The sequence below is a fragment of the Antennarius striatus genome, chromosome 24 (genome assembly GCF_040054535.1).
Source record: "Antennarius striatus isolate MH-2024 chromosome 24, ASM4005453v1, whole genome shotgun sequence".
Lineage (NCBI taxonomy): Eukaryota > Metazoa > Chordata > Actinopteri > Lophiiformes > Antennariidae > Antennarius > Antennarius striatus.
This window is the reverse complement of record NC_090799.1, coordinates 2,022,051-2,091,240: the sequence shown is the minus strand read 5'-3', so window position 1 is coordinate 2,091,240 and position 69,190 is coordinate 2,022,051. Positions and strand designations below refer to the sequence as shown.

General features: G+C 43.0%; 7 protein-coding genes across 11 annotated transcripts; 4 read left to right on the top strand and 3 right to left on the bottom strand.

Annotated features, from left to right (window-relative positions):
- Positions 1 to 5,829: 5,829 nt before the first annotated feature.
- LOC137591404 (L-threonine 3-dehydrogenase, mitochondrial-like) lies at positions 5,830 to 9,625 on the top strand. The gene is made up of 10 exons (XM_068309369.1): positions 5,830 to 5,876; positions 6,636 to 6,818; positions 6,986 to 7,028; positions 7,251 to 7,321; positions 7,891 to 8,040; positions 8,118 to 8,290; positions 8,371 to 8,461; positions 8,546 to 8,638; positions 8,725 to 8,901; positions 8,970 to 9,625. Exons 2-10 carry the CDS (start codon positions 6,647 to 6,649, stop codon positions 9,104 to 9,106), a joined length of 1,107 nt encoding a protein of 368 aa, XP_068165470.1. The 5' UTR covers positions 5,830 to 5,876; positions 6,636 to 6,646; the 3' UTR covers positions 9,107 to 9,625.
- A 3,470-nt stretch (positions 9,626 to 13,095) lies between these two features.
- On the top strand, positions 13,096 to 22,640 carry LOC137591402 (retinitis pigmentosa 1-like 1 protein). Its single transcript, XM_068309366.1, has 8 exons — positions 13,096 to 13,206; positions 13,976 to 14,216; positions 14,336 to 14,728; positions 14,824 to 15,088; positions 15,223 to 19,367; positions 19,521 to 20,405; positions 20,485 to 21,249; positions 21,813 to 22,640. Exons 2-8 carry the CDS (start codon positions 13,995 to 13,997, stop codon positions 22,203 to 22,205), a joined length of 7,068 nt encoding a protein of 2,355 aa, XP_068165467.1. The 5' UTR covers positions 13,096 to 13,206; positions 13,976 to 13,994; the 3' UTR covers positions 22,206 to 22,640.
- A 489-nt stretch (positions 22,641 to 23,129) lies between these two features.
- LOC137591674 (homeodomain-interacting protein kinase 1-like) lies at positions 23,130 to 25,637 on the top strand. The gene is made up of 9 exons (XM_068309810.1): positions 23,130 to 23,154; positions 23,666 to 23,850; positions 23,935 to 24,126; positions 24,216 to 24,397; positions 24,481 to 24,604; positions 24,685 to 24,804; positions 24,890 to 24,982; positions 25,063 to 25,232; positions 25,318 to 25,637. The coding sequence occupies exons 1-9, from the start codon at positions 23,130 to 23,132 to the stop codon at positions 25,511 to 25,513; spliced, it is 1,287 nt and encodes a 428-aa protein (XP_068165911.1). The 3' UTR covers positions 25,514 to 25,637.
- Positions 25,638 to 28,492: 2,855 nt separating this feature from the next.
- Positions 28,493 to 36,708, bottom strand: LOC137591403 (rho GTPase-activating protein 20-like). 2 transcript variants are annotated; one of them, XM_068309367.1, is made up of 16 exons: positions 36,353 to 36,708; positions 34,973 to 35,058; positions 33,776 to 33,964; positions 33,546 to 33,695; positions 33,275 to 33,316; positions 33,105 to 33,189; positions 32,918 to 32,995; positions 32,774 to 32,840; positions 32,503 to 32,688; positions 32,257 to 32,426; positions 32,015 to 32,179; positions 31,539 to 31,651; positions 31,258 to 31,450; positions 30,999 to 31,113; positions 29,990 to 30,741; positions 28,493 to 29,906 (listed from the first exon to the last, which is right to left on the bottom strand). In XM_068309367.1, the coding sequence occupies exons 1-16, from the start codon at positions 36,422 to 36,424 to the stop codon at positions 29,232 to 29,234; spliced, it is 3,138 nt and encodes a 1,045-aa protein (XP_068165468.1). In that variant the 5' UTR covers positions 36,425 to 36,708; the 3' UTR covers positions 28,493 to 29,231. The 2 variants fall into 2 exon arrangements, with proteins under 2 accessions (XP_068165468.1, XP_068165469.1); XM_068309368.1 differs by having other exon boundaries at positions 33,776 to 33,949.
- Positions 36,709 to 38,139: 1,431 nt separating this feature from the next.
- pspc1 (paraspeckle component 1) lies at positions 38,140 to 46,319 on the bottom strand. Of its 4 annotated transcripts, XM_068309599.1 has the most exons (10): positions 45,818 to 46,319; positions 45,377 to 45,526; positions 45,148 to 45,299; positions 44,843 to 44,938; positions 44,528 to 44,724; positions 44,303 to 44,387; positions 44,099 to 44,204; positions 42,524 to 42,581; positions 41,051 to 41,187; positions 39,654 to 40,768 (listed from the first exon to the last, which is right to left on the bottom strand). In XM_068309599.1, the coding sequence occupies exons 1-10, from the start codon at positions 46,196 to 46,198 to the stop codon at positions 40,526 to 40,528; spliced, it is 1,605 nt and encodes a 534-aa protein (XP_068165700.1). In that variant the 5' UTR covers positions 46,199 to 46,319; the 3' UTR covers positions 39,654 to 40,525. The 4 variants fall into 4 exon arrangements, 3 of the variants coding, with proteins under 3 accessions (XP_068165702.1, XP_068165700.1, XP_068165701.1); XR_011034661.1 differs by lacking the exon at positions 42,524 to 42,581 and having other exon boundaries at positions 40,626 to 40,768; XM_068309601.1 differs by lacking the exons at positions 39,654 to 40,768; positions 41,051 to 41,187; positions 42,524 to 42,581 and adding an exon at positions 38,140 to 38,683.
- A 2,786-nt stretch (positions 46,320 to 49,105) lies between these two features.
- LOC137591351 (ly6/PLAUR domain-containing protein 6-like) lies at positions 49,106 to 55,735 on the top strand. Its single transcript, XM_068309282.1, is given in 6 exon segments — positions 49,106 to 49,170; positions 53,964 to 54,120; positions 54,829 to 54,927; positions 55,040 to 55,170; positions 55,244 to 55,390; positions 55,392 to 55,735. Coding segments are annotated over 5 exon segments (576 nt in total). The 5' UTR covers positions 49,106 to 49,170; positions 53,964 to 53,999; the 3' UTR covers positions 55,470 to 55,735.
- Positions 55,736 to 55,854: 119 nt separating this feature from the next.
- Positions 55,855 to 59,908, bottom strand: mmadhca (metabolism of cobalamin associated Da). The gene is made up of 8 exons (XM_068309281.1): positions 59,865 to 59,908; positions 59,370 to 59,413; positions 58,669 to 58,810; positions 58,075 to 58,289; positions 57,647 to 57,752; positions 57,410 to 57,516; positions 57,236 to 57,322; positions 55,855 to 57,133 (listed from the first exon to the last, which is right to left on the bottom strand). Exons 2-8 carry the CDS (start codon positions 59,379 to 59,381, stop codon positions 56,936 to 56,938), a joined length of 867 nt encoding a protein of 288 aa, XP_068165382.1. The 5' UTR covers positions 59,382 to 59,413; positions 59,865 to 59,908; the 3' UTR covers positions 55,855 to 56,935.
- Between the last annotated feature and the right edge of the window lie 9,282 nt (positions 59,909 to 69,190).

Sequence of the window (69,190 nt, the reverse complement as noted above, 5' to 3'; positions counted from 1 at the left end):
AGTGCAAAGTGTTTGTGGCATGGCGCTTGGGGGGTGGGGGTGGGGGTGGAGGGAAGGCAGACGATGGTGCTTGGTGGTGGGTGGAAGGGAATCCAGGCGGCTGCAGCAGCGCTCTCAAAAAAAATCCTCTTCTGATAGATTTTAAATGGTGAAATATTGATTTTTACTCCAGTCCAAGGCCCGTCCGATCAGTCCGCAGCCATTTATCGGGGGTGTAATGGTGGACACCCGGTTCTACCCTCCCACCCCTTACTTCCCCCATCAGTCATGCTGACACTGGTAAAAAAAAAAAAGGGAGCAGAAGGAAGAAAAAGAGAGAAAGCAGAGAAATAAATCAGCACTTGAACCTTTTACCTCTCTCGGTGGTTGGGATAACAACGCCCGCATAAATAGCGCACAATCACATCGACACCCTCCAAACGTTTCCTCAATACGTTCCATTTGGAGAAAGCAGTAGGCCTGTGGCGGGGGGCAGAAAGTAATGACCCACTGAGAGAGAGAAGAGCATGAACAGGTGATCACTGCTTTAATCGTTGTCCGCATAGGCAGCAAAAAACGCAGGCAGGCAGCATTAATCTATGTTAAAGACGGCGGAGACGTTCTCCAGCTAAACATTTCAGGTGTGTGTCGCCGCGCTGATAAGATGGAATTAATAGTGTTTTTCAATGCCGAGCTAAAGGAGGGAAGGATAAGATTAACTCATGGTGGGCTGAGCTTCATGGAAGGATCTATTATGATGTTTCTGATGCGGATCAGGAGGCAGCAGTAAAAACTACAGATTGTTATATTTCAATATTTTATACTCCAGTATCAAGTTGTTGTGCTTGAAGTTTCCAGGGGACACCAATGTAATATATAATAATTTTAACAGTTGAACAGATGCAACTTTCTTGTTTCGACTATTTCCCGCCAAAAAACCCGTCAATACGCCGACGATACTCCGCACACCTAGAACCCAACGGACCTCCATCACTGAAGTATTTTGCAGCCTTGGAGCTGCATATTTCCTGCAGGACTTGTTGGAGAGTAAAAAAAATGAAGTTCATATTATTGGATGTGTAAATTAACCGCCTGCCGACAAAATGATAAATGTTTTCATCCTTGCTGTGCTGCCGCCTAGTGGCCGAAAAGTGAATTCAGCCAGGTGGAACCAAAAACAAAATCGTACAATGATGACTTTGCTGATTCAGCAGTTGTGTGTATCCAGATTACACCCTGATGCATTGCGGCCCCACAAGACAAATACAATGCGGGTATTTTTATTTTTGTTGTTTGGACGTGTGTTAAACTATTTTGAGGCCTTTTTCATTTTTCTTTCAGCTTACTACAAAATGAAATGCCAAGTTCTGGACTGGAGGAACCTGAATTTAGTTTCATTAGCAGGTGGTGACCGCCACCCACGCATCCTCACGCCATCAGTAACACACACACACTTGCAGAAGGGAGGAACCTCCGTCCTGGTGGGAGGTCTACGGGGTCTGGCCTTCCACATTCCACAGACAAGTGTCTCACACCTGCCGGGCCTCAGTCAGCCTTTACGGGCCAGCAGATTAGGACGGGCGGGCAAACTCCAAATCCCCTCACTTTACAGTCTGGAGAGAATCCAGATCTGTTTTCAGAGGTTTTGCCTGCTTCGTCCTGCAGGGAGGGAGGAAGAAAATAACACAATACCAAATGAAATATACCAGTAAATCACAGCGCACCTGTGAAAACACAAATGCATTCATGCACACAACAGCGTGTTGTACCGCATGCACACACAAACACAAACGCACCTTCAGCAACCCGTGTCTGACAGGTGCTCATGTTAGCGGTTAGTTCGACCTGGATCAGAGCATTTGCTCTCACTCTGCAGCAGCCAGGCCCCCATGGGTGTGTGTGTGTGTGTGTGTGTGTGTGTGTGTGCATGTGTGTGTGCATGTGTGTGTGTAACCCAAGGGCCCGATGCTCAGCGCACAGACACGACACATATTGTTTTCTTCGCTGGTAGCTAGAAAAAAGGGAGGCTGATTTACAGAGCTGTCTGGCACTGGAGCACAAGGATGCATGACTGACTCGGCCTAATGGAGTTTTCAGCTTCGGATTTACGCTCCTTGCTCTCCGTAAGGACCGGAGACGAGGAGTCGGGGCCTCTTTTCCATCGAATCAATTTTTTTTGTTTATCTGTACCCTAACTGTTGTATTTTTATGTACAGAAAACACACTGAGCCATTAAAAAAATGGTTTAATGATTCAAATTGAGCTAATTTTACTGAATGCAAGAGCCATTTAAGGGAATTATTTTGAATTGCATATTTTCAGACTACAGGTTGGTAGTTAGCATGCAAAATATTGGAGCACTTCTGTGTATGCAAACTGAATAGCACCAAAAATGCCATAAGAAAGCAAATACTCAATTATTAAAGTACATTTTTGCTTTTAAATGCATCAAATCAAATCAAATATTGTAAGTTCCTGTTTTATAATAATAATGTAATCAAAAATTATTTGATTTATGATATTCAACCTCTATTTTTGAAGAATCGCTCCACTACAATCAATAAAAATAAGACCAGAGGTTATAAAGTGCTCTGACGTGGGTCAGTAAAAGGTTTCGTAGTTACAGCCGGAATTGCTAATGCTGGGAATCCAACATCAACATGTAAACTGGACCTACGTGGGTTTAGTCTGTGTCGGATTGCTGGACCGCCATCAGGGCAGAACTTTGTGCAGCTGCCTCCAAACAGCGGCTTCAACAAATTGCCCATTTCACAGCTCGCATAGCTGTTAGCCTCCAAACAGAACAAATCCATCAGCGTTTGGAAGGACGAGCGCTCACATGTGAATATAGGTCAGCCTTTCAGCCCGACTCAACATCACAGACCATTTAGCAGAGGTTTCTGTTTGCATCATAGATATATTTTTATCAGAAACTCAAGGATGTCCAAATCTTAATTTACTTATGGGGCAAGAAAAGAATCAGCTGTGTTAAATGCTGCAGAATTTATACCGAATGTCCTTCAGATGCAGTGGTTCCTTCAGTGGTGACCACTTCCTCTTGACCTCCATTTTTGGAGTAATTCCCCGTTGATTTTGGAACATACACCCCAAAAACCTGATGAAGCGACAGCTGCAGAGGTGGTCGACTAATAGCCGCGGGTAATGATTGCTATATGATCTGATTCACTTAATCCACTTACATTTCTTTTAAATCCCACGGTGCTGTCGGCACATTAGGCCGCAGATCTGCAGGTCAATCACGCTGTACGTGCATAACCAGTAGAGCGGGAAGACAAACGTCTTCAGAAACCCTTTCGGATGCCGTTATGTGTGATCAAGTCATGCAGAATATAAGCTGCTGATTTCTTCATCGCCTCAACCCACGGCAGCAGGCTGGGGATTCGTCTCTGGGGCTCTTCCTGCAGCGTTTATTTCGACCGAGGGGAAACAGAAAGAGACAGAGAAGGATCAAGGTCTCTCCCTATAATTACAAAGATAGGATGGTTGCACTCCCTCCCCAACGGAGGCACCGAGGCGTCCCCCCCCCTCCCCCACATCCCTTCATATTGTATAAAGACTGTTCTCCAGGCCCAGGAACGGCTTCCTTGCTTGTAAATTAATTTGGGGTCCCTGTCAGTCGGGGGCCCTTCTCCTTCCCTTATCTTGTTGGTGTAATATGGGAAGCTGAGAGGCTGGGGAGATACCACTGAGAGCGTATGGGGGGGTTGGGGGTGGGGTGTTGGGAGAGAGATAGATAGGAGGGAAGAGAGGAAGAGACGAAACGAGAGATGAGTGAAAAAGAACCAAATGGGTCCCCCCGTTGGATGTCAAGGAAGGGCCCCGGCGCGGTGATAAGTGAATATGGTGTGGCGTCCTATTTTCCTCGCACTAGCTATTTGTCATCCGGGCTGGACTCTGCAGGAGAGGCCTTCACCTATCAGCGGCAGCCGTGTCACAGCCAGCGGATAAATCTCCTCCCGGGGACCCTCGTTTAAATCCGGCCCCTATTACCGAAAGGTCCAGCCCTGTGCAATTACATGAGCACACAAACACACACATACACACACACACACACACACACACATGCCCCTGACTCCTTCAGTTGTTTCTAATTAACCCTTCACCCACTGAATGTGAGCAACAACCTCCTAATGGCAGTAAATAGGCCCGACTACAATCCCATTAGAGCCATGATGGTGGAGCAGGAATACTGGGGAGGGAGCTCATGCCACATGAGAGCAATGTGTTTTTTTATTTTTCTATTTTTTTTATTTTTTATTTTTTACAAAATATTTGCAGCTGGATAATGAAGTCAAATTAAAAGATGCTGCAAGCAGTAGAGATGTTGTAAAGGCTTTTATTTTGCTAATTCGCACAAGTCAGGGCTGCTTCTGGTTTTGAGCCAGATGTCGATTATTACTGGAACTTTTCAGGAAGTCATTATAGATAAATATATTTCAGAGAAAATGAGAAACCAAACATCTTGACCAATTAGAAGTGGTGGGAAGGGACAAGTTATATTTCATTTGGATTGTACAGAAGTCCGATATCAGGGATATCTATCATAATCATATGTCAGTTATATATATTGCTCATTCTGTCTGAGCAATTAGAAGATGTATTAAATGAAAAAGAAGTCAGATTGTGCAGCTTTGAAATACATTTATAAAGTATATGCTATAACAAATGTGATAAATAAGATTTTTATTCCTACAAAATATATCGTGAGGAAGCTAATTTAATTTGATTGCCATTGTTTTGGGAATATGAATGAGAATGCTTCAAGGCCTTAATTCATTGTTGGTCTAAAAGCCTTTATTTCAAACAGAATGTTCCTGTAATTACAGTCACGTGTATGTAAACAACCATTTCCACAGTAAACAAAGAATTTTGTCTTTTTCAAGAGGAGAACCAAGTCCATCAGGACAAAAAGGAGGATCCCATTATTTCAAGCTTTCACACAAGGCAACAATGGGCAAAACAAGCCTGGCATTTACGCATAACACATACTCAGATATCTGGCAGACATCCAAAATGGCAAAAGCACCAGAGGCTATTTAAGTGAAGGAACAATAAGACATGCATCATCTATTGTGGCCCGTTCAGCTCGGGTGAACCTGAATCCATAAGAGAAATTGGTTCATGTCCAAAAGCGTAGAATAGGGAAGCAGACAGGATGGCCGATTTGTACCTCAACAAAAAAAATCCCCGGATTTCAGCAGATTTACGTACATTCCAAGTCAATTATAAAGTAGTTTCTGCTATGAAATATTTAAAATTACATTTGTAAATTCCTTAATTTTCTGTGATTTCAATGCAGTGATGTATCACATCTGATGCATGCCTTTTCGTCATAACTGTAGTTTGGAAATCATGTCAACTATGCATGAAAAATAATGTGCTGCAGGTTAATTACCAAGGACACGCTTGACCTTCTGGTTTTTTTGGCCTGTACTGCCCCCTGGTGGCTGCCAGCAGACATGGCTAGGCACAAACCACAAGGTTGTTATCACACTTTTTAATCGTTTTTTTTTTTTTTTGCAAAATAAAAATCATTTGTTGAATGACGTGCTATTAATTCACATTTAGTTATTTAAATGTAATAGGATATAAAATATAATAAAATAATGAAGACTTGTAAATTCACCTTGACAGACATGGAACTCAGGGACGTTGTTAGCTCAAAATAGGTAACAGAAAATTACTGACTCATATTTGAAATACACTACTTTGGTCGATAAATCTCACTCTAATTGCAAATAGGGATTTTATTTTGTAATTCGAAACCGGAAGTGTACATTTTATTTCGAAGCCGCGAACTGCATCACGCGACAGCTCTGGGGAGTCATCAGAGGTTACGGAGGTGTCGGTGCGTCAACCTGAGTTATCTTTTTACAGTAAGGAAAAAAACATTTAATTTCACTCAACGTCTTTCGAAACCCGTTTTTGCTAACATTTATTGGAGTTTGACTGCTATTAGTGAGCATAGGAAGAGTTTAAGAATGAAACAGAAGTACCTTGAATGTAAATAAATGTAATTGAACGATGTCTGAATGACAGCTAAGCTAGCGATACCTGTTTGTAGACATGCTAGCTGGTCGCCCTGCAGACAACTAGTTATCCTTTATCAAACTTTAAAGATCTATTATATTAATCCTATTTCAATGCAGGTGCTGATTCAGGAGATATGCACCTCCTAAAAGTTTTTTTTTTCTTCTTCTTATGAAACTATGTCTTAAACATATTGTCTAGGTGCTATTTTCATTCGGTCTCACCGCTGCATACTGATGTAATCTAATACAGGGATACTAGTAATAAGCTTAGGGGCGACCTGGAATATAGGTAGACTAGTTTATATTTAGACCAAGTTACCAAGAGGCTGAAAGAACTTAATCTGATACGGGTGTTCAGGTTTGGATTTATTCAAATTTAGAGATTAACTCAGAAAGAGTGGAACGAAACAGATATTTGGATTGTAATCGACATGCAGGATAAATTTTAAAGCACATCATGACAGTGGAGCTGCAAAGAACACGCTGTTCTCGACTCATGAGTGACACCACATGCCTTAGGATCAGTCAGGAGATTTGCCCCTGACAGATCAAAAGCGCTGGATTTACTGTCTTTGTTATTTTTACTTTTAATTACATTTGCAGATAGTTGTGTGATGCTGGTGAGGAGTGCCATGAAACGGGCTTGGAGCCTGCCCCGGAGCAGCGTGGAGTGCTTGATCTCATCCAGACGTGGAGTCAGTTCATCCTCACTACAGTTTTCTACTGCTGAGGAAACTCATATTTCACCCTGCATCGATAATGAGCACCCCAAAGTCCTCATCACAGGTTGATATCTGCAATTGCATCTGTGTCACTGTCATTTTTTCATTTCCAGGCAGCTTTCATTCTCCCTGTTCTTTCTATTCTGTTTTATTGGATCTACGATGTTTCGTAATGACATCTGATGCTCATTGCAGATCATTTTTCCTTTTTCTTTTTCTTTCCTGATACAGGAGGGCTTGGCCAGCTTGGGGTGGGGCTTGCCAAGTTGCTGAGGTATGCAAAGGTTATATAACCACTTTCTTTGAAAGTGTTTTTGCTCAAACAACAAACTGGTTAAAAGAGTTACAATTGAGGAAGTATGACACCAAAACATCAGAATGATTGTCTCTTTGTAATGTCCTTGGGTCGTAACTTAAGGCTTGGAAAATCAACAATTATATTTTATGGGATGTAATGTTTCATAATTGATTACACCTTTTTTTTTCCCACTCTAAGGACACAATACGGAAAAAACAACGTGATCCTGACGGATATTTGGAAACCGCCCAAACACATCTGCCTCGATGGTTTGTGAGGTCATTCAGAATCTAAGTTCTGCATGTATTAGTTTAATTTTTGGAGTTTTTTGGATTCCAAAACTAAAACATCCTGTCAGTCTGCAGCTGTGGACGTGTCATCTGAACCTGCAGTTCTAATGTTTGGAAACACCTCTAAACTGTTCACTGAGACTTTCAGTTCATGATTCAGGAAGCAAGAGTCGAACAGGCTCGGATACTGGTTTCTCTACTTGTCGTAAACGGAGATGCCACCTCGGGGCATGTGTTGCTCTGTTCTACTTTCTTTTTGTTGACTAAAGAACGGCTGGGCTGAAGTTAACAGAGCTGACAAGAAGAGAAGAAGAAAGTCAAACAAATCATTTGATTACCAAATGATTGCTGAGAGTAGATTTGGTTTGTTTTGTCAGCCCACATTTGTAAAAGTTGCTATCACATCTCTAAAACATGAATGAATGTCAATGTCGGGGAAAAATAATTGAAATAAAAACTTTATAGCGCTAATTTTTGGCTCTGGTTTAAAGCTTCATCGGGTAGAGTTGTTTAAGTGTGTTGAGCCTTTGTGCATCTATTCTGCACAGGTCCCTTTATCTTCTCCGACATCCTGGACCACAAGAACCTAGAGGAGTTGGTCGTCAACAACAACATCAGCTGGCTGGTCCACTACTCCACGTTGATGTCTGTTGTAGCAGAGAGTAAAATCGCTCAGGCCAGGGAGGTCAACATCACGGGTACCTGCACACACAATAAACCTCAAGAAGGTAGATGTTGAATCAGACACTTATGCACAGCTTTTCTTCCTTTGTAGGTCTCCATAACATATTAGACATAGCAACCAAACATGGTCTGCGTGTGTTTGTCCCCAGCTCTATCGACGCCTTGGGTTTGTCTTCCCTCAAAGATCCCGCCCCCGAGCTGTGTGTGCAGAGACCACGCACCATCTACGGTGTCTCTAAGGTGCACGCAGAGCTGATGGGAGAGGTGAGGCGCGCCGGCAGGTGTTTCAGCCTCCAAATGCGCTTCAAGGAAGATATTTTACATTTTTCCCGTCTCGTTGGTAGTACTACCACCACCGCTACGGGCTGGACTTCCGCTGCCTCAGGTATCCGCCCATCATCTCGGCCGATTCCAACCCAGGGAGAAGGATCACATGTAAGCAGGCTGAGCTTTACGATGGATGTGAGGGAATCGGATGAGGTGTAGCACGTTCTGACGTTGCGGGATCTTCGTTTCCAGCCTACACCACCCAGATCTTCCACGCAGCCGTGAAGAGTGGTTGTTTTGAGTGTAACCTGCGCAGCAACACCAGACTCCCTATGATGTACATCGGTAAAGCCGTGGTGTTTGTGGAATATTATAGACTTCTGGATGATCCTCGCGCTAGAATTCTTTTTCTTTCCCCTCCTCCTGCGCAGACGACTGCCTCAGAGCGACTCTGGAGATCCTGGAAGCTCCGTCAGAATCGTTGAATAGCCGCACCTACAACATCAAGGCCGTGAGCTTCACACCGCATGACCTCGCCCAGGAGATACAAAAGGTCCTACCGGAGTTCAAGATCACCTACAATGTGGATCCCATCCGGCAGGCGACAGGTGAGATTGTTGTTAATAGCATTGATTGATTAATCGTGATACCGAGTGACCGTCTCATCTCATCTCAGCCGACAGCTGGCCAATGGCGATGGATGACAGCGCAGCGAAGCGGGACTGGGGTTGGAAGCACGAGTACGACCTTCCTAAGATGGTGCGGGCCATGCTGTCTCAAGTTGCCACGGGCGACACGCCGAGTCGATTGTAGCGTCTTTTATCGCCGCTCCATCCATCAGTCGAAAGTATTTGAGGTTTTAAGAGTTTCAAGCCTTCGCTGTTACACTTTAAAGTGTCTAACCAAATCTTACTTTAAACACTAACGCTCCCCTTGTCTGAATATTCAGACAAGGGGAGCGTTAGCTTCAGTTGCCCATTAGGGGTGATAATTCTAAGATATAACATTCCATAACCCTGTGCGTGTTTCTATGGGTTTTGTTAATTTGCACTGACTTTGCCAGCCTGATGAATAAACATCTGCAGCGTCTTCCTTCACTTCTACAATCCTGAACCTGACCTGCAGCTTTCTTGTTGAATAAAGCTTCTGATTTTATTGATTTAAAGGAGTTCCTGTGTTTATAAAAGATCAGTTGTCATGGTGCTAACACACTTCTGTCTTGAGTGGAGAAAGTGGAACTTGTGGTTCGGAGGGTTGTTCTTTAATATCTCCACATTTCTGTTTTTAATGTTATTTATGTTGCTGGTGTTTGTTTGTTTTTTTGTTAATTGTATTTTTGGTGAAGTAAATACTTGAATGAAACCAGGTCTTGACTTTTTTTGTTTTGTGCATGTACAAAAATATATTTAATATTGCCAGATGATAAGATGATACCTCCAGACTGCCTCAGTCTGTATGAGAAGGAACGGGGTTTTGGCGCCCCCCAGCGGCCAATGCTGCCTGCTGCAGGATGTCACCTAACAGGGAGGCCTCTTGGGTCAAACTCTCACGCACTTGGTCCTGTGCTGCCTTCACTGCTGCATGAACCAACGCTGGAACCTCCTGCACAGAACAGCAGTCAGATCACGACTGATCTCCTCAAACCATTCTCTTTAAACTCTTTTTTTCAAATTGTACCTCTTCGTCTAGTTGCTCATCCTCAGGAACGTCGATCTCCAGAGCGACTCTTGACCCATGTCGGAGCGCCTTCAGCTTCTCCTCCACCTGCAGCAGCTTAGAGGTGATCTACGCTTGATGACGCTGACACTCCCACTCGTGAAGATCTGTCCCCTGCAGGAAGGGTAGCTCCTGATTACCTGAGCAAGAGGACAGGTAATCGGTGGCAGCTGAACCTCCAGGCGTAGCTGAGCATCGGGCATGTTCGGGCAATTTTCAAAGTTGGTTTAGATAAAAAAAAGTTCATAAACTTGTCCTTCAAAAAAAAATGTAATCATCAAAGCTTTGAGGGTCAGATCAGACAAGCAGACAAAACGTGACGTTTTGGGTTCAAACCAACACAGAAAACATTTATGCGTTGCATCCTGTCAAATTATCTTATTCTAAATAGTTTTGCATCACATGATCTTACAATAAGTGGTTTTCCATAAGATCTATTTTTCCATGACAACTTTTAAAGTCTGTTTCGAATTAGGTGTCGTATCATATTAAATATTGATTAAGTTGGCGTGAAATGTGTTCATATTTATTAGTTTGTCAGCTTGTTAAGGTTTTAAAGGCTGATAGTTTCACTGATTTTAAGGCCATCAAGGATTGACAAAATAAAGTTCCCCCCTCAAAGGAGCTGGCTTTATCATTGAGGAAACTGGAGCTGATTACTGACCTGTGCTTTAACTAGGTTACAGATGGCTCAAGCAGCTTTAATCCTCTTTAACACGAAACCCACCCCTCTTCTTCCTCGGTGCCCTCAGTCCGGCTCTCGTCTTCATTCAGAGATTTCAGAGAACAGGGGTTCTATTTGAAGTTAACAATTTTAGACTAATTCAAGGAAGTTCAACCAACAATTTCCAGTTGACCATTCAAAACTATGTATTTCTTCATCAGTAATATGTTGGGCTTCATGTAAACCGTAACATAGAATGCAATTGGATGGTTAAATTATAATAATAATAAAAAAACACGAGTTATATTGCTTGAAGAAGAGGAAGAAGTACAGGAAAATAATAGAATTTTTTTTCAAAATAGTGGCATTGCTAAATGCCAGAAAGCACAATTATACTACGTCACTCCCTTTTTGCAATTTCCATAATAAGCCTTACCTCATATTGACTTAACTACTTACCTAACACTAATCAAGCGAATTATGAGCCAAAATTCTGTTCAAAAATTAAAAATACATTGGATAGAAGTGCAAATTTCAATAATGTAAAACACAATCGCATAATTTTTTATTTATTTATTATCATTTTTTTTGATTGGGGATAAAAGCTGCTTGATATATTATTCTAAATATTCCGGGGGAGTTGGCAAACGTGTGCTAATGCTTTGTTATATTCCGAAATGCGTCTACCATTATTTTGAAAGCCTGAATGTAGGAACTTCCGGTGTGGGCGCCTCCAGCTTAACGCGCGGCTGAAGCTGCGCCTCGTTTCTGCAACGCAAAAGAAAACAGACGCGCTTTTTTTTTTTTTTACCGCTGCGGGTGAATTCAGACACTTTCACGTCCCACCATCGGTGTTTTCTTTATTCTGGATTACTAATCCGACACTTCTGTCACGTCCATATCGGTAAGACCGATGTCTTTACCTCCCATCAAACTGTGGCTGTAGTGGATGACACACACTTGTTAATGGGATGAGAGACGGAGTGTATAATCTCTGTTTTCTTTTGTCCTGTGCGGATTGATCCAGTTTCTTCTCAGCACTGATGGAAATGTTTCAATTTCAAGTTGAAAAATCTTGAAAATATAGAGGAGGATTTTATTTTGTAACACTTTCAAACATGCTACAAATTGATCAATATCTAAAAACGTTGAATATATAGACGGTTTGTGGAGTGTTAATCCCAAAATTGTTAGATTTGAGGATAAAACACAAGGATATCTCCCCATGTCCCAAAAAAATCCCATCACCTTTTCCTATAAATGAAAAAAGCCTCATATCACTTAAATTTTTATGCACTTCTACCTGTATTTTGAAAGTACCAAGTCCAAACTGAATAAATTTCCTTATAAATACTAGAAAATTTGAAGATTTTTATTTTAGAAAGAGGATGACATGTTTCTGAATGCTGCTGTAATTGCCCTGATTTGTCCATAGGGAATACCCATGAAGGGTTTTCTGTGCTTCAGTCTCCTGTCATCACAGGAACTGCTCGTCCCTGACTTCCTGTCTACCTGGAATTCTCTGAGGCCTGACTGTTCTCTCTCTCTCTCTTTGCCTTTGATTGGAGCTGTGAAGCAGGTAGAAGTTGATGAATTATGTAACCGTCTTTATGTAGATTACATAATTGTCGTTTGTCACCAGTTCCAATAAAAAATAACAAAGATGACACTAAAAACAGCTGTCAGGAGCTGTTAATCATTTTAATATTGACGTGATTTTGCTCCTTGGTTGTTGTTTTTTTAACCACCTAATTCTAGTTGGTGATAACCCGGTTCATTGGGAGCAGTTTTAGTTTAATTTCCAAAAAGGAGGCCCCCTGCTGCCAAACAGATTGTTTGTAATTACTCTGAAATCCTCTCAGATTAGAGATGCGAGTATTGAGGTTTGTGTGTGTGTGTGTGTGTGTGTGTGTGTGTGTGTGTGTGTGTGTGTGTGTGTGTGTGTGTGTGTATGTGTGTGTGTTTTTGTTGAGGTGTGTGTGAGGAAGACGAGGAGAAGAAGACAAAGGAGCAGTGTGTGCTCACAGGCCGAGAGGTCTCTGGACACTGAAAGCTACTGTACATTTTATATGGCACACACACACACACACACACACACACACACACACACACACACAGCAACTGATCACACAGGCCACTAAAGGTCAGATCACATGATAGGACATAACCAATCTGATTGGATATGTGAAGATTAATTTTAAAAAATTAAGACGTAGAAAAAAATCCCTCTTCTGACCACGACACCCTCCCTCCTTCTGCGACACACACACACACACACACACACACACACACACACACACACACACACACTCCTTAAGCAGGCTTTTGGTTCTATCCTTAGCCCGACAACCCCTCCTGTCTTCTCCTCCCTCCATCTGCCCCTCCCCGCCCCACGCGCCCGATTACTGACTGCCATTTTACCCTGAGAGCTGAGGAGCCGGGGGCTGTAGAGGCAACCAGTCAGACTCTGTGGACGGGGACAGTTTCACCTCTGACTTATTCATTTCATTTTTGGATAATGTTTCCTGAATATGTAAGTAGTGTACCTACAGCTAAAAATAACAAACAAAACATTTATTTTTGATTAACTTTAGTGGTTTAAAAAATGATCAATAGTCTCCAATTGATTAATCGGTTATAAAAATTATTTATGTGATATTGAATTTATCTGTATGAATTTGCAGTTGACAAAAATATCTCAGTGGTAAAAATCTATGTTATGTTATACTGTAATTTATCGAGAATATTATGGTATGCACATTGTCAGATCAGCATTCAGGCTTCAGAAGGGAAGAGAAGTGAATCTCTGTCCATCACTAAATGTCGAAATTCTGTTTTCTTCATTCTTCATTCAGTCATTCTGTTTATTTTGTCCTCTAGCTGCTTCATCACTTTGCTTATTTGTCTCATTTGGACAAATTCAGGTCTATAAATTGGTCAGGAGGAGCTTCTGGGTGTCATTTTAGCACCGTCACCTTTGAAACACACGAGTTTGGCTGATTTTGTAATCAGGGAGTCAAACGTGCTGTCGGTTCACGTCTGATGGATGAGGTGATATTTTAGGTGTGAAGTTGTTGAGCTGCAGAGGGATTAAACGTCACGTTGTGAACAGCTAAGAGCGGTGACTTGGCCTGCAGGCTGACTTCATGGGACCTTAAAGCCCGCTAAGCCTTTTTTACCTTAAGTCATCCCTGTGAGCAGTTATGTCGTCCTTTTGCTCTGATTCAGGACGTTACCTTGCAGCGCTTTGAGAACACCGTAAATGTCCAATGTTTGAACGCTGTGACGCTCGTATCCCTCAGGTGAGTGTGAGATCCCAGCATGCATTCAGTCCGGGCGGGGTTGTGGGACCCCCGGCTCCCATCTGAACAACATGCGTCACCCCACTCCAACTTACGCTTCACCAACGTGACCAGCGCCACCCCAGCCAAGCGGATCACCTTTTACAAAAGCGGCGACAGCCAGTTCGGGGGCATCAGGATGGCGGTGCACAAACGCAGCTTCAAATGCTTTGACACCCTGCTGGACGACCTTTCCCAAAAGGTCAGTGCAGCGTGACCCGAGATCCAGCTGACTGCATCAAAAAACGTTTTAGTTCATCTTGATTATAGACAGACCGAGTGTGTGTGTGTTTGTGTGTGTGTGTGTGTGTTCACGTCCAGATGCCTCTGCCGTTCGGTGTGCGGACCGTGACCACCCCCCGCGGCACACACACCATCCAACACCTGGAGCAGCTCCAGGATGGCGGCTGCTACCTCTGCTCTGACCGGCGCCAAGCTAAGCCAATCAACATCGAGCTCGCCGGTAAACGTCCGAACGCCTGGTACCATCACGGCCACCGGCCCCATCCGCCAGAGGCCTCGTCCGCCACGCCGCCCGGACATCTGCCGTTCAGGCAGCGGCGGATACTGCTGGTGAAGAACAGCGAGCCGGGGATGAGGAGGAGTGTGATGCTCAGCAGGAGGTCAGCCAGGAGCCTGAGGTCGTTTCTCAACGAAGCGTCCGATGTGATGCAGTTCCACGTCCGCAAATTCTACACTGCAGAGGGACGGAGGGTAAGAGCAGTCCAATGAAAAGTTGGGGCGTCAACTTAGAAAGGGCTTTATAATAAAACTTGTAAAACTGTCTCTGTTTGGGGCTTTGTTTCCAGATTGACAGCTTGCAGAACCTCTTGGCTTGTCCTGGTATCTTGGTTTGTGTTGGACGGGAAGCCTTCAGTCCGATGCTCGTGAACTTAATCAGGAAGAGTTCAGAGGAAAAACTGCCTACTCTAGGCAGCAAGTCCCCCGGTCTCGGCCCCAGAACTCCTGGTAATGGGGCCAGATCACCCACTGCTCCAGGAGTGAGATCCACTCCGCATGGATCTCAGTCCAGAGCCAGCGAAAACAGCGAAGGGCAGGAAAGCAAGAAAAGTGGTAAGAAATTTGGTCTTCTAAAAATGTGCGTTTTTAAATTAAACGATTAAATACTCGAGACACAAATCCTGAAGTAGCTAGACAAACAAATGTAAACTATTTACAGTATTTACGTTTTTCTTTGCTGTCTTCAGTTAACTTTGGCCTGGAAACCAAAAAAAGCATCATCCACCCTCGTTCAGATTCCTCAAACCGCTCCACCCATTTCTCCATGTCATCAGAGAAGTCGTACGGTGTCAGCGCCTACTCCCACGCCAGGCCGACGATTACGAACGAGGACATAGAGAAGCGTGTCTTGGTCAATAAAGATGGCAGCCTGTCGTTAGAGATGAGGGTACGCTTCCGACTACAGAACGATGAAACCCTGCAGTGGTCGACGCAAGTTAAAAAATCCCCATCTCTGACAAATGAATGTTGCCCCCTGAGCCAATCCCAGCCCTATTATCTGCAACAGGGCCAATCCGAAAGCTGCTCTGATTCTGCATCGTTTGATTATTCCAACCAGCGTCCACAAAGCATTTCAGAAGGGGTTCACTGTTCCTGTTGCCACCAGAGACGAGAACGGGAGTACGACTTGTGGGAGAACCCAGCCCACAGCCGCAAACAGTGTCCCGTCCCTCCCCCACATGCATCCGGCAGCCCCCACTCTAAAATCAGAGATACACGATCTTCCAGCTCCTCGTCATCGTGCAATTCCAGGAGGGTGGTGCGCTGTCGGGCACGGCTCTCCAAATGCAGAGGAGGCTCAGGGCCGAACCAGCTGGTCCAGGAGGAGATGTGTGTGATGGAGCAGGTTGAACGAAGAGTTGAGGTGGAGCAGGACGGAGACACCCACGTCGAGGTGCACAGGGTGAGCCGATGTTGCAGTCGCAGTGAAGTCGTCGCCATTGACGACAACCTACGACCTCTGGAGGATGAGCTGATGACGGAGGAACCCGGGGAGCATTCCCTGTCTGCGATCAGCAGCTCCTCTAATGTCTTGCAGTCGCTGAGAGAAGACCCAGATGACGACTTTCCATTCAGCACCTCACAATGCTGTAACTGCAATGAACCCTCCCCATCCCCGACAGCTGAGGGCGAACCGAGGGGCAAAGAAGATAGCGACATCTCAACTGGTTCCGTCCTGGATCGAGCCTCCTGTAGGTCCAACAAAGCCTCAGACGATGAAGACGACGAGATAACGAGGGTTGCCAGTGGCTTGTCCAATCAAATGAGACTTTCAGCGAGTTCTGTCCAGTCAAGGGCATCAAGTGTATGTCTGAACTGTGGAGGTTGTAAATATGAGATAGATTCCGTTTCCAGCAGTAGAGCCTCACAGGCAGACCATTCTCGGCGAGCCTCCCCAAAACCTGCTACACCCCTCTCTACAGCGACAACAGGAAAAGAGGAAGAAAGGGCTTCTCGTGCCGCCTCAACCACAAGCCACAGGTCCAAGAGATCACATAAGTCTGGATGTAATTGTGACACTGGTTTGACAGCAGAAGGGGAGAGAAGTCCCAGTGCCACATCAGCCCAGTCCAGTAAGTCTCATGCGGCCAACAGAGCTGCATCTCCTGACATGGAGAGAAGACAGGAAGCGGCGGGTGAGATCGGTGTAGACAGACCACCGAGCTCATTGTCTGCTAAATCTGGTGCTGCTGAAGAGGACGATACAAACAAAAGAGCTCCCAGTACGCTTTCTGGTAGCTTGGGTATTTCTGTCAAATCTGACAAGGTAGAACGACCCGACAGCGTCTTGTCCGCCAAATCGACTAAATCAAATGTATCAGCAATGTCCAGCATGTCTCACAGGTCCACTTGCAGTCATTTTGATGCAACTCAAGAACCTGTAATAAAAATAACTGGACAGGAAGAAGGAACTCAGGCAGAAGACGGACCGCGGGCTGAATCAGCAAAGTCAAATAAGTCCACCAAGTCTAATAAATCCCATAAGTCCAAAGAAGCTTCAGAAGCTTCAGGTTCTCCTAAATTGGATACTGGAGGAGATCTGGAGAAAAGGGCAGAGAGTCAAACGTCTAACCGATCAGTGAAATCAAACATATCCGTTAAGTCTTGCCAGTCTAGCTGTCATGTAGAAACTCCGATCGTCAGGGAGGTTCAAGAAAACGAAAATGGGCTGCAAGAAGAGGCCAAGTCTCAGAAGTCAAACCTTAGCACGGCGTCTCCAAATCCAAGTGAAGCCGAAGAGCCTTCCACAGAGACAAATGCTGAGGCACAAAGTCCAGAGCGGGCTGTCAGCGCTCTCTCCGTGAAGTCCAAATCATCAGTTAGGTCCACTGTTTCAAACAAGTCACATTCCTCTAAGAACATCCAAACAGAGTCACCATATACAAATATCACCATAAAAACACCAGTAATTATTGATGAGGATGGAAACGAGAGAGTAAGGAGCTCTGCATCAGCTCAGTCGGGGAAATCTCGTGTTTCAGTTGGGTCATCACAAAAGTCCAACAATGACAGAGCAGCCGATGTTGAAACGGACGCAGATGAGACGGAAGTGACGGATTATGACACAAAAAGTAAATGTTCTGAACAATCTCGAGGTCAGTCACTGTCTCCAACGAGGGCACGGTCCCCACGGAAACGCTCTGTCAAAGATCCGGCTCAGTCCACTGGACAACAGTTGATGCCTAGTGGTAGCGATACAAGAGGACCCAGCGCCTTGTCGGTTCACTCGTCAAAGTCTGCTAAATCCGGTCGATCAAAGTGTTGCTGTGGAGCCACGTCAGGAAAAGAAAAGCAGGAGGACAAAGAAGAGAAAAGTAAGGAAGGTAATGACGTGGTGAAAAATGAAGAGGCTTCAGAGCAGGCGTCCAGCGTCCGGTCACTCTCAACCAAAAGTAAGAGGAGAGGATCAGGAGGCACCGAACAAACGCTGAGTCGAAAATCTTCAGGGTCCGTCTCTCTCGGTTTGCCCGAAGACCAAGAAACAGCTGAATCGGACAGCGGAAAGTCAAGTGTTTCTTTTCACGTGAACAATCAGAGAGGGAAAACAGCGTCTTCTGATGTCACCAACTGCTCAGCACCACCAGACGCTCAGGGAAATGTGGAGGAAACAGAATCCGCCATGTCTCAAAAGTCCAACGTTGACATTACTTTGTCTCATAATCTTCCAGCAATTGATATCCCCAAGATTGAAACACCGAATGGGAGTAATGAGAACTGGGAAGGAAGTGGAAGACAAAAAAGCAGAGCAGGCAGTGCATTATCAGCTAGAAGTAGCAGGTCTCACAAGTCGACTTGTAGCTGCAGCATCAAAGCAGCAGCTCTTGCGATTGAGACAGGAAGTACGAAGTCAAACAATGACAGCAACAGGACTTTATCTGCAATGTCCTCAGCCAGTCCTAGCGTTTGCTGTAAATCTCCTGAGAGAGTCAGCGTTAAGAAATCCAATGTAATAAAATTGACGCCCGAAAGTTCAGCAAATGACACTGACACTCAAACTATCACTCGACCAGCCAGTCAGTCCAAAAGGGAAGAAGATGTCCCCGGCAAAAAGGAACTGGGTGTCCAGACCAAGAGTCCGTGTTGCCTCAGGCCAAAGTCGGCAACTTCGGCTCTGTCAGGTTCTCTGAATTCAAACAAAGATCAAAAGACGAAATCCAAAAGCAGCGCCAAAACATCCAAATCTGAAAAAAGGGCGATTAAAGCACCAAGCCCTTGTTTCAAAAACAGCTCCAGACCGCACAGCAAGGCGGAGACATGCAGCGAGAGCACTCTGTCTCATTCCCTGTCTGCCGCTGACCTTCTGAAGGAAACCATGACGACCGAACGTCTACGCACTAAGCAGTCAAAGTCCAGCAAGACTAGCGAAAAGTCCTGGAGCGAGAAGAGACAGAGCGAAAACCAGCCTGATCAGGAGCTGCCGGATCTGACACCTGCCTGTTTACCCAACGCTTCCCCCAATGAGGTCGTCAGCGATTGGCTTCGGAGCATTCCCGCCAACAGCGGCATGCTCGGACTCGGTGACGAGCTGCACGAAGATGAGGAGAAAATGACGGTGGAGAAATCTGAAGGAGAGGCAGCAAAGGAGGAAGAGGAAAGTCCTGAAGATGAGAAAGTAGAGAAAGGAGAGAAAACTGATGCCGAACAGGTGGATGAAAAAGAGGAAGCCGGATGTGATGCAACAGATCCAGCTCCGGTCAATGCAACAGAGACTCCTTCACATCCCAAAGCTCTACTGTTGAACGAGCCTTTGCCCAAGAACTGGGATTCTTCAGCTGCCGTGATGAAAGTTCTCCTGAGCTCTTCCACGGGTCGATGTCGGAGCATGCCCGAGGTAAGTCGATGACTTCATATGAATTAGGCATTGCTTTTTTGTCTCCCAAAAATGAGATGGTTAATATGTATTGTATTGATTAAGCAGTTAGTATAGTCTTGGGGAAAGAAACACGGATCATGCTTAACCGGTACCCTCTGCTATCATTTGCAGGTGTCCCCTGTTTACGGTCGTAGACTGAGTACATCAGCCAGAGGGTTCTTGGACTGTTTGGCCCAACTCCAGCTCATTGAGCCAGTAGTGAGTTCAGGCTTCGACCAACAGAAGAACCGCAGGTTTGAGGACATCATAGCCATCCTTCAGTCTCTTTGGCTGACTGGACCCAGGGAAACGGAGGCCAAGGAGTCCAAGGATATCGGAAAGGAACAGGTGACTCCGCCACGGTCCTCCTCCGGGGTAGATATGAGCAGCGGCTCTGGCGGGTCAGGAAAGGAGAATGGAAATGGAAGTGGAGATGGGAAAGCGCAAAACAAAACAACTGAGGTAGAATCTTTACATGAGGATGAGCACGGAAAGCAAAACGACAATGAAATCAAGGCGGAAGCAGAAGATCTGGCTAAGACTACGAGTTCGGAAAGCCCAAAAGCCACAGAGAATCCCTCATCATCGGACAAGAGCTCCGCTCCTGACAGCTCCAAATCCCCAACGGATAACGAACAAGAGGCCCCAGAGGACACCAGTTCAGGCACACCTTCGACCGTCCTGCAAGCGCCATTGTCAAAAAAGCTACCCCAAGATCCCGATCCAGTGTGGATCCTGCAGCTTTTAAAGAAAGTGGAGAAACAGTTCATGAGCCACTATAGCAACGCCATGGCGGAGTTCAAAGTTCGGTGGGACCTGGACGACAGCCTCATCTTGGACACCATGATCGCAGAGCTCAGGGACGAGGTGAGCCGACGCATCCAGAGCAGCATCGAACGGGAGATGAAGAAGATCCACAGTCGCGTCGGCAAAACCGGAAAGTCGGCCCAGATGCCGAAAAGAGCGAACCTCTCCAGGGACTCCACCATGACGGAGAAGAGGCGTCAGATGTTGAGGGTAACTCCACCACTGGTCTTTTCCCCCCCGTTTTATTAAAAACACAGGTAGAAAGATGAACTTTTGGTTTGTTTTCCAGGTGATGAAGAACCAGTCGGTGAAAACTGCCGACTCCGTCAGCGACGTGGAGATGGCGGGTGACTTTAGCGACCAAAGAAGCGAGGATGAGTACTGCCCCTGTGAGGCTTGCATCCGCAAAAAAATGGCCGCCCGACCCCTTAAGGTGAATCCGCTTGCAGCCGAAGCGCCGGTGATGATGGAGTTTGACCTCCTCAAAATACTACAGCGGAAGAAAAGCCCACCCCCTTCAGTCGTACCCCCACCTGTGGAGGAGAAGAGCGATAAAATGGCCTCAGACGAGGAGGGGAGGAACTTGGAAGTAGTGCAGGAGGAAGAGGAGGAGGAATCTAAAGAGGGTGTCAAAGCTGATGTTGTTTTGGAGGAGACAAGCCCAGAGTTGGATGAGGAAATGGAAAAAGATGGAGGTGAGGGAGGAGGAAAAGAGGAAATCAGTGTGAGTGATGAGGAAGATGAGGGACTATGCCACTGCCATTGTGCTAAAAATGTGGAGGAGCAGAAAGATGTCGGAGAAGGAGAAGGGGAAACGACTGAAGGGGAGGATACCATGGAAACGACTGACGACACAGCTGAGGGTGAGACGGGTGAAAGCGGGGAGGCGGGCCCTGAATCGAATCCCGAGGAGGAAGAAGAACAAGCAACCGAAAACGAGGATGACGATGCTGCCAGGAAAGACTCAAACCACCAAGACCTCACGGAGGAAGATGAGGACACCGAAAAAGAGCGGGAAAGGGAGACTTCGGAGGAGGAAAGAGCCTCGGCACGGGTAGGATGGATCACAACGACTGGAAACTTTAATAATTTACTGATATTGTAACTGATAATGAGCAAAACTACAAAATAAAAGCTCATCTTCTAGTGACGTTTTCTGCAACTGTTCTGGGAGGAACCAGAGAGATTAATTTCCAAGTACAGTCTACATTTAACAATTAAATGATTATAATGTTTAGATAAAGTATGTTAGATCACACGAGGGGTTGGTTCTTCTAGTTACGAGTGCTGATTGCTATTTTTAAATGTGATTCCCTGCAGGCTTTAGGTGTACTGCACCTTAAAGAGGAATCTGACCGACAGCAGCCCCAAACCTAATCCTGTGGGAAAAGATAATCTGGCTATCCAATTAGCCGGACTGAACATATCTGTTTTGTTTAGCAGCGACACGAGGCTTGTCTGTGCAACAGCTTGTCGTACTTTAAATTGTCAGGGATGGAAACACATTAATTTAAAATGATTTCACTTGAAACCAGTTAAACTGTGCAGGTGAATTATGGATTTAAGTAGTAATTCTCAGTTGCATAACTAGAACCTGTTATGTCATTTAATCCTCAGGGTCAGGGGGTGACTGAGGGAGAGGAGGCCGATGGAGAAGACTCCGACGCCATGGATGAAGGCACCAAAGTCACAGGAAGCAAGAAGGAGAGAGATGTGGAGGAGGAAGAGGAGGTTCTGGAAGAAACGGCTGAGATCAAGCCTGAGGAGGGAGAAGTGAATGGGGAAAAAAGTGATGAGTGTGCTCTCCTCCATCAGTTCACCAGGACCTCTGTGGAGTCCCAGCCCGGCTCCTTGGAGGACAATGACACCGATTCGCCTCCGAACCAGGTGCGCTCCGTGGAAGCGTCCAAATTGTCCGCCGGCGGAGGTGCAGGTCAGCGGAGGAGCCGCTCGCCAGCCAGGGTCAAACGGAGCAAACCCAAGGAGTGCGACGAGGAGCTTGATTTTTAACACAAGAAGAAACAAACATCAGAGGAAACAAGACTCTGACAAACCCGTCCTGGGTCCACCGAGATAGGTTAAGAAAAATAGGAACCAAGAGCAAGACTTGAAGCACTTTATCGCCCCTGATCCTGAGTACAAGGAGTCACCGTGACTCTTTGACGTACAATCTGTAAACAACAAATGTATCCTATTGAAAAATATATTTGTGTTAATTGCATGTATGAAGAAATGACCATTTCTGTACCGTAACTACATACATAAAGGTAGTTTGAGTATAACCACAAATTCCCTATGTGGTATATTAAATGTTATCACTTATTATCATGTCTACATGCTTGGACGTCTGCTTTTGAGAGGACACGTCTCCACTTTTACTGAACAACCTGCTCCAACCTGTCAGGAAGGCTTCTGTATGATCTAATAAAGATTTTGTGAAAAGTTTGATATTTGTTCTGTGAAACTAAAGACAGGAGGTGATGGGTTCACTGAATGTTGTATGGAAGGAAAGAACATTGAGACAAAAAAGACGACAGAGAGGATGTTTGAGTTCATGATCTTTATTCTAAAGTTATTGAAGACGCTTCTTTCTGAGCGATTATTTAAGTATTTAAGAAATTTGCTATTTCCACAACGCAGCATCCGAACAGAGAGAAAACATTTTCGTTGGGAAGACTACTTTTGTTTGGTTCTGTTGAGTTTCTCTGTCTTTAAAAGCGCTTTGAAATGTCAGCTGCGCTATACAAATAAAGGTTGTATGAAAAAAAAAAATCGTGACGTTTTTTCATGAGTTTTTTTTTTCATGAGTTCAAAGAAAAAACTTCACAGACCGCTTTGATTCTGATTAGGCTAAATATGAGCGAAGTGGATTCATAACTAAATATTTTCATCGATATAATAGTTAAGAGTGAAAATACTTCAATAACAGCAGGAATGAAAAGATTAACTGTGCGTGAAGGTAAGTAGGGCAAAATGTACAGATTATTAAAAAGGATCCATGCCTGTTTTTATTTATTTTTTTTAAATGCATCGGTTCAATCTAGTTATTAATTTTGTACTAAACGTAATGAATGATAATACCGGAGTCAGGGACGCAAAGTCTATCGGATTTCGAGGAAAATAAGTTCTTTTCTGTGGCATTTTACCTTATCTGTTTAATGTCAGGAAACATATCAGGAATATTCATTCATTCATTCATTCATTTTCTGCTGCTTCATCCGGGTCACATTTTTTTTTTTTTTAAAAGTTATTAACAAAACGTCTAACTAATAAATGACTTCATTCGGATCTCCCGTTCCAAAGTCACAGCGATGTCATTTTTCTTTCCCCCAGACGGGGGCGCCATTCTGCCATCGTCAATTTGACGCTCGGAACGAGTAATTCCCGAGTTTAACCGAGAATTGCCATGGTTTGACTCGCTGATTAAATTCACAGATTTCTAAATGTCTTCTCTCATCTTCTCATCACAGCTGTGGCGGCTGAGATCCGTAGAGGACATCATCTGTACAGCAAAAACAATCACTTCACTGTGCAAAGGCTTCTGGGTGAAGGGCGCTTCGGGAAAGTCCACATGTGTTTGAACATGGAGACCAAGGAGAGGCTGGCCGTCAAGATTCTCAGCCCAGAAAAAGGGAGAAGACAACGTCAGAGAGAGGTGCAGCTTTGGTTATTGGTAATGGAACATTTATCGATCAGAACATTTATTAAGATCCGTCTCCTGTCTGTTTTTTCCCCGCAGTTCAAAATGTTGAAGCTCCTGAAGACCCTGAATCCGGATCAATCAAACATCCTCAGGTTCATTGATCAGTTTGATCACAGAGGTAATACTTGTCAAATATTTGAGCTGCTTGACAAAAGTTTGTTCTGCCTCATAAAAGAGCAAAACTGGAGACCGCTGTCGTTGAATGAGATCAGGCCGATTGCACAGCAGGTGTGTATTTTAATTTGGAATCAATTATCCATTGATTATGTTTTTGTCAGTAATGAAACCCAAGGTGGACCCTGTCTTTGTCCCTGCAGCTGTTTGTGGCGTTGGACTCCCTGAAGGGGCTCGGTGTCATCCACACTGACATCAAACTGGATAACATCATGTTGGTCAACAGCAGGAAGCAGCCCCTCAGAGTGAAACTGATCGATTTTGGAGAGGCCGTGAAACGCTCCGAAGTCCAATCGGGGATGATAATGCAGGCGTGTGGATACAGGTAACCTGAGAAGGTTTGTGGTTTTTATAGAGATCCATGTTGGAACAGTTTTCTAATCTCTGGCTCTCGTTCCTGCACCTCAGGGCCCCAGAGGTGTCCCTCGGTCTGCCCATCAGCGAAGCCATCGACGTGTGGAGTGTGGGATGCGTCCTGACGAACATCTACCTCATACAAGATCTCTTCGCCACCTGCTGCACCTTCCAGATGGTAATCCGGATGACGTCACGCAGCAGCGGAGGCTGGATTAACATCGTAAACTGACGGGAATCTTGTTTGTCGTTTTTCAGATGAAGGACATCGTGTCCGTGGTGGGTCAGCCGGAAGAGGGCCTGCTCTCCGCCGGAGCCTACACCAGATCCTATTTCAAGAAGGTGCAGTTCGCTGCGTCAGCAAAATGGAGGCTAATGGTGGGAAAAACATCACTTATCTGAATTTAGATGATTCCAATTGAAGTGTTTTTAATCGATTCTCGCTGACGTTTTGTCCCGTCAGACTCCGGACCAGTACAGAGCGGCCAACGGCATTGAAGTGATTCCACAGGACAAGCGGACCAAACGGTTCAAATCCCTGGACGGTCTGGTGCATGTAAGCTTTCTATAATGTGTGACGATGAAGATGGAAGACCGGCGTCGTTTCAACGGACATTAATCTGTTTCCTAATCCAGGTTTATCCGGAATACAGCAGCGCCGAGTTTCACGACAGACGGGCTTTCGTCAACCTCCTGAAACGTTTGCTCCACGTGGATGCCACCAAAAGGTTGTGTCCCCGAAAGGCTCTTCAGCACCCCTTCGTCTCCACCGTCCACCTGACCGAGATGCCTAAATTTAAAGCGTAGTAAGTAGACGTGTGTGTGTGTGTGAAACACTTTTCAACGGTTTCAGCGCACGGATTCACTCATCGATGCTCTTGTTTGTTGCAGTCTAACCGCCGCTCGCGCCATGATGGGGGTCTGCTGGACAGACGGCCCGACCCCCCTACTGGAAAACGACGTTGTGGCTGTAGAAGCTCCGGCTCCAGAAGTTCTCGTGACCCCAGAAGCTCCTCCGGCCCCGACCTCCACCAGGAGCTTCAAGGGAAGGATAAAAAGAACCATCTGTCCGTTTGTCAGACGTTAGTTTGGAGTTGCTGGAGCCAATCCCAGCCGAGTGGGGGGTGTGAGGCGGGGGAAAGTCAGGGCGGGACGCCATGGCAACCGCTGAGCCTCATATAGACAAAAAAGCACGCACACACTCACATCTACGGGCCATTGGAAGCCGGCCGATTCGCCTGAAGCGCCGGTTTTTGGAGGTGGGAGGAACTCAGACAAACTCCCCACAGAACGGGACTTGAACCTGCGCCACTCCCTGCGCCGCTCTGTCTGCATTTTGTTCAATGAATATTAAAAATTTGGAGTTGAACATATGCAGTTACAGTTGATGCTTTTTTTTGGGGGGGGGGTATTGACAGAAGTGTTTTTTTCATTTATCCTGCATTTATCCATTGTAGTTTTCCAGTCCTCGTCCTGTCATCAGGGCAGCACGGTGGCGCAGCGGTAACGCTGTGGCCTCACAGCCAGGAGGTCTGGGGTTCAAATCCCACTCAGGGCCTCTCTGTGAGGAGTTTGCATGTTCTCCACGTGTCTGGTGGCTCTAAAAACATGCACATAGTTAAACTGATCATAGGAGGAGGAGGAGAGGACACACCCAGGTTGTCATTGTAGTGGGAATTGTAGTGGGACCTGCTTGAAGAAAGATTTTGGTCATGTTTCCTCCACCTGTTAACCCTATAAATACAAGTTCCGAACCAAATGAGAGCAGCTGAAGGTTTAGCTCAGCTGGATGAGAGGAGGAAGTCACACCTGAGGTTATGGGATCAAACCCCACCCTCTGACTTTACATTTTCTCCAGAGTGTTGTGAATAATAAATATAACATCCGACCAGGTTCTGTGTGTGGACTCTGTTAGCTCAGCCTGTTAAGGTGCTGAGCAGGTGTGCAGACATTGTAGGTTCAAATCCCACTCCTCCATCATTTTTCAGGCCATTTCCTGAATGATGAAGATAAATACATGTGGAGAAAAGGTGTAAACAGTAAAGTCACCTAGTAGGTTTACTGAAAAAAACTATAGTAGTAAGTTACTATAGTAGTAAGTTACTATAGTAGTAAGTTACTATAGTAGTAAGTTACTATAGTAGTAAGTTACTATAGTAGTAAGTTACTATAGTAGTAAGTTACTATAGTAGTAAGTTACTATAGTAGTAAGTTACTATAGTAGTAAGTTACTATAGTAGTAAGTTACTATAGTAGTAAGTTACTATAGTAGTAAGTTACTATAGTAGTAAGTTACTATAGTAGTAAGTTACTATAGTAGTAAGTTACTATAGTAGTAAGTTACTATAGTAGTAAGTTACTATAGTAGTAAGTTACTATAGTAGTAAGTTACTATAGTAGTAAGTTACTATAGTAGTAAGTTACTAACACTCTTACGTAAAAGACTTTTTGTTTCACGTTCATGACAGTAAAATTTCAGTCGTCTTTTGTGTTGGACTCCATAACCACTGCTTTCAAATCCCCCGGGGGGCGGGGGGGGAAACGTCCCCCCCTTATCGATCCAGCCCCAGCAGCGGTAGGGATTGAGTGCTCATTGCTGCTCACCAACCCACCGCACTACCAGTTCCTTCACACTCACACCTTTTCTCCGCGTGTATTTATCTTCATCATTCAGGAAACGGCCTGAAAAATGGAGGAAATGGGGTTTGATCCCATAACCTCAGGTGTGACTTCCTCCTCTCATCCAGCTGAGCTAAACCTTCAGCTGCTTTGATTTGGTTCGGAACTTGTATTTATAGGGTCAACAGGTGGAGGAAACATGACCAAAATCTTTCTTCAAGCAGGTTTACAACCAATTCACACTACAACGACAACCTGGGTGTGTCCTCTCCTCCTCCTTCATATCTATGATTAATTTATCTATGTGCATGTTTTTGGAGCCACCAGACACGTGGAGAACATGCAAACTCCTCACAGAGAGGCCCTGAGTGGGATTTGAACCCCAGACCTCCTGGCTGTGAGGCCACAGCGTTACCGCTGCGCCACCGTGCTGCCCTGATGACCGGACACGGACAATTCCAAGAACAGTTCACGCTTCCAGCCTCCTCGAAAACCCAAGACCTTCTTTTTACTCCCTGCACTATTTGACTGCACTGACTTCTGTTTCATTTCAAAATGTGTTGTTTTTGTTAAAAATACTCTTCAGGGGGACCATGCCAAATGTGGAGGAGGGCCGCATCCGGCCCGCGGCCCTTAGTTTGGGGACCACTGCTGTAAAGGATGAAGTGACTTGTCGAAACTAAAATAATAGGTGTATAAATGTGTTCTTTGATTTATGATCTTGTCCTTGAGATCTCTTGTCCTTTTAGTTTAACTACTACTCAGGTGTTACTGATGGCTCCATAGATCTACAAAAATATCGCAACGCAAACATCAACATTAAGTAATTTTAATTTGAATTGATGTTCAATATAATTTATAGCGTTAATGTGCTCTCGATGCTTTTTAACGACTGTGGTTTTGGGCTGTAGTGACAAACTCTGACCGCCAGGTGGCAGCAAAGTGCCATAAACGTGTGACCCGTGGTTCCTGGTGTCCTCTAAAACCAGGAGGAATCAGCCGACTTCATAGGTCAAAGTTTAATACTCTCTTCTGAAATAACAAATTTGGTCATTATACCTTTAGTTATACATTATTAATAAAGATTAATGACAGTCATCTATTAGAAAACACTGACTGCATTCGTGATTTCTCATAATTACAAGGTGGGGAACAGATACCGATATTCAACACTAATTCTATTACTCTTACATTTTCACGATCACTCACATCACTACATTTCATAGGAACAGAGTCCCCTTTTCACCAGCTACTGAGAAACACTATAAACAAATCATTAACTGCACGTTTCAAAAAGTTATCAATGATATTAATGTACTTTTTCCCTCCATGTCACCATAAAAGAATCCCTTTTCTAGTGATGTTTGGACCGTCAGTTTTAACATGATCATTTGAAACTTGCTTCTGCAAACTGAATCAGGGAGCACACACGTTAAACAATAACGACACTTGTTTTATTTGCAAAAGCAGATCAGACATATTAATACACATTTTTGAAAAGAATGAAGCAACAGTCTTATTTTGGTTAAATTGCGTAAAATAGAAAGCTTATTCTCCCCTTTAGGAATTATATTTACATAAATACTGGTGAAAACCACATTGTTGGCAACAAATAGAGCTCTAATGCACGCATGAGGAATTCTTCTAGAAGGGTCCAACACATGTAAACGGTCTATGCAGCAGTAGAAGTGATGATATTCCAGAACATCTCCTTTCAGCTACAAGCAGAAATAATTTTCAGGAAGTTAAAAGGATTTTTATTAACACTAAACAGGTGGTGTGATCGTTCATCATGCGAAATATGAAGTGACGGTGTCTAAACTATAATAATAAGTGTATAAATGTATTCTATAATTTATGAAGTAAACTGTGTCTTGCTTTGAAAAGTAAAGAAGTAGTCCAACAAACTAACTTTAACTTTAATGTAGCTGTAAGAATAAAATATACCCCCCCACCAAACAAAGAGTCGCTGAATGTGAGTCATAATCTGCTCTAATCCAGGGCAGAAATCTTTACATCAAATCTGAAACTGAGAAGGCAACAGCAGGTTTGAATTGGCAGGTTTTAGCTTTTGCTTGATTTAAAAGATAATTTGTGTGTTGTCGACTGGTGAGACTAACCAGTTTGAATAAACCTGGTTTAGGACGGTTAGACGAAGGATGATGCGTTCAGGGACGTCTCTGCCGTCAGACGTACGACTCCTCTGCAAACAGAAGCTGCTCCAGGTCTGGTTCGGCTGTGGGATCGCTGCATCTCTTCAGCCACTCCCTGTGACTCTCCACCAACGCCAGCGCCACCTGCTGGCCGCTCTGGGGGTGACTGCACGGATGTGAGGAGAAGTAATCCCTGACTGCCTTGGTGGCGTAGGGCGAGAGGCAGAAGCGGGCCTCCGTTACGCCTCCCTGTGAATCCACCTCTGTGACCTTCAGCCCCGGGTCGCTGGGCAGCCTGGCCCGGGTGGGGGTGGCGGCTCGGTCTATAACCTGCCGTCCGGGTTCCGACCTCCGCCGCTGGTTGAGCGTTGCTTTGCACTGTTCGGACTTGTTCTTCTTGAAGAGCGACAGAGACGGGCCGGTCTGCCTGTAGAACAACGACGGCGACGGCTGCGTCGCCTCTTTCTCCGGCCCCCCCGCGGTGAAGTCTGACGATTGGAAGCTTGAGGATTTGGGAAACTGGAGACTCCCTGTGGGGCGGTGGGGCAGAGGCGACCCGGGAACATCCTGTTGAAGGTATTGGGGCTCTGGTCTCCCCGTTCCAGGACCCCCGTCTGCGTCTTTGGGGGGTCTGGAGGCTGTTTTAGGGTTGGTCTGGCTGCTAGCGGTCGGTTTCCCTCCCCTCCTGGACGCTTCGACGTGTCCCCCCTGTGTGGAGATGGAAATAAAGATCTCTACTTACAGGTAGAATGATGTTTCTGACAGGTGTGGGGTGGGGGGGAGTTACTCACCCCGGTCTTGTCCCCTCCCTCCTTCTCCAAGTTGTCCTGTTGCGTGAGCGACAACCTGCGACCTTTCTTCAGCCAGGAGTTTGGGTGGAGCCCCCTGCACCCCCTTAAGGCGCCCCAATGGGGTTGTTCTTTGGGTGGGGAGTCGACGCAACCCCCAGAGGTCACAGCAGCGCTTGGGGTGAGGGGTGTCGAGGGAGTGACGGAGGGCGGTTGTGTTTTGGTCGGGCGGGTCACCCAGGTGTGATCACCGCCCAGCGAGTCAGGGGAGTCCAGGGGGGAGCACGTTGGTGCGGGGGAGGTGGGGGTGGAGGACAGGCTGGGGGAGCTCACCTCCAGAACCGCTGGTCTCACCCCACGAGGGTTCAACGACGACTTCCTGGTCTCACCTCTGGGGGGGGGCAGGCTGCTCAGCTTCTTTGGAAGGTCTTCCCCTCCAGGAACACACGGACCGAACGTGGCTGCGTAGGCCAGAGCCGGCTCCGAGCGCCGCCGCCGCCGTCTTTGCTGAGCATGCTGGGAGTCCGAGGGGGGGTCGGTGGTGTCCGCGTCGGCCGTGTCTGTCTGCTTGTGACGTTCCTCTGGGCCGGCGTCTTGCTCGTAGTCGCTGAACGTGAGGATGGAATCCAGGCTGCCTTGGAGCTGTTGGGCTCGGTGGCGCCTCCTGCTGGAACCTGGAGAAACGCCGCCGCTGTCGTCGAGCTCGTTCTCTAGACTGTCGTAGGACGAGTCGGTCAGCGGGTAGAGCCACGAGTCTGGGTGAGGGGGGAGCGGAAAACATGTGAGAAACAAACCGGAAACGTTATTATAATTATTATAAATATTAGCATCGACTAACTTTTGAAGGAATCTACGTTTTTTCATAAATACTGAAATAAAAATCACATTTTTAACTTTTTAACCTTTCAATTTTTTTTTTATTTTTTTTTTAAATGCAAATTTGTTTCCCGTTACAATATTTTTAGTTCAGCCTGAACTTTACTCATTAACATGATTGGTTCTAATTCTGTACCTGATTCGGCCTCGTCGGCGTCGAGCCGCTGTGGCGGCCCGCCGAACAGGGAGGTGGGATCCTCACCCAAAATCTGCTGACAGTGTTCGATCATGAACTTCACCAGCTCACAAACCTGAAGCGGAAACACATCGGTGAGGTTTGTCCTGATCATTAATCAATCGATCCAACACACAAATGTCCCAAAATGCAGTTTTATGTCTCGTTGGTAGAAACGTTGGCCTCCCATTGGTGCTGGGGCAGATCTTTCCTCTCTTACCTTCTTAGTTCCTTCTCCCTCCACCTCAGGGCTACTGGGTGCAGTCGGAGGCCAGAGCAAACTGGGCGCGATGCACACCGACAGATTGAAACTGGTCATCTGGTTCTCCTGGGCGTTGCCTTGGATACCGTGCAACATGGCTAACAGGTAACGCAGGAGCGCGGCGTTTTCTTTCGGTACACGATCGATCATCCTGCGTGGGACGACAAGAGATGAGAACGTGGGTCGGGTGTGGAATAACGTGGCTTCCGCATCGAGGAAGGGATGAGTGTGCTCATCACCTCTTTATGTCCTGTACTTGTTCTTCCTCCTCCTCTTCCTCCTCCAGCACATCCATCCATTCCTCGTGCAACTCACAACACAGCAAGCTGCCCGGGATGCTGCGCAAGAAATCCTGAAACGAACGACCAGTCGGTGACGAACACAAGGGAATACCGTTAGAAACTGGTCTATACTGGGTTATACTGGGTTATACTGGTATTGTTTCATTTTACGCAACTTTCACTTGCAGATACTTCAATGAATGAACTATTAGAGCGACGTAAAGCTGTGTTATCCCTCCAGATAAGAAGAGATTATAATCCCGATCACATTAACAAGCCAATCTGAACAGCTTGTCCTGCTAGCGTAGCTGCAAAGCATCCACCTGGGGGGCTGAGTCGGACGGATGCAGATTAGGGATGTGGGCCAGTAAGGTAATGAACGCCGTGATGCATGTGCAATAATAAAAACAAACACCACCCTGAACTGGTTCCACCTTAAAGACGCCGGCGATGATGTAAATGTGATCTCTGGTCAGAGGAAGTTTAAAGTCTCCCCCATCCAGGGTGTCCCTGAGCTCCCTGACGGCCCGAGCCCCCGCCGGGCGACGGAAGATCCCCCGTGTCCACGAACCCTCGCTGTACAGAAACGACAGCATCTCCTGTCGAATCAGAGAGAGAAGATGTGTTGGAACGTTTGAGACGAACGAGAGCATCCGAAGTGTCGCCGGTGGCGCACCATGATTGGCTTCGGCAGCCCGTCCTCTCCGCACACGGAGCTCAGCGATTGGCCGAACAGGCAGCCGCGGGCGGCGCTCAGAGACGGGTCGTTCAGGTTGGGGGAGGAACCTCGCCAGAAGGCCCAGGTCATGAGATGCTTCCTCCGTTTGAACGGCTTCTGAGACAACACTGAAAAATACAGAAAGTCATCCCAGAATGCATCACTCTTCTGTTATAATTTACATTCCTGATGTCGAACCCCCACCTGCGGGAACGTGCAGCGTTTCCACGGGTCGGGGCTTCAGGATAAACTGGCACTGCTTGGACACCTGCAGCTGCTCCGCCCGTCTGTCTGGCGGCGGTGGCGCGCCGGCGTCCCTCCCGCCTCTGGCTGCGTGAGACGTGGCGTCTCGAACGTGACTCATCTGGATGCTGAAGGGAAACTCGTGACCTGAAACAGGATGAGGAGCTGAGTCACTCCCCGGAGACTTCACCGGAATGAATCACATCAAAACAACAAGATGTCTCGCACTGACCAATCAGAGGGTAGGGGACGTTGTCTCTCTTGGAAATGACCCACAGCTGGTAGTCCCTCACGTTTCCCTGACACAAACACAAACAGTGTAAAACAGACACAACACACTCCTGACACATCCTTCAAATGTCAGGATTTAACTCACAATGATGCCGAACTGCTGCAGGGCCAGACGGACCACCTCATTGGTCGAATCGGAATTGCTGACAGGAAGCGTTTTGGCCTAATCGAATGAAGACACACACACATGCACACACACACACACACACACACGTCACGTTGATTAACGGGACGAAAAAATGTTAACGTCACAAAAGTCGAAGTGAACTTACGACTGCAAAAGAATTGATTCCTTTCCCGTAAACTCTGAGGGGAATGGTTTTAGGCTCCTCCCGCTCCTTCTCTTCCTTCATGCGACTGGAGAGAAATCAACGATTAGAAAACCCGTCGGATCAAAAGTATTGACGAGCTTTATGTCGATGCACCAACGCAGGATTTTCACCTTTTGAGGACGGAGAGCCATTTCTCTTTCTGTTCTTCTGAGCTGTGGAGAAGATGGAGAACGACGCTAAATTTCTCATCATAGGTCAAGGTCAAATTTATTTATAGGGGGGCTATAAAAATAAACCGTGTTTATACCAAAGTGGTTAAAGTGGAGTTACAAAACCATACATGTACACAAAAATGTCCAAGGTGGATCACGGCGAGTTTTTCCTTTTACAAAGGAGGGATTTCAGTTTAGTTCGACCTGCTGGATCATTTTGATGTTTTACCCAAACGTAGCGACGTAGTTGCAGGTCGGCCAGCCCACCACGAAGCTCCTCTCTGCGTTTGTGCTTCCCTCACACACCTCATCCAAGCATCCTGCCGTCCACATCTCACACACACACACCTGAGCCTTCTGCTTGTAGTGATTGGCTGATCTGGGAAAACAAAGACAGACGCGATCAGCGGGTTTGAAACTAAAGCAGCGACTAATTCCACCTTCTAAGCTTGTTCTTACTTGGCTTTGGCGGTCACCAGGATGTCGGTGAACAGGAAGAGGTGCCGGTCCTGAGTCTGCATCCCGGTCCTGAGCTGAGCGTGTCCGTAGAGAAGAAACGACCTATCAGAGCCGCCGAGGAAGGACTGGACCAATGGGCATGTCTCTGGGCACACAGGAACCAGGAAGCTCTCTCTGGAACACATGGAGCTAAGAATCACAGAGTGTGAAGTCCAGATGATGTGTGAAGGTTTAAGATCTCATGTTTGGTGACAATCTTTTAGGAAAAACTTGGTTCATCCTGTGTTTCTTAGGACTGGTGGTCAGTTTTATTAGATTTTTCACTTCAGATCTCTCACCACAAATACCTCAGTCCACTCCGACTCGTGTTTTCAGAGACTGATCCGAGTTCAAAGAGCGGCTGCACTCTTCATTACGTAAATTGTTTTCATGTAATTTTAACTCATGACAGCGTCGGGGGCAGGATGAGGTCAGGGAATGTGCAGCTTTCACAAAAGTGAATGTTAAAAACCAGCACGACAGATTAAATCCTTAAACTGGTGCTTTTCCTGGATGACATTTGAATTTAAGATTATTCAAAGTTGTTAAAAAATGAACAAATAAAAGATAACCGTAGAAGTGAAGAGGCAATGTCGTGGCAAAACCCAGTGAGCCAATAAACAAACCAGAGGAATTATTCTTTTACAATGAAGTGAAGACGTAACGTGGGACATATTTGATTTTAATACAACTATTGATCATTCAGAAAAGAGATGCATTTTATATCAATCATATGTCTACTTGGAATTAAACGGGGTCATACACACAGCGTGGCCTCCGACCCCTCACCATAAAGAGGTCACGTCTTCTCCACTTTCAGTCCATATGTTCAAACACAGACCTATTAATAGATGCCTGATCCTCTGATAAGTCTAGTTACAGGAGGATTATCTATCGAGTGGACTCAACACCCAGGTTGTGCCTGAGGCATGTGAGTGTGTGTGTGCGCACGTGTGTGTGAGTATGCTCTCACGGCTGTGAAACTGATTCCCGGGGTGTTTTAACAGTCTTACTCGCCCTGCTGACACTGAACGCCACCTCACATCTGCAGGTGAAGGTGCAGCATGAATTACATGATCTGCTATCCCTCAGCTGATTGGTTATCGGTTCTTTATTATTGTTTGAATGCTCCATTCATTGGTGTGTGTCCTCCAGTACCTGGACAGAGTCTTGGACCTTGTCAGAGCCTTTGTGATGACCAGAGACGGGGCGGACTGGCGCCGGTAACTCTGACACTTCATACGCTGCAAGAGAAAGAATAAAATAAATCGACGGGACCGCCATCGATTAAACAGAATTCATCATCACATTTCAGAGGAGCCCATCCAAATAGATTCAAATATATGGTGGGTCAGGATCTCAGGGTTATTCCCCCTGCACCCTGTGGGCGACCCAACATGCACGTCCACGCATCTTTGACATTTCCCTTTGTAATATATGTGATTTTTGCACCATCACATTATGGTGAAACATTCCTGACACCACAGTCACAACTTGACTTGAAGGTTAGCTTTCATTACAAAAAATAAACCCACATAAAAACCCACTTTTTATGTTCCAGGCTAAGCATTATTGTAAAGACATGTGGTTACATATTTGCTAATACACCACAGTACATAGTTAATAACTCAACATTCATAAAGTAAATCCCACACCTTCTTCTAGAGGATCTGATTGTAGCTTCAATGTTTAACATGACTTTTATGTATTTAGACATATTTATTTTATCAATACAAATAATCTTCTTCCCTTATTTTGAGGATTGGTTTCCTCTTTTTAAAAAACAACAACTCTTATTTCCCTTCTTTCATTGCCTTCCTTTAGTGTTAGTCGTGCGCATTTATTTTCCACCGCTTAACTTCTTTTCTGTCAATCCTTCATTTGAAAGGGAAAAAAAAAACTAGATGTGATGAAAGAAGAAGAATTTGTTGGTATAAATGAAGTTGGGGTGCAGGTTTCAAATAAAATGTCACTGCACTGGGAAATAACAGAATAATTCGACCCACTGTTTTTGGTTGGACTGTTACTGATTTAAGGAAGCTTTCTTAATCCAAACGGTAAAAGCGCAACTTTTATAAAATTATTTGGGAATATTTGGTGCTTTTCTTTCCTGCCGCACTCAGAAAAACGCTTTTTTTCTTTCTTTTTTTTTACGCAGACATTTAGAGCTCCTTAAACATTCTTAAGGCGACTTCGGTTGTTTGGTCGTCTTTATGGAGGAGAGGTGCGACTTGAGTAAAAACCTTGAACTATGAACTCAACTCTCACCCGACAGGACCGCGTCTACAATGCCCTCATTGATGCGCCCCTGAACTTTGAGGGGGAAATACGATAATTTTCCTACTTGAAACAACTGGACTTCAATTAGAAAGTTTTTGATAAACCTGATGGAAGGATTTGCGCGCAGTCTTGACGCATCATAATTCAGCTTTGACAGAAAATTTGTGAAAAACACACACATCAACCTTCATTCTGCTATTATGAATATCTCATCTGCGCGTCATCATTAACAAACACCGGGTAAGTTAAGGCTCTCACCCGTTTGTTTTCCTGCTGCCCACCGCCTCGGCTCAGGCTGTCCTGCTGCTGCTGTGGAGACATGATGTCCATCCAGCCTCCGGATGCCCGGTGGTTCACTGTCCGACTGTCCTCAGGTGATGCACGGGAGAGAGAAGTCCCATTAACAGCCTCCGTGTCCGGAAGAAAGACACCATCCCAACACAAACTTGTCTGAGGTCACTGAAAACTTTTAGTGCGCTTGCAGAGCGCGCAAATGAAAAACGCGACCTGAGAGGAGGAAAAATCAGCCAAAACGAAAAAAAACCCCAGAAAGTTCTTCTGATCCACGGATCTCTATGTTCTCTTCATCAATTAAACGTTGTGCTGCAAGTTGAAGCGCCTCGTCTGGATTATCAGATGATGCGCCACTTCTTAATGCGTCTTTACGCACAGCGCGGAGGCGGTGCCAACACGCTGCAAAAAATAGGTCTTCCTATTTTTAACCACAGATCCTGTCATTCCGGATACAATAATTATCTTAATTGTTAGAAAAAGTAAAATTATTAGTCAGGAATAGCTGTTTGCTTGTAGAATCTGTGTTTTTTTGTTCATTAATAGATGTTTTTTCCTGTTGTTTCTCAGCTCTTTACATCAGAAAACACAATTAACTCTTAATCTGATGGAAAGTTGAAGAAAAAGGTTCAATTCCCGGATATTCGATTTAATATTTCCTCCTCACCCACCTCTACAAACCAGAATCTAGTAGCAGATGCGTCCGGCATTTACCAAGAACACACATGGAACCTTGAAGATAAAACTAATCTAAAAAATTCCAACTTTGTTTCATTAGAAGTCAGAAAAGTTTTTCTGACAATTTAGCTTTTACTTTTTTGTTAAATCAAATAGTTTCATTACAGAAATTAATTTAATTTTTTATAAATGTTTAAAAGTAAAAAATCAGAACCTTTTTTTTTGATTTAATAATTATGAGTCTTGCTTATTTTTTTTCTCCTCAAAGCATCAATTCATGAAGAAAATATATAAAAATGTTCTGAGATTATGGGTCAACAGTGTGTCTCTGGCTCCAGGCTCTGAAGCCACATTATTAGATTCCAGAGTCTGTGGGAAAAGGAATGAATCACAAACAGTACAAACTGGGCCGTCAGGTTGTAATGTAGGGCACAAACCTTCAGTGAGGCAAAGTTCACTTTAAAAAGAAGCTGTCTTTGGGTTTTAAAGCAGATCCTGAAGCTCCATAGGTGTAAAAACCCAAACATGGTGAATGATGAGTTCAGCAAACACAAAGTAGAACCCCAGACGACTCGTGGAGCGAAGAAATCTAGATTTTTCATAAAAGACAAGGAGACAGAAAAATAACAATCGTCCCAAAATCGGTTTGTCGAAACAGAAGTGGGCCACAAAGTGGGCTAAAGCAGAACCAGGCCAGCAAGTGGAGAACAGACAGAGTCTTCATTCCCCAAATTGGCCACAATCAGCCGTTAAAAAGTGGATCACTTCCATGATTGTCTTCACTGGTGTTGATAATGAACAGCCTTGGGCATGGCAAAGAAAAGCAGCGGGCCCCCTCCTCTCTCAGTCCCGACCTTCCTGCTACAAACCCGAAAAAGGTTCCACAGATATTTAGCGAACGAAGACAATCAGCATTTTATCGCAGTTACACTTCCAGCAGAGGTTAAAACCACAAAGGGACGACATATTTATTGAAGATCACACTTTTATTTAAAGTTTTAAAAAGAAAATCAAACTTTATTGCAAGAGACCAAAAAGAAAAGACACCAGCAGCGCTGTAGTTTTTATAAGTCGCCTTTATTTCATGTTTAACACCAGTTTCTTTTAAAAACCCACCTGAAGCTGAAGCACACCCACAGAATTTTTTTTTTTTTTTTACTGATTTCTTGTATCAAAATAGGACAAAAATGCTACAAAAGAAGGACTGTCCTTGACTTATGAAACTTGTCAATGTTTACACATCAAATGTGTGTGTGTGTGTGTGTGTGTGTGTGTGTGTGTGTTCTCTACAGATGCTTGTAGCCCTGACATTCTGAATAGCTTCTCGTTCACATGGATACAACATTTAATCTTCGGGAGAAAGAGTTGCATTTTTATTTATTTCTTGTAATTCTAAAGGACAAGAGGGTTTAAATCTGTGTGATCCATCCTTGGAACAGTTGTGTTATCCTCGCACTCTTCAATTTGCTTTTCAACAAACTGTTGATTCTACCATGTGTGTGTGTGTGTGTGTGTGTGTGTGTGTGTGTGTGTGTGTGTGTGTGTGTGTGTGTGTGTGTGTGTGTGTGTGTGTGTTGGGATTTACCTATTCATTCACCGCAGGCAGCGCTCAAACCGGACCTGCAAGAGACGAGAAAGAAATATATTTACATTTGCATCTAAGCAGGAGAAACACCGAGTTCATGTAGACTTAAAAAGTGTGCAGAATGACGCCTTTGGATTAAATCTATGTACACAAAACACATCAGACTCTTCATGCCCCCCCACCCATACAGTCTTTCCATTTTTTTATTGATACGTTAGAAAATATGATCAGCAACATGAGTGTTTACGGATAAACCTATAAATCTGTTTCAGCCTGGCGATCTACCGCCTGTGTTTACAACCTAAATAACTTCAGAGCCTGCAAGTGATCATGTGACTCACAACTCATCAATATTATCAATACAAATCACACACTGATCAACTGACTGACTTCAAGTCCAAAGGACAGATTGTTTGATTACTAAGTTGGTATTCTATACAGACACTGACACACACAGAGGTTGTTTCTGCAGAATATGATAGGAGAGGAATACACACACACACACACACACGACTCAGTCCCCCCATTGTTGACAACACAAAGACACACACACAGGAGAGAAGGAAAAGGATTTACCTGTTTTATAACTACGCTTTAGATTCCGTCACACCGGGTTTATCACAACTTCCAGATCCAGAGAAACGAAGTGAGCAGAGTCAGGACCAGTTTTTAAAGGATGCAACACGCAGAGATGTTGGTGTACATAACACACACACACACACACACACACACACACACACACATAAAATTTAAATGCTATCTGTAAGTCCGCTGCAAATTGTATAAATACATAACAGAATGTTGTTCTTCAAATATTAATTAAAAGTCAACACAGAAGAACTGAGATGTGACATCATGAGATTAAGACTTAGGCAAATAGTTTTACCTAGTTTTAAATATCCGAGACACAGCACCCGAATGAAAATCGTTCACAACGATTTGGCTAACGTAATGACACTTTCATGAAGAGATTTACACAACCCTGTTAAAAGACAAAGACACAACTTCCCAAAAATATGTTTATTCCTCATTGTCATTGAGTACAGAAAGCAATAAAGCTGCAGGAACACTGAGCATCCAACCAACAGCAGAGTAACAGCAGAGAATGAACGTAGATGGACATGACGTTCAATGTTCAATATACAGTGGTACCTCTACTGACGAAATTAATTGGTTCCGGAAGAAATTACGTAAGTAGATTTCATAAGTAGAGACGCGTCTTCCATGCAAATGCCCTAATCCCTTCCAAGCCCCCAAAAATTCTGACATAAATGTTTTATAAAGCATAAAAATGCACCAAAACATGTAACAAATACATGTTACGATTAGATTGTTACACAATAAATGAGAGTTGTGCATAACGTAAAGAATAAGGAATAAAAATGTTCAGGAACCTGTGGGAGCTGCGAGTATCAGCCCGTACTGTATTTTTATCTTTCGTAAGTCCAAATTTCTTTCGTAACTAGAAGTAATATTTTCCTGCGGAGAAATTTCGTAAGTAGAGACATTCGTAAGTAGAGGTACCACTTTAGTGTAATTCTTCTGTCACCCATTCATCCCCTCCAGCCATTCAACAAAGGCCTCAACATGCCAGAAAATACATCCGTAGTCTCGATCTTCACATTAAGAAGCACAAATTATTTCAATTCAGAAGACTTGAGAAAGTTAAACTGTGGAAAAAGCTCGGCTGTATTTGCTGACAAAACTTCCGTGAAGGCAGACTGATGACGAAGAAGAAGATATTGCCTTGAATCTGTACTCATGGACAATGTTTAAAAATAAAGGTAGTATAAAGGGTCAAGGGGGAAAACAGAACACTAAATAATCGGGATGGGGCGATCGTGAGGATTCACAAGAACTACCCCTCCGGCGTGGCGCTAGTATCTGCGCCGCTTGCTATTTGGCTCATCAAAGACGCTCCCTACTGGATTCCCTCGTCCAAATCCTGCTGCTGGTCCAACTTGTGGGCCCATCGGTGACGGTTGCTGCTGGTGTTGTTGCTGCTGCTGCTGCTGATGATGTTGTTGTTGTTGTTGCTGCTGTTGTTGCTGCTGCTGCTTTGGGGACTCGACGTCTGACCGGCCCCCCACTGATCCTCCCTGTTGGAATCTATCGTTTCGCTGTGGAATCATCAAATATGGGAATGGGGTCAAGTTAAAAGAAAAGTATTAAGAGGATGTTGTGAACGCAGCGCATCCAGACAATGTTTTTGGGAGTTCATCAGGGTTGGGTTTGATTCAAGCGTCCCGGAATAGAAGGTTGGACCAGGCAGACAGAAGGAGAAAGAGGAATAAAACTATTAGATCAGTCTCCAATTCATCTAACCTCCTTCAAAAGCTGAAAACTGTTTGTTTGTTTTTTTATTTGAGCGACAGATCAACTCATTTTTTCTGATACATTACCATGGCTCCATTCTCTGACTTCACTGGTGCGCCCATATTTGTAGTTCCCTCGGGGCCAATGGCTCCTCCCCTTCCACTCATGCCCATCATATGACCCTGGATACCACTGGGCCCCGGAGAGGCCTGGTTAAAGCCATCTACACGCAGAACAGCGGAGCATTGGTACGTAACACGGTGGTCGACGCCATCAAGCCCTGAATGCTAACGCCAACGTCTGAGATGTGTCATATTACGTTCAAGAAAATTAAAGGTTCTAACTTAGGCCAACATATACAAACGAAACCTCGGATTGCACATCACAGCCGTCAAGACTTCTTGTAGCAGACAAGGGTTCGATCAGGAAGAGCCAAAGGATGCCAAAGAGCGGAAGGAGGTGACAGAAATCAGAGCGAGCAGTGGGAAAAATAAGTCGACATACGCAACACATGTGTGTTCATGAGGGCAACACAAAGTTCACAAAGCCACGAACTCGTGTGTCCAAACTGCAAAACCCTCTGTTATTATACGCTGGATATGAGCATTTTTAAAAAATCTGGCTTTCCTTCTGCTAAACACTAAACACTACTGCACAAACAACAGTCAAGGTCAAAGTTCCTCACACTCATCTAAGACACACACACACACACACACACACACAGACACACACAGACACACACACACACACACACACACACACAGACACACACGACCACACACACACACACGTAACAGAAGATCATTTTAAGTACCGGTATGTTCTTGATCAGCTGACAGTTATTTCTTGGTAACATAAAAGTTATGTTTATAGAGATGATGTGCAATCCTCGGTTACAACCTGCATTTAAAAAACCAACTTCAGCGTCGGCCCCTGGCCCCTCATCCAGATCAGAGACCTTGTTCAGACCTCTGAACATCCATCCTGACGGATGAACCGCAGGAAGACGGATCTTTGGACGCACCAAGAGGATTCAGATCGAGAGTCGATCCCTCAGAACAAAGGATTTATAGAAAGATTGTAAAACTAAAGGCAACTGACTTATGATGGAATGACCCTGTATGGAGGACAAAGTCAGGTCTGAACAGGGTCAAAGTTCACAGGCATTCCTCTTCTCTTGGCTGCCATGATCTTGGATCATGTTTTAGTGATAGAGTAAAGTCTGAACCTGCATGGAACTGAGGATGAGAGCTCAGAGACCAACTATTTCTAAACTACGAGACAAAAACATCCCACTAGGTAAGCTGGATACGGTGTTAGTTTCAACATGATGTCATGTGGTGTGATGTTTTATTCTAGTATCGCATCCAAAGTATTTCCATCTTAGATCAAAATTAATTCAACATGCATTATTTTATAGAAAAAATCTTGTTGAGAAGGAACTGCTCAGGATGCAACACAAATAATGGTGATAAATGACATGAATGCATAAATCACATCATCGTCTGAACTTATAGTGGTTCTGTATTACATTAGTTTTTGTACAATCATGCCCGTACCTCCCATATTAATGGCTCCACGAGGGCCGAGCTCACCCACTCTCATTTCCTGTTCTCTCTGCAAGAAGTGAAGAAGCACAAAACTCAACTAAAAGACGAAATCTTCAGTAAAAAAAATAATAATTGCAAACATATTTTCCATGTTTCTCCTAGTCTGTGTTGTTGATATTCCCGTCACACAATATCACAACAACACTGCAATCAAAGTAGAAACTGAATAACTGAAGCTACATAAACAGGAAGTGGGAACACAAAAAGGGGCTTCAGCCTGCTTTCATTTGTTGGAGTTTAAACATTTCTTCAGTCACTTTCTAGACAAAACACTGATTAAAGATTATGTCAAACATCTTTATCACATTCAAACAATCACACGACAAACCAAGCAGTCCTAGAAATCTCCAGGTAAGACAGCGCTCATCCTTTCCTGGAATTCCGCTGTTTAGAGTCTTGAATAAATGAATAGTTTTTATTATGCAGCAGGTTCGTCAGTCTGTGGCTCTTAAGTAGGAAGGAACCATTTAAACACTCGATGGCAGCAGAGCGCAACGATTAATAATAATGCTGTAATAAATAAGAAATACTAGTCAGCCTACATTTTATCTATCCATTCAACATCTTTTTTCTATAAAAACCTTTAAAGTAATGCAACTTAAAATCTGTATATCAATATAGGTCAGACCATCAGGATAATTCTGGTGGTGTATCAATACAGAACAGCACAATAGAACACAGTTAAATTAGGATGCCATGCACTTCAGAGGCGTCCTCAAGTCTCGCTTTAAATTCTGCTAAATTCAAAGAGTGCGATAACTGACACGGATATGCCAGTCAATGCAAACACTTGACTGCGTGTCGCAAGTGACGATGGCAAGTTTGATAAGGTGAATCATACACAAATAATTCCCAAGAAAGAATGAGACCTATTTTAAGATTGACAGCCAAATCAGTTCACCAACATGGTCTGAAATCCAGTTATTCCAGTCGGACAAGCTCCACTCACAACAGACAACAGCAGGACGAAACATAAACTTAAATCTGAGTCAGCAGCTGGAAATTTAACTGCTGATAGAACAAAGTGGCAAAGTCTCAGCATACAAGAGAAAAAAAGCTCAGTTGTTAACTAGAATACTTCAAGATAAGATGAACTTAAGGATATTACTAAGAAAGAAACACAATACAAACATCACAACACAATATCTGTAGTTACTGAAAGCATTTACCCTACGTATGTGTAGCTGACATGATAAACCAGAGTATAAGTGGGGTATGTTACCATGACAATCTGACTGATTATCAAAACACAGGAATGTCATCGTAATTAATTACTAAGGAGGAAACCATCGGATACATGGACCTCACTGAAAGCTGCCAGAAAACTATGAGGAAATAAGAAATCGCTCCAAATTTTCTTCCATGAAGTTGCAGCAGAATAGAAGATTGTGTTTGCATCTGCAGAATGATGAAGCATTAGCCCAAGAACTGCAGCTGAACTCTCTGGTGTGTGTTTGATTTATGTTTCAAATGTAACTGCACAAGTTTTGCTGCTTTCGGCTACATGTACACATTTGGACTCACGTTGTCCAGGTAGTTTGGTTTGAAGCCGTCTGGATGGCGTCTCATTTCCTCCTGTTCTCTGTGTCTCATGAGCTCCTCCTCTCTTCTCCTCCTCTCCTCTTCATGCCTACAGAGAACGCCAACAATCAGGCACTTGAATTCATAGGAGGAGCGCCTACTAAATAGTAATCAGTGATGTGGATCCAAATAATGAGCTCAACACACCTCATCTCGATCTGTTTTCGTCTCTGTAGCTCTTGGTTGCGGAGCTCCTCCAGCCTCCTCAGCTCCTCCTGACGTCTCATTAGGTCTGGAAGAAAGAAAGATGGAAACTTATTATCCTGAACTGAAAAATTGATACCGAAGAGCAGGTTTGATTTCCAATTCCTCCCCTCAGTAAACGGGAGACAAGCAGAATTATAAATAAAGAAACAAAACCAGAATGTTTACCTTGTCTCATTAACATCAGTTGATGTTCATGTTTGGCCGCCTCCAGCTCAGCCTCCAGCTTCTCTTTGGCTTCTCGAATGTTCTTGTTCACCTGATCTTTCTGCTGTTTCTCCATCTCATGAAGGGCCTTCCAGCGAGATGCATATTCAAACTCAAAAGTTCCCGGTTGAGCAAAATGCGGCGGCTGTTCTCGTTCCCTGGGAATAAAATTAAAAAACACACATCAACTCAAATTCTGTTGTTTCCTAATGGTGAAGATGAGCAAAACATGTCAGAGAGACTAAGAGGCAGTTAGACTTTCCTGAAAATACTTACTTATGGAACCTTGGAATCTTTGGGAGCAATTTTTCAGGCAGCCCATCCTCATCATCCAAGTGTTCTGAAGGCTCCACAATGGCTGGACAAGGTGTGCTGAAGAAAATGAAGACAATCATGAATTAATAACTTTGTTATGTAACAAGAAGATGGTTTAAGATTACAACAAGACAAATCAACATCTGACTGTACAGACTAACTTGCTTATTCCCCATTCTTTTAAGATAATTTCTTACATGCAGGACATAGAACCTTCCAGCCCCCATGTTCACCCCTCCAAACCATTCCATCCCCATACTTCTTACGAGGTCAGCAGCAGGGCGCCCTCCGTGCAGCACTCCAGGGCTTTACGTGCAGAGGCTTTGTTTGTGAACTCTACAACCCCTCTCCCTGTGGGTCGGCCTCTGTCGTCCGTCACAACGATGGCCCGTTCCACATGTCCGAACTGAGAGAACGCCTGGTGGTAGAAGGTAATTAGAAACATACCTTTTCTGTTTCAATTTCATCAGAATTTAGAACTTCCACGCAGTTTACCTGGTCCAGCAGCTCATTTGTTACAACAGGCATCAGGTTGCGTACTGTTAGAGAAGCACCATGTGAGGCAAAGCGGATTCTGATGGCTCGGTTATTCAAGACGGTCCCGTCCAGCTCAGCTTTAGCAATCTCTGCCAGCGTCCGGGTTTCCTGGAAGATGAGGGATGAAGAGTAATTTGGATGAGGATGCCCAAATGCTGTTTCCATACCCCTAACAAGACTGCATTATAAAAACATGCAACCAGTAATATTAAATGAAATGCTGTTTTTTAAATAAAGGTCTGATCCTAAAGGGGGAAAGGTAGGGGAAAGGCAACTTTTATCTCCTTTTGCAACATTTCGGTTCATTAACTACACATGTATGCATTATAACACTGTAGTTAAATAAGATGTAAACACAAAATGTCAGAGGTTATAACCAAATAAAACCTTTCCACGCACCAGGCGAACGAAGCCGAAGCCCCGGTCTCTGCTGATGTACACCTCGGTAATTTTCCCGTATTTAGCAAACATGTTTTTGAATTCCTCTTCCGGCATATCCAGCGGAAGGTTCCCGACGAACAGTCGCGACCGCTGGGTGAACGTCTTCTCCCCGGGTCTCCGAAAACTACTCAAATCCAGCGTCATTTTTGTCGGACGTTCCTCGCTTCCTTCGGCGACTCCTTCCGCCTGTTCTGCCGCGGGGGACGGCTCCGCCGGCGGCCCTGAGTCGTCTTTGTTAGCTGGTGTTTGCTCCGAGGCTGGGGACTCGGTGCTGGGTTTCGCTGGTGGAGGAGAATTACTGCTTTGCGTCGTCGTTGGTTGCATATTTCGGTTAGCCATGTTCGGTCAAAACAGAGTAAGAAAAGCTTTCTAAGTTAAACTAACTAAATTATTCAAATAAAGCAATTATAAAGACGTCGTACACCTCCAGGATGAGAAAGATGGCGATGGTTCCGTGAAGTTTGTGTACTTCTTCTTCTTCTGAGATTTTTTCGTAGGTTGTAACTAAAGATTTGGCGCATTACCGCCCCCACTTGGCTTGTGGCTCAAAATGGTAATACGCCATTCTAGGAAACCGGCAGCACTCACTAATCTAAATAATAGTCATATAAAAATCGGTATAATAATTATACTATAATTCTTCAAGAACTGTCATCATACTAATAAAATCCTCAAATCAATTTAAATTCAGGCTGTAAAAAAAAACAAAATATAAAAAAAATAGGGATGGCCAGTAGAGTTTAAGACACAGAAGTCTACTCAGCAATATAATAATGTGATTATAATTAATAATAAATTAAAAGCAACATGTCTTCCAATCTTATAGCCTTGGAATGTCGATAAATACATTTATAATATCAATAAAGCAAACATCCGCCTTCACATGCTTTAACCCTTAAAAGCCTGAACCTTGAAATCATTGCCAGAAAAATCTAATTTTCGAGAAAATAAGGTGTAATGGAACAAAATAAAAAAATTTAGTTTGAATAGTAATGGCTAAAGCCAGAATTTTTTCAAATTGAAAATGCAGATGCATGTGTCTGATTGTATTTGTAACAACAAGTTTTTTTGACACATTTTTGTCAAATTTATGATGTACAAGTATCAAAATCCTGAAAGGCCAAGTGTGTTTGGCTCTAACGGGTTAAACGCTATAAACAAAATTAATCTTCAAAAATTTCTATCAAATGTTTCTGCTCTCTGTGCTGCTATTTTATAATACAGTGCCCCAAAGCCCTACAGCTGGCTCTTCACTCAAATAACGGAAAGTCATTTTTCATTCATATTGCCAAGAATTTGCCAATTGTTGAAGCTGTCTAGCAACTTAGAGGCACCACCATGAAACAAAACATGGTGTTTTGCTTTGATGCCCACAAACCCGTTCCCCTTTCCAACACACACTCATTGAATTATCACAGCTGTCACAGCGGGGTCCAACCTAGACAATGGTTTAAGCCTCCCGTGTCACACATGAACTAAACCAGGAGACCTGTCAATCCCCCCTCATCCCTTCTTTAGAAAAAGAACATATATTTTGAGTGGTCCCATATGTCTTCTGCGGCACATTTTTGTCATTTGATCCGGTTCTATGTTCCTGAGGTGCCGCTGAAAGCTTTTACCCTGACAGCCCTAACATCTGTCCAGATATCAGGGCACATCTGTGCATATGCTGTTTAAATTCTTGTGTTTGACAAGGGCCTGAAGGCTCTTATTCCTTGCTTTCCTGTCAGGGATCCCATATCCAGACAGGTCAGAGGGCTGCTGCATGTCACTGATGCGTCTATGATGGTCCACACAGCATGTATACGTGTTTCACTCAAGGAATGTGAAGAAGCAAAAGGGGGTTTATGGGGCATGCACAGTTTCGGAAGGTCTTGCTTTAATTTGCCTGCAGAAATAATGAATACTCATTATAGAGCAGAGATTTGCTCTTTGATCTCTTTTGATCCAGAGCCCTAAAGCCTTCACTTTACATATGAGATGCTGATCATAGTCCTAATTAAGCTTGCGTTAGTTAAACATGCATAGGTTGCACCCTTTGTTTGATATACGTTGCGAAATCTAATTTTACTATCGCTTGTCTGTTAAGCAGTGAGGATAGTGTACTCACTTTCTTATAGACAGCTAAAACAGGAAGTATATTTTTAATGGAATATGAATAAAATTTTGTATAATTCTGACTCCAGTCGGCTTTCCAAATAAAAAAGACAGTTTTGTGTGGCCACATTCCCGGTTGATGGAAAGTCGATTACACGGATTATAATACCTATAAAAAACCCATGGTTACTCATTCTTGTAGAATCACGGTAATCTATGACAGCTGAAGCGTTATTAAAAGACAAGATGATGTAGCACAGATTTAACCATGCAGCTGTCAAGGCTTTATTGGTGTGTGTGATTTAGCATCAACTTCTGAATGAGTGAATATTGAAAAACAAGTTTGATCAGTTTGAATGGTAAATATTAGGTATGTTTCAAAAACATAGTTTTATTTAATGTTTTACACGGCATCCGGACTTTTTAGGAGCCAGACTCGGATATCTTATGTTATATTTCGTATAAGTACAATTAAAAGTCTTTCTGGAGAAAGAATGTTTTGTGGATCATGTAGAATCACAACATATGACTGGATTATAATTATTATGCCAGAAAAAGAAAAAGGGCTACTTTTAATTGTAATTTACATTTATATCCTCTAACACAAGACCAGATTGTATGTATTTGATTTACTTTTTATTTATTTTTTGTTAGTAATGTGAATCTCCATAATAACTAATACTGAGCAGTGGATATATGCAATTTCCTCCGGGATTAATAAAGTATCTATCTATCTATCTATCTATCTATCTATCTATCTATCTATCTATCTATCTATCTATCTATCTATCTATCTATCTATCTATCTATCTATCTATCTATCTATCTATCTATCTATCTATCTATCTATCTATCTATCTATCTATCTATCTATCTATCTATCTATCTATCTATCTATCTATCTATCTATCTATCTATACTGATAGATGTCAAATCAATAATTTCAAATACATGCACATTTTTAGTATTTTATCAAATTCCACTCCTTCTTCATGCAAATCAACAAATTGGAGCCACTGACTTAGTAGAAACCCTTGTTTGTTGATGCTGCTGCAGCGATGCTGCTGCGAATAGTAGTGACGTAGCCGTGACGTAGCCGTGACGTAGCAGCACTCTCCTCCCTCGGTTTCACCGCGCACCACTGTACGCTTTTATTCCCATCTACGGACAGTCGGGCTGGGGTCTCCTGCGGGCTGAACGGGAAAATAAAAGCGGTAAGTTGTATTTTTAAAGTATTTTCTTCAAGTTTATTCACGTTAAACTCATTTAGAATACATTAGTAAGTAGTTTAAACCAGCCGCATCATTAATTTATGATTAATTAAAAAATAATAATACTTCACCCCTGTTTTAATAATCGAGTCGCGGTCAAAGTGGGACTATCCCACACGGTTCGGTTCTGTGACACCGATCTGTGGCTTTTTATTGCGCATAATCTCGGTACCCTTTTGCATCGCAGCCCCGCTCCTTAATTATTAATGCGGGTCTAATTAACGTGCAGCGGCTGGTTTGGAGCGCAGTTTAATCCCATGCCCGCTGACACTAGACTGTTTAACTGTTTAATGTAGGTTAAATAAAGACAACTGTACCTGTACCTACAATTACATTTATGAATTTATTTAAACTGTGTTAGAGGAATTAGTGATGATGTTAGACATGACAGCAAAATGTACCTTTATTGAGTATTTTTGAGTAATAATAACAATACTAAGAATATGTAACACATGTTCAATCTGTAGATAAATAGATCTTCTGTATTAATCCCAAATTAAAGACTGAATATTAAAATAATCCAGTGCAAGAGGTGAAGTTGGTCAGCAAAATAAAGGTAATTCACAAAGGTAGTCCACAGTTTAAAGTGAAACGGTTCTATATCATATCCACGGCTGAAACTGAAGCTGTGAAACTGGAGGAAAAGCCATGAAAGGTCTCTGTCAGACAGATTGCAGCAGGAATACAACAGATTATACAAACAACTATTGACTGTATCCTCTCTTTTCTACAATATATAGGTATTTTTTGAGCCCTTGCTCTGTTTTGACCTTTTTCATGTGTATAAAAAGGAGATGTCAGGGATTTTATGAGATGCCAGCTCAGCAGGGAGCTCGTAAAAATCCTGCAGTCATGCAGTGACTCAGTAAACCCGGAGAGAGAAGCAGACTCAACTAGTTAACACCTGAACCATTGGTCCAATTAAATATTATTAGTGTATCAGTCACTTACTGGAGTGTTAAACAGCTTAAGACACAAGAATTCAGTGACGCTTTCTGTCGTTTCTGTGGTGCAGTTGTGTATCTGCAGCTGAAAAACACGAGCGCCGTTAGAAGTTAAGCTGCTGCCATATGTGTCTGGTTGATGGAAGTGAGCTGCCGGACATCTGGACTTCAAAGGAGCCTAAATCTCTTTTTATTTTACACACATGACCAACATGGTGCAATTATCCTTCATCTAAGGGTCCCAGTAGTTCACATTTCATTTACTCCAGAGATTTCTTTTTTTCACCACTGTTCAAGTTCTGCTGGTGGGATCCAACCCAGCTGCCTCTGCTGTTTTACCATAAAGTACGTGATGCATTCAGGTTTAAACAATCGCAGAGGCATCGGGGAATTTAAATCATTTGGCTGCTTCTCTTTGTGGTCCAAACATCCTCATGCACACATTTCTGTTGGAAACTGTAAAGAAATAGAGCTTTTAAACAAATATTCACATTGGTGATATCTCTGACTGCACTTGTTTGATATTGTTGATTTAAAATGCGTACTGTACAATGAGCAACGATAAGAAGAGTGATGTTCTGACATCACTTGTGCAGCACACACAACCTCTGAGCTTCTGTTGATGGATTTATAGCAGATAAGCCCAACTTATCTCTGGTATGAAGAGGTCACAAGCCTGCATAGGGTTTTAAAAAAAAATTTAAGCATAATATAACACAGAAGATAACGTGACACTTTTATTTGAGTGACTGCAACACCGGCATACCTGAAATTACAGTGGAAAACTACATTTGGGGTATTATAACAACAGTGAGGTCAGAATCCTGTGAATGTGTCAAGCTGTAAATCGATAATATCTCCATGAGTGGGAAGCTGCACAGTTCATAAACTCTCACATCCACAATCTGCATACTTGATCCCCAGTTGTCAGGGGAGACAGAAAGATTTAAAAACCAGCTCTCCTTCAGATTCTTTCAGCCCTGCGTGGCCTTTTAACTGGGACCCGGAGGAGTTGGTCGGTGCTGATTGAACCCTGAGTCATATAAACCCTCTACATCCCACTCCAGTTGTAACAGGGAGCCATTGTACCTAATCCCTGCTCTCTCAGACTCCAACACAAATTTTACTCCTGGCATCTGTCAGACAGCTCAAAGTTGGAGAGCTAATCTCAAGTTTTCCTTTCAAGGTGCAGCATATCATTATGAGGCGTACTGTAGCAACACTGCTGTTCTCTTCTGTTCTGTTGTGGGTTGAAACTGAAACGCAACGGCAGAGCTGTGCGAACGTACAAAAACACGTGCCAAATCTCACTTGTTGGATTAAATGGACATCCATTTTTTTAAGATTGCAATTTCTAAATCCGTGAATACAACTTAAAACTGAAGCAAACATCAACCGACTGGAGAATGTTGTTCATGCATCATGTTTCAGTTGTTAGATTGGTTTTGAATCTACAATATGAGACCATAGTGGAAAAAATGTGGATCAGAAGTTTTCTAAATGCAACGCTTTGTCCAAAACTGTCCCTCAAAAATAGTTTTCAGAAGCTAAAAGTAATCACACAGTGTCACCATGTGAGAAATTATTTCCCAACACCACTAAGGTGGTTTTGACAGTTCACACATCATATCAGCCTAAATTTAATAAATCATCTATTTTTTGTGGGAATTGCATTTTTTTTCCAGACTTCATGGATTAAATCTAAATGTTAAATCTAAATGTTAAATGCTCTGACTCTCAGACCGATAGAACGCCAGAGTATGGGAATCCTGCCTGCAGCAGGGATCCGCTTTATTGGAGCATGCATAATGCTAAATAAACAAGCAATTACGACCACACGCCCGGCACAATGCCTGAGGATGAACCATTAAATAGAGGCATATGAACTCATGGCTGATCTTACACACATCTACTGATCTCAGTGTAGTGGAAAAACCAGGTCATGTGCTCTTTAATTTACTGACTGACATCCCAGTGAAGCAAAGACGAGTGTTTGAGAGAGTGGTTTCCCTCGACTGTCACATTCTTGTGTCAAAATTGATCTGCTGATACACGCAATAGTATTATTGAAATAAATATACAGTACGGTGTGTTTATTGTGTGACGTCTTTATGGGATGTTAGACAGTCTCTTCAGTTTGACTCTAGTTCTCCACTGGAGTCTGATGAAAACATGGTAACATTATTTCCTGCTTCATAAAGATGCAACCTGGAGGTTTAGAGGATATTTCTGGTATCTCTCAGCATTGATAGTTGTGTTTTCTTGAATTTGTGAAATGTGTCGTCTCATAAAGAAATGTCTTAATCCTCACTGTGGACTAGTGTTGCTTTTTTCTCCCTTTTGAACAACTGTATTATTTAATTTTGCTACAGATATTCATCCTCCTGTCAGATTGAATTGTAAAAATATATTTTTGCTGTTTATTTACCCTCACCACCACATATAAGCAAAAACAAAGTGACATTTTGTTAACTGATTTCTATCCGCATAGCTCTAATGCTTGCGATCTGGACCTGCATGGCTCCATATTCAAGAGGTCTTTGATTCCAGTTTTAATTTCCTTCTCCAAAGGGTCAACAATGGACTGTTTATTAATGGGGCAGTGAATCTATTTAGTCAAGGAAGTGACTTGGAAGTAAAGAAGGTCTAAAGGGGGACATTTCCTCTGCTGCAATATCCAGTTTAAAGTCAGTAAAAGACAATACACATGCTGACTGTGCTTTCTTACCCAATGAATGACCCAACGCATGAAAGAAAAGAAGAAAAAAAACAACACCATTTGGCAAGCAAGGGCTAATGGCTTAATTCCCAGAGGGCAAAAGGGAACTATAATTGAACCATAACTCATGTTAATGTCAGAAGTGTCAAGTTATAATAGATGTCGCCACGCAATAATTCAGATCTAAGGATGGATGCTTGGAGTGAAAGCTTGGAATGGAATAAGGTTCCTTCAGACATTTAAATAATGTAGCTAGAAGAGCAGCACACACAGCTGATCCCTTTTACACAATAAACCCTTTAACAGTTATACCGACGGTGTTTTTTGCGCTGTTCATCAAATACAACCAAATATACAAATATACATGACTACGTGTGTCAAATTTTACAAATGTATTAAATCAAGGCTTGTTTAAAGACAATATTAAAATAGCAATAACCATCCTCTGAATGTAAACATATTTGAATCTATTTTTTATTATTTTTCATTATTTTTCAATAATGCAATATTGCAAAGTCAAATCTGTTAAGATGTCTGATCTTAAACATGAAGCCACCCCATAAAATGTAATGTTAAAATATAGTGTAAATTGTAAAGTAAGAAAAAAATGTAATTAACTGTAGTGCCTGTGTAAATTTTCTTAGTTAATAGAGAGAAAAAAAATTATTTGAACATATAAAAGGACCCAGTCTGGGAGGTAAATGGGCTTTTTATTTTATTTTTTTTAATTTTTTAGCTTGAAAGCAGCAGCAAAATGACGCATTCCATTTTCACACTGCGCATGACCCTCAACATGACCTCCTTGAGCTTCTAAGCCAAGCGTGATAAATGACCTGCCTTCAGTTGCTATTATGCTCTTTCATTTTCTGCTGTGCGCTTTCATACTCGCGTACATATATATTGCCATGAGAGCAAAAATGTAAGGAGGTGTGATGTAAAACATAGAAGAGAATGAAACCATTTGAATGTGTGAATGAGGCGAGACAAAAATAAAAGTGAAATCATGAAACTATCATAATTCGGACATAATTCTGGCTTGTTCAGACCCTCGTGTGTTATTTTCTGTCCCACAGTGTTGTAGGCTCACAGTGCATGTCGGTACACAGACGATGATGGAGGCCTGGCCGACATTGGCCTTGGTCCTGGTCATGACCAACATTGCTGATTGGCTGAAGACTGTCCAGTCACGTGACTTCACCATCATGGACATCATCCAGCTGCACCCCTCAAGTAGGACCATAATATTTTACTATCATTTTATCTATTTGTTTTGCATTATGGCTGTATTGATCCCATGGTGAAAATTTTAATTTAAATTACCGGATTTGGCAAAAAAGAAACTAACAATTGGACTCAAACAAAAGTGAGCTTCCACCTGAATTATAGTTAAAGTCTTACAATTTCTACAGTTCTTTTTAATATATTTATTAGCTCATTGCACATACCCGTTTCTATTGTACATTTTTGTTTATTTTGTATTGTATTTTGCTACTTTACGTGCTTTCAATTGCCCCTTCGGGACAAATAAAGTTTTTTTTTAATTGAATTGAATTGAAGCAGCCTTCAGCTGATGCAGGAGTTGAAGTGATCCGTAAATTCTTCAGTTAAAATAGGTGTGATTCTTGATTCATTGATTCAAAACCGTAAATTAAACAACCTTTATTTTCAATAAACTGCAAATAATTAACCTTAAATTTATTTATTTTTGCCTCATTAAATCGTGTAAAATACTTTTAGATGAAAATACTCACGGATTAACGGTGAGTAAGAGAATAAAAGAATACTGTAATCCGCTGTAACAGCGAAGTTAATGCATGCACAACAATTTTGAAGACCAGTTGGAGGTAATGTTGCGCAAAAATACTTAAAACTAAAACATAAGATAAACCTGACCATCATATCCCATAACAGTGATGCGTGTCTGCCTGTCCTCCACAGCTACCCCTCATCCTGGTGGCTTCAAGTGCTTCACGTGTCAAGACGCTGCAGATAACTACGACTGTAATCGATGGGCGCCAGATGTTTACTGTCCAAAAGGTATATTAGCCTTTACTTGAAAATAAAAATGAGTTAATAAATTTCACATTTGTTTTAATTCCCAGTGATTATCAGAAATGAATCATTGGGGAATAAAACTTTTCTTTTACAGACACCAGATACTGTCACACACTCCACATGATGGATAACCATGGAGACAGCGTATCTGTAACCAAGCGTTGTGTGTCCCTGGAGGATTGTCTATACACTGGATGCACTGATGTTGCTGATAATGGGTATCAGGTACATCGAACCTCTGGATTAAGCTGAAAAATCCCCCGTGACTGGAAAATAATGTGTAAATCTCATCCGTCAGGTGTGTTCGTCCTGCTGCGAGGGAAACATCTGCAACATGTTGGTACCCAAAAACGAGAGCACTGCCATTTTTTCCTCCACATCTCCTCTGGTCAGTCTGAGCAGAAGGATACTCCCAACAACACTGAGTTGTGTTGTCGCCATCATCATCGTTTTCTTCTTTACATCTGTGCTGCATCATTAAATACATAGATGCGCAAAAACAGTTTGAAAAACTGCGAGATTAGCTGAAGGTGGGAGCGTTCCATTCAAATGAATGACATTTAATGTGCCAGAATCTTCCCAGAGAAGTCAGAGAAATGTGAATCAACCGTATAAATTAGATTAATTTCTTCCTGTCACATCTTTTGTAACTTATTTATAAGAGGAGTCAGTATTAATGTGAAGTTGTGTCATTTTTGAGGTTTTGCAAGTTTTAAAATAGTCAAAATAGTTCACTTTTAATGTATGTCTTTATTAACTTTTCAGAATGTTTCATCTAAATTTCATTTTTCGGATTAACAAAAAATGTTTTTACAATATAATAAATGACTAGCACTTAAGTAGACTACTTGTGTAATAGGTGTGTACTGCCTGGATTCCTTGAAAGGATGGAAGGTGTGTAAAATGAAAAATGAGATTTGTTCATCTTTTCTAACACAATCCCTTGAAAACAATTCAGACATTGGATTGAATAATTTCTGCTGCAGGAATTGTGGCATCGAATCAGCCTGAGAAGATGTCACTTTATTTATTCACAACTGCTGTGCTTCAACTGCACAGTTTACACTCAGTCAACAGTACGATGATACTGTAGTTCTGTGAGAAATCACAATTGACCTGAGGCCTGTACTACGAAGCAGCGATTAGGGTTGTCATGGTTACTATGGGTCTTAATTCTTATGGAAAACTTATTAAATATTGGGTAACAAAAACAAACAAACACGTAAAATCAACCCACCAACATCTCTCAAAAATTAAATAGTCATTGAAAGATCGACCTTGACTTTGGTGGCAAAACAATGCGACTACTCCTGAGTTAGAGGAAACACTCGTCATTTCCATGTTTTGCTGAAGCAGTAACAAAGCATGTCTCCTTCTTTAGTGTACTTGTTTTACATAACAGGTAAACTGTGCAACTTGTGGACCCTCGTTCAGCTTCATGGCTAGTTTGGTACGACCTAGCTTGACTTATAGATTTGATAATGACCTCCATCTGACTTTAAATGCGACTGCAGTTTTACAGCAGGCAGACGACAGGACAACTCCTTGGTACGTTGATTTGTAGTACTGGCCTCTGATTTTGATTCAACAAGAATCTGACATACGTTGACAGTCTGACTCTTTCCATCAGCTACAAACAGGTGCTCGAACATTGCCATTTCAAATTCAGGTGCTGGTTTCATAGATCACAGATGATGCCACCCATTCAAGTGTTATATTATCTTTTCAAACAACATCTATATTCCATTGATTTCTTATTATAACCAACTGTGAGTGTGTTTCTCCCTGGATGTGGTGCGGGATAAGATGGACTGAAATGGCCTCTTCAATCAGGCACAGCATCCGGATTAGCGTTTCCGTCCTTTTACAGTAACACACAATCCACACAGCCAGGTACCAAATCTACCATAAAGCAAGTTCAGAGCTTCTTCACATATTAATAAAGGCTTTCATATTTTGATTTAGAGCTCTGAGACGACAAATAAGCAGCCTATTCTTCATCAAGTCCACGTAGTCTTGCGATAGCAGCACTGTGAGTCGGCGCATTGGTGAAAACGCTCCCCACAAACAAAGGCGTTCCTCTCAAGATGTGGCGAATGACTGTGCAGGAGCCCGAGGCTTCAATGTGGAAGCCCAAATGCCTCAGCTCCTCCTCCGTTTGCAGCGAGCTTTGATCCGATGCAAAGAACTGTTGGCGAATATGAGATGATGGTGATGTAACGGACTGGAATAAAGTCATATGTTTTGCTAATATCTAGTGCAAGAAGTCACATCTCTGAGGAGAACTCACAGCTGCTCCTGTCGTCGGGTCGATGAAGTCTGCCCAGTAGCCAGCAGTCCACAGAGAAAAGCACATTTCCTTCGCACCACTCACAAACTGCAGCGAGGAGAAAACGCAGCTGTTTAAACGTTACATCACAAATCCAAATTTATAATACGAACAATGAAATCTGACAGGACTCACTCTGTGAAGCAGCTGGTCCCTGTCCTGCTCTGTTGCATCCTCACACTGCGTGACTGTCACAACTGTTATGGGAGTGTTGGGCGCCGAGGGGAACAGCAGCTCAAGATCTGACACACACACACACACGTACACACACACACACACATAACGTCGTGTTACAGAACACTACCAGCGGATGACACAACTTTACACGAAGCTGATATCTATGTAGATTAACATCAAATAACCTCTACTCACCTTTTTTTAACAGCTCAGGACAGGAATTTACAGAGCAGTCAGTGGCCGTCTGATTAAAATACTGTTCAGCTTTGTGGACTCTCATGGACATTGGACCAAGGTTTCCCTGTCAAACACAAACATACACTCAGTTTACTGTAATCTTTTTTTCTGCTTTCATATAAATTTTTGCATTCAATATTCGCATCCATAAGAAGGGATGTGTTATTTCAAAGCATTATACAGACTTCCAAGAACAAATGCAAGGGGAAGAAAAGCAAAAAGTGTTCTTTTGTTTGCTTATCAGGAAACAAATAGCAACATATTGACAAAAATGCTCAGTCAGTCGAGCTAATAAATCCCACAAGTAAAATTAAGAAGATATAAGTGTAATGTCCTCCACAATGGCTAAAAAAAATAAAAAATAAAATCCTGACTCAAACACTTACATGGAACTCGTGAATAAACTGGGCTAGAATGAACTGCTGTCTCTCTGTGTTGCTTGGTGTTGTCAGTACATCAGACACCGTGTTGGAGACCGGCGTTTTCTGCTTTGTCACCCCTTCCAGGTGGCAATCAAAACCTGCGTTACCAGGTAGCTGGAAGCGTTGGTCCTGAGGTCCGAATGGCCCCATGCTCTCATCAGGCCACACAGTCCTGGGGCCTGGAGGGGACACAACAAAATATACATCGATGAATTGCTTGGCTTAATCTTGTCTCTTTTTTTTTTTCAACTAAGGTCCATTAAGTGGCAACAGATTCTATGAGAGTGTTGGGAATTTCCATTTAAGACCACAAAACGCATCTGCTTACACAAACACAAATAGCACAACACTTAGTTGTTGTCTATCACATAATTTTCTGAACACAAAAGTACAGCACAAGCACAGCACATAGATAACTGGTACATGTGAAGCTGAGTCAGGCAGCTGGTGACTCAAGGACAGTCTAAACCAAACACTATAAAGATCACGGCTAATGAACATTCGGGGCTTTTCTCCAGAGGTTTATCGCTGCAAAACCCTAACAAGAGCTAAACTCACCTGAGTCTGCATGTGACATGGGTATATAAGGCTCATCTGAACTCGCAGTAGAAAAGGATCTTGTTCTGCCCATGCAAAGACCGACTAATGCTTGATAACTAGCAGTCTGTGACAGCATCAACCTGCCCCGACAGCACAGCACCTAGACGCAAACAGAGGAATATGTTAACAGCAACAAGCGTTTAGATTTTATAAGTGTTTCAGTTGAAGTTAAAGAAAGCCAACTTAGCAGTTATATGATGATGAATTCAAAAAGCACACTATCTAAGGCACATAATCTTCGTTGCACAAAGGCATTGATGGCACGACTCAGGAGGAACACCAGGATAGAACCTGTGTTGCATTAGAATTTTGAATATAATTGAACATAGTATTCAAGGTTATTTTTGTGTGGACATCTGACGTGACATTGGTGGCTCACTTTAAAATATTTCAATATTGTATTTTTGAATCGATACATGTTGTGAGGAAAATTAATTCAGCTGTAAACTACAATACATACAATCTATGTGTATAAAGGAAGCTTCAGTACATGAGATTTTATCTGTAGATTGACAGGAGGTACAGGACTAACATAATAAATCCTGGAAATGATGAGGCAACAAAACAACTTATTTCGTGTTGTAAAGAAAAAAGATCTGTGAGTTTTCCGTCGAATTCAGTGGACCTTTCAGCAGTAAAACAAGCCCATAATAACTTACACTGCTGGACATTGTGGGTCGTCAGTGTTATATTGAACTCCAACCTATCAAATAAGAACAACAACAATCAGAACAAGTGACAATGAATAAACAAGCCTTTAGCTCGATCAAACTTTGCTAGCCACAATAGTTGACAGCGGACATGACGCAACAATCCCGTGTTCGTCTCCCAGGAGAAGAAAACAGCCCGATTAAGTGTCTCACCCAATTCGGAAGTAATTCACAACTGTGGTCAACTAGTAAAAAACAAAAACAGTGATGAAATACTGTAGTGATAAATTGGTTAGCCTGTAGCTAACGTCAGTAAGGCTGTTAGCTCAGGAAGGTGATATCTTGACTTTCCCTTTCCGGCAGCGCTGTTTACCCCAAAATGTCGATCAACTTACGTGACATACTTAAAAAATTACGTAAAAGAACTTCCACCCATTATTTAAAAACACGAAACCATAAATTCAACGATATGTTTGTGATATAACGAGTGTAATTTGTTCTTACCTATCAAGCTGCACGTCGGCTACTAGCTTTAGCAAAATATCAACCGGAAATGACGTAGGCGGAAGTGTGCCGCGCACTTTGCATAACCTTTGTGTAGATTTTCTTAGTTCTATAAGTGACATTGAGGTTTTCAAACCGTTTTAAGAATTTAACGTTCTTATTTTTCAGCAGTGTTACTCTGGGGCAGCGTTATGTTTATAAACTCAGAATGACTTTGTCCTTCGCCAACAGATAAATTGTATTTTCCATGTCTCACCACAAGATAGCAGCAAATTAGCAGGAAAATGTAGCTTCGCAGCACGACTGCTCCAGTCTCCTTTGCAATGGGGCGCCCCCTAATGTATAGAGAACGCAATTACAGGCAAAGTTTTGGTTTTAATACAGAATCCTTAGAGTTTTGACTTTTTTGTTGATGTCAACATAGTTAATTTACTCTTCAGTCTCCCACACATACTACTGTTCCAATGTCAGGTAAAAAACTTAACTGAACAGGTGAACCCCCTGTGAAGATATCACATTCAGGGTATTAAAAAAAAAAGAGAGCATTAAAGTTTTTCAGCTTTCCAGAACCCCTGCCAGTCTAATTCTTTATTAAGTATGTTAAACTGGACATTTTAAAAGCAGGAAACTGTGTAGTTCATATGCTGAACAAGATTCCCTCATCTGAATAAAATTATGAGTTTGAATAGAAGAAGAGCTTTTGCTGTTAGAAGTCATGAAGGACAAGGACAGCAAAAGTACATTTTGCTGGCGTAGACACATCATTTTAGCTGACTTGGACAAGCTGATTCACTCTTTCTCTGAGCTGAGAGGATCTGGGCTGGGAATTTACTGTGGGACCAACATTCTTCTAGATGGAGCCCATGCATATGGAATGTCCACAAATACAAACACACACATTCAGTCCTAAAGCAACTGTCACTGAATTTGTCAGCCCAGACTCTCCACAGCTTTGTTGATTACATGAAGAGAAGGCTCAGTGAATAAGACCTGATTATGGAGGAAAAGGTAGCACTCTGTTCTCTCATGGACATCAACTTACATTTAAGATCCATATAGTTTATTATTTGTCCATTACCTTTGAATTAATAAATTTGTCAATAAATTTGCACAAACTGAAGGTGGAAGACACCAAAAAAAGGTCATTTTTCTCTAAAATATTCCAATATATTCTAATGAACACAGATTATCACACAATTATCTTTAGTTCATTTGGAAAAGCTTAACATTTTTTTTGAAATATGCTTGATCTTTTATTCCTTAGAAAAAGACAAGAATATTGATACAACTTTCATGTCTGTGCGAATAGCATCAAATATCTCATTTTCATTTCAATAAGACGCGACATAAAAGGAACTGAAATTGAAGCAAATAGCTTCCTTATCTGTGATTGTGGAAAATAAGAAACATCCATCAAATGGATGTGGACTCATAAAACCTAGAGTAAGGTGATAGCCCAGGATCAGACTCTTATTGTTTCTGTGACATTGTTCTTCTTAGACAGCAGTGCCCAGTTTGTGGGTGGAATACCTAAGTGCACCACAGCCTTGAGACCAGCAGACAAAACCACGAGTCAGTTGAGATGTTTTTTTATCACTCTGCTGTCAGGCCACACAGGATCTCATCTGGAATCAACACTTTTCTGTTGCCATTTAACCAAAGCTGAAGGACGCGATTAGCGGCACCCACTGCTTAACTGGTGATTGAGCGAGAGTCGTTTAAAATACATTTTCACGTCTGTGACAAACCCATTAGACCAGACACATGGATTTTTAGAAATGGATGTTGATGGTGCTCTATTGGGTCTTGCATTCAGGCATTGAATGTGCATTTACATCACTCACAGATCTCAATCCAGGCGGGCACCAGTCTGATGAGAATGCCTGAGTTCAGGTGGTTCAGTGTTGGACTCAGCAATGACGTCAGCAACACACAAAGGGGAACATCTTCATTTTAATTATATATATATATATATATATATATATATATATATATATATATATATATATATATATAAAAAAATGTCCTTCTCACCCTTGTGGGGTGGTATCTGTGTGTCATCCTCAAGCTCGGGTCCTCTACCAGAGGCCTGGGAGTCTGAGGGTTCTGCGCAGTATCTTAGCTGTTCCTAGGACTGCGCTCTTCTGGACTGAGGCTTCAGATGTTGTTCCAGGAATCTGCTGGAGCCACTCTTCCAGTTTGGGGGTCACTGCCCCAAGTGCTCCTACTACCACGGGGACCACATTAACCTTAACCTTCCACATCTGTTCCAGCTGTTCTTTCAACCCTTGATATTTCTCAATCTTTTCGTGTTCCTTCTTCCTGATGTTGGCATCAGCTGGGATCGCCACATCTATCACCACTGCTCTCTTCTGCTCTTTGTCCATCACCACAATGTCCGGTTTGTTAGCCAGTAGCTGTTTGTCGGTCTGGAAGCTGAAGTCCCACAGGATCTTAGCCTTGCTGTTCTCAACCACCTTCGGTGGTATGTCCCATTGGGATTTGGGTACTTCTAGTCCATACCGGGTACAGATGTTCCTGTACACTATCACAGCTACTTGGTTGTGCCTTTCCATGTATGCTGAGCTGGCGAGCATCTTACACCGTGCTACCACATGCTGGACTGACTCTGGGGCTTCTTTACATAGCCTGCACCTTGGGTCAGATCTACTGTGGTAGATATTGGCCTCTATTGCCCTTGTACTTAGGGCCTGTTCTTGTGCTGCCATGATCAGTGCCTCTGTGCTGTCTGTCAGTCCAGCTTTATTCAGCCATTGGTAGGTCTTCTTGATATCAGCCACTTCCTCTATCTGACGGTGGTACATGCCGTGTAGGGGCTTGTCCCTCCATGTTGTCTCCTCCTCCTCCTCCTCTTCCTCCTCAGGTTTCTGCTGTCTAAGGCATTCACTGAGCAGTTCATCTGTTGGGGCCATCTTCCTGATGTACTCTTGGATTTTTGATGTCTCATCCTGGACATATATATATATATATATATATGTCCATATATATATATATATATATATATATATATATATATATATATATATATATATATATATATATATATATATATATTCCAATCATACCTGCTGCTTCATGTTAGAAAAGGACAGGTCATATCAAGTTATTACGATGCGTACCATTAAACCTGTAAAATTGTTTTGTCAGGATATTTATTTGTGATTTAATGGAAACAACTGTGAATTAAGAGGCTTTTAGAGAGGCTATTACATTTTTAATTTTCACAGTCCTCCAAGTCACCAACTTTAAATTATTATTCATTGACTGGTAGTTTAAGGTTGTTCAGCGCTGTGGCCCAATCTCCAGCTCTCCAGGGTGGGATTTTGGTTTTTTATTGATGGGGATAAACTCATTGACCTTCTTGTAATTCTGTAAACATAGTCACAGTCGGCGCTGATGCAAAATGCATGAACAGCACCCCCCACAACCCCACACCCCCACCCAAACAGACATAATATTTGAATATAAACAGCTCATTCACAGTGCTGCCTCATTAGTGACTGTAAACCCCAGGCTTGCTCATGAGAAATAACTGAACCGTTTGGCGCCACTGACAACGCTCAGAGCATTTTGGAATCCATTTTGACAAATAAGCACCAGGTGCATCATGATAATATCTCAAGAAGTAGCACAGAGGCTCAACTTGAGAAAGCAAAGCACAGCAAAGTACTGCAGGTTCAATCTGTTGTTAATATCCTCCTACAGAAGCTAAATAAAACATGGTTTTTGACTAATCCTGTGGCTAAATGGTACTGTAGAAATGTCTAAATGCTTGCAATAACAATAATAACATGACGGTTAGGTTTTTAATGTAGTTACATGTCCACCACCACCTTTTTAGAAAACAAGACAATTTTGGTTGATCATTTTTTTTATACGTGCAGTGGTTTTGTTGACTTTTTCATCGTGCAACCCAAAGGTGTGTTGGAGTTTTAAGAGGAAGCATAAAAGTCGGGGCTCATCTGGGAAATGAACCTCTCGCAACCCAAATGAATATCATACCTCAAAAAGGTGAGCAGTTGTTGGTTCCTATCTCAAGTTAGATTATTAATGAAATTTTATTGAAAGTACAATGATGGGAAGTTGTTTAAGCAACCAGCTAACCTGTGAACAAAATGTAATATTCCAAACTGAATGAAAAAAATTTGAAAAATGCATAAATACGTCAAAGCAATTTCATGGTTCTATTTCCTGTCCCCTTTGTGCTCTAGAAAGCTCCAGTGAGTTCCTACTAGCTTAACCTTACAGTTCCAGGAAGGGTCAGGAATTACAGAATATTCTAGTTCTTGCACCTGATGCTCATTTGTTGAAGTTTCAAAACACTCTGGGCCATGTCAATCCCGCTGAACTATGCAATTAGGACTTTTCCCAGTTGTAAGCCTGGAGGCGGCAGGCACTAATGAGGTAGCAGGGGGTGTGTGTTACACTGTGTGCATGAAATGATGGTACATGCACAGAGAGCCCTGAGGTGCAGCTGCACCACCAGCACCAGTCGACTAGTAGCTGGTTGTAATGGAAACCAGATACTAATGTGCTGATAAAATTCCTGCATCTTGATCACTGATCGTCACCGACGCCGGCGTCACACCTGAGAAGGAGCTCCTTCATGCATGCAGAGGGCTCATTAAAATTCAGGCCAGCAGTAATTAGGAAGAAGATAATTACTACACAGTTTGCATATGAGGCCATTCACGCATGTGGCAGCCTTGTCATTTAGGACATTTTACATATCTCTACATATCATGAATGCAAACCCGAGGAGCTCAAAGTGCTCTGATAACATTCCCTTTCCTCTCATCAGCTTAAGAAGATGGAAAGAACAACTGAAAATCTGATTGCTCGAATATTTCTGGCTATTCTTGTGCAAGATTAAAAACTTCTAGTGTTGCTGCATGCTTTCAATCTGATGCAATTCATCGCCTCCCTGCATTGCTTTATTTAAAAAAAAAAAAATCATACCCATCCCCCCTTAAAACATTGTGGATGACTCCAGTTTGTCCACAAAGAATGGAAATATCGTCCTAGGTAAGATAAGGACAAGAGGTAATTAACCACAGCAGCTGGATTGTATTTCCGTTCCTGCTATAACCTCCATCTACTGGTGATGAGGAAAGAGATGTGTGTCTGTTGACTGGAGGCGGGGCTTAACCACACACACACACACACACACACATACACACATAGAAAAAAAAGGCAAAAGTGGGCTTGATGAAAATGTGGCCATATTTTTGCACCTATTCCAAATCTTTTATAAAATTCTGAATAGGTCCTCCCTCTCCGTCTCGATCCTTACATGCATGCAGAAACTCAAAGCCTGTCAAGAGGTGAGCATCGGCGGCACCGGAGAAACTCAATGAGATATGACCATGAAATATTAACTCCATTACTTCATTTTTCATTCGCAGCATTTACAGTGCGGGAAGGTCAGCGGGAGCCTTTGGTCACTGAAGCTAAAGGAAGGAGATGAAAGTTTGAAGGTCATCCAGGAGAAGTAGGGAGATCATTTATAACCGACTGTATATTCTGAAGTAACAAGGCCAGAATCCACAGTCGTTCCTCTCTTATCTCCTTCCTCTTAACCAGGCCTCAATCTAACATGAGTAGCAGGGAAAGCAGCGGTTTATTCCCACCCTGTGACATTTAACTCGTCCAGATTACTTCTGCCTCTGGATCAGCAAAGCCTGCGAGAAGTGTTTGCACAACTAAAACTTCAGCTCTCATGTACTTTGCTGTGTGTGTGTGTGTGTGTGTGTGTGTGTGTGTGTGTGTGTGTGTGTGTGTGTGTGTGTGTGTGTGTGTGTGTGTGTGCGAGGCGTGCGATGGTGTTGCACGTCATTTTCCTGGCGCTACAGATAGTGTGACATTTCTGAAGGCATGTAAAACCTTGCCACTGTCTCACAGCACTGTCTGCTTGCATTACAACAGAAGAGCATCGACGGGAGAAAGCGTGTAAAAATACTCAACTCCTGTCATAACGAATGTACAGAAAACTAGAATAGACAGGGTTATTATAGAGAGTATTAAAGTGGGCTGGTGAGTACCAGTTCTGTGTATTTTATGGTTTTTAAATGAAGGGAAACAACAGGAATAGTTGTAATTTTACAATTATGATTTGTTTTCTAGTGTAATTTTAGAAACAGTGCTAGGATTCTAGATATGAGGCTGATTGAGCAAATTTTTTTCTTGCTATTTTTTCTCTCTAAAGGTTTAAACATGAGTTTCTGGATTTGTTTTAAATACTTCTTTTCTCTTGTGTTCTGGAATTCAGTTGGAAAAACTGATGAACTCCCACAGGTCCACAGATGTTGCAGTCATTTCTAGGAAAAAAAATGTTTTCAGGACGTAATGGGGATTTAAATTACAAGCTCAAGTTTATGAGGGATGCTTGAAATATTATAGGCTATATTCCCAAAAATATATGACTTGTTGTAGTTGAAATGTTACATTATCATTCCCAAAAGATTATAATTTTATAATTTTCCGTGGTGCACGGAGGGCGTGGACGAGGCTCGGCGATGCCACAGCTCATAACGTCCCACTAATCTTTGCTTTCAGTTTCCATTCAAAACAACAGAGCATCATCGTCGTTGTCAGATGGAGGAGGTGTCTTTGACTCCGGGGTGTTCACACTCGATGACCAACAGTAACACTAATCTCTCGATAGATCTCCCCCAGACACCAGAACGCGAGAGATGAAGTAGCACTAAGCTAAACAAGTTCCCCGTCCGAGGCCTTAATGCGTATTGATGTGTTCACGTCAGCTGTCTCTTCGGCTTCGTCACTCGCTCCGATGACCGCCATCCTGCCTCAGAGCCACCTACACGCATCCCATCAGGCTTTGAGACGACGGCAAACTTATACAATATATAAAATATATATATATAGAAAAATGAAAGACGACTGCAGCTGGATGCATCTTCAAAACACATTTAGAAGACTTTTTATAAGCAGAACAAAACATGTCTGCGATGTCATCCATGCTCGCCCCCCCCCAACCAGGCAGCGTTTAAACAATTGAATGTGTGAATTTGGCTCCCGGAAAAACTGACCAACGGTATAAAACAGGAAGGCAGATAATGTTAGCAGACAGCTGGAGGTGTTCCAATTAGTGCATCACACATGAGACACCCCAGGGATGAATTAACTTTCATGGTTGGATTAAACAAAACCAGCGTGATACCGTGCCGAGGGGGTGATTCACCTTTAAACACGTGTAGCGTGACCGCATGAGCTCAAACAAAACCTCCGAAAAAAAAAAAAGGTCAAGTTGTAGACGTTTCGGTGCTTTCGACGGACGGAAAAGCGAAAACTTGCTGATGGTGCTTGAAGAAAAAGGCGGGAGGATTCCTCCTCTGGGCGCCGTAAATATCTCGCAACGGATTCTTTTAGCGATGCATCAAATAGACGTTGAGGTGTTTGGACTGGACCCGAGCGGCGCCTTCCAGTGGGCCGCACGGATGAAAACAAAGCACCGAAAGAAAAACACACAAAATAGTATTTATTTTTTTAAAAATCCCCCGGTTACTGCTGACATCATAATTTTCCAACAGCCAATGGACACACACAACCTCAACACGTATAATCTAATGCAGGCTGACCCCCCCCCCATACACACACTCACTTTTCCTTCACAATATGTTCATCACTCACTGCTTTTACAACCTAATGATGCACATCTGCTTTCACTTCCACCGACGGAGCAGATGGCCTACACCTGTACTGGAACAAGCTTGTATTGTGTGTCTTATTTAAAAGCTGTCACATCAATTAACATATATTTTGAAACGCTGAACTAAAATGGATGATTTAATGCACGAAAAACGTCGCGAAACGGGCGGTAAGCACAGGCCGACTACACACGCAGATGTCTCGAGCGCAATCGTATTCATCGCTACAAAATAAATTGGTAAAAACTTGAACGTATTTCTGTTTGGCTGCCCACTTTGTAGTCCTGATGAGTTTTCCTCTGCAGCATCATTAAATAACAGCCTAGTGATATATCTGTGCACACGTCCTGTCTCCTCTCTCAGTGACTCACACTCTATAAACCAGAACTCTGCCACACATCACCGGGTTTTTGCGTTTCCAGTCTGCAGACGGGGTTGCTGTGCTGACGCGCTGAAGCGTTTCCATATTGCGTTGCTATTGTTGGCTATGGCTCCTGGCTTTGTGCTTTTGTACAGTGCCTGTATGTGTGTGTGTGTGTATGTGTGTGTGTGTGTGTGTGTGTGCACGTGTGTGTGTGCCACACCAGACAAGGTGAGGATGCTGACGTCTCTCGATCAGACAGGGGCAACGATCCTCCCCACCATGACCTAATTTGTTGGGCTACTGCTGATCCAGTCATGCTATCGTCAACAACTTCGCCCCCCCCCCCCCGTCTGAATTCCCTCCAGTTTTTGGTCACGACAGGTGGGGGGGGGGGGTGTCATCTAACTCTGTTAGAGCTTTACAGTCATGATTTTTATTTCCGGGTCATATTTCTTTCAAATTACGTAAGATTGAGCTTTATCATAAACCAAACACTTCCACTTTCCTTGCTTGAAACAGATTTTTCCTAGAGGTTTCTGGGAGATGGAGTACTTTTACAAGGAAGTGGTGGAAACAAGGGATGCAATTAGATTGCACTGCAGACCGTATCCAGGCGGTCTGGTGCACAACCCAGACAGTACAAGGCTATAACCTCAAGGCCATATGAAAAGCTATCATACTATAATACCAAAAATAAGATGATAATTATGGACTTACATTTTTTACACACGCTTAACATCACAACGTTAGCATCGTCTTTTTGTCATCTTATTAGCATTCTGACCTTTCCACGACCTTTTCACACTTCTGATTCTAATTTCAGCCAAATAAACCTGCCAGCGTGGCTGCAGACACCAGTTTATAGATAAAACACATGCAGCAGTCTTTTAGTAATGACTTCACACTTCTTTAGACGATGACTAATTCATGAACCTATGCACTATTGGCTTTGTAGTGCAGCGACCCTCTCTTCACGGATATGAAATGTACAATTTACATACATTTTATGAAATTGCATGTGCATTAATTGTAATATAATGTTCAGAATACATTAGCCCAACGTATTATTATTATCCTAATATTATACAAAGCCTGTTCCTGCGGTTTGTGTCCTTCTCATGAATATGTAAGGACCAGAGTTGTATCAGTTGTGGTATTGATTGACCAGTCATTTCAAAAGGTCAAAATAATCCATCCAGACCAGGGGACATGTTGACTGAAGTAAATAGGTATGAATCTAGAGGCATTTGTGATTGAAGACACAACATTTGCAA

Coding starts and splice junctions, on each gene's coding strand:
- pspc1 (XM_068309599.1), bottom strand. CDS start 46,198: ATGGCTAACCGAAATATGCAACCAACGACGACGCAAAGCAGTAATTCT. Junction 45,300..45,376: donor CAAATGAGCTGCTGGACCAG/GTAAACTGCGTG, acceptor TTCTACCACCAG/GCGTTCTCTCAGTTCGGACA. Junction 40,769..41,050: donor AGTCAGAGAATGGAGCCATG/GTAATGTATCAG, acceptor ATGATTCCACAG/CGAAACGATAGATTCCAACA.
- LOC137591674 (XM_068309810.1), top strand. CDS start 23,130: ATGAAAAGATTAACTGTGCGTGAAG. Junction 24,398..24,480: donor ATGCAGGCGTGTGGATACAG/GTAACCTGAGAA, acceptor CCTGCACCTCAG/GGCCCCAGAGGTGTCCCTCG. Junction 25,233..25,317: donor ATGCCTAAATTTAAAGCGTA/GTAAGTAGACGT, acceptor TGTTTGTTGCAG/TCTAACCGCCGCTCGCGCCA.
- LOC137591402 (XM_068309366.1), top strand. CDS start 13,995: ATGCATTCAGTCCGGGCGGGGTTGTGGGACCCCCGGCTCCCATCTGAA. Junction 14,217..14,335: donor TGGACGACCTTTCCCAAAAG/GTCAGTGCAGCG, acceptor GTTCACGTCCAG/ATGCCTCTGCCGTTCGGTGT. Junction 15,089..15,222: donor GCAGGAAAGCAAGAAAAGTG/GTAAGAAATTTG, acceptor TGCTGTCTTCAG/TTAACTTTGGCCTGGAAACC.
- LOC137591403 (XM_068309367.1), bottom strand. CDS start 36,424: ATGGACATCATGTCTCCACAGCAGCAGCAGGACAGCCTGAGCCGAGGC. Junction 32,180..32,256: donor GGCTGCCGAAGCCAATCATG/GTGCGCCACCGG, acceptor CTGATTCGACAG/GAGATGCTGTCGTTTCTGTA. Junction 31,451..31,538: donor CAAGTACAGGACATAAAGAG/GTGATGAGCACA, acceptor CGTCCCACGCAG/GATGATCGATCGTGTACCGA.
- mmadhca (XM_068309281.1), bottom strand. Junction 58,290..58,668: donor CATGTCACATGCAGACTCAG/GTGAGTTTAGCT, acceptor TGTCCCCTCCAG/GCCCCAGGACTGTGTGGCCT. Junction 57,753..58,074: donor AGTTTATTCACGAGTTCCAT/GTAAGTGTTTGA, acceptor TGTGTTTGACAG/GGAAACCTTGGTCCAATGTC.
- LOC137591404 (XM_068309369.1), top strand. CDS start 6,647: ATGCTGGTGAGGAGTGCCATGAAACGGGCTTGGAGCCTGCCCCGGAGC. Junction 8,041..8,117: donor CAGGGAGGTCAACATCACGG/GTACCTGCACAC, acceptor CTTCCTTTGTAG/GTCTCCATAACATATTAGAC. Junction 8,902..8,969: donor TCCCATCCGGCAGGCGACAG/GTGAGATTGTTG, acceptor ATCTCATCTCAG/CCGACAGCTGGCCAATGGCG.